The sequence below is a fragment of the Salvelinus alpinus genome, chromosome 26 (genome assembly GCF_045679555.1).
Source record: "Salvelinus alpinus chromosome 26, SLU_Salpinus.1, whole genome shotgun sequence".
In the NCBI taxonomy this organism is placed as follows: Eukaryota; Metazoa; Chordata; class Actinopteri; order Salmoniformes; family Salmonidae; genus Salvelinus; species Salvelinus alpinus.
This window is the reverse complement of record NC_092111.1, coordinates 3219542-3291630: the sequence shown is the minus strand read 5'-3', so window position 1 is coordinate 3291630 and position 72089 is coordinate 3219542. Positions and strand designations below refer to the sequence as shown.

General features: G+C 43.9%; 1 protein-coding gene across 2 annotated transcripts; it reads right to left on the bottom strand.

Moving 5' to 3' along the window:
- Positions 1-15595: 15595 nt before the first annotated feature.
- LOC139554453 (TGF-beta receptor type-2-like) lies at positions 15596-63926 on the bottom strand. Of its 2 annotated transcripts, none has more exons than XM_071367262.1 (7): positions 63813-63926; positions 42434-42584; positions 41506-41696; positions 36545-37317; positions 35975-36116; positions 18237-18361; positions 15596-18027 (listed from the first exon to the last, which is right to left on the bottom strand). In XM_071367262.1, the coding sequence occupies exons 1-7, from the start codon at positions 63838-63840 to the stop codon at positions 17767-17769; spliced, it is 1671 nt and encodes a 556-aa protein (XP_071223363.1). In that variant the 5' UTR covers positions 63841-63926; the 3' UTR covers positions 15596-17766. The 2 variants fall into 2 exon arrangements, with proteins under 2 accessions (XP_071223363.1, XP_071223362.1); XM_071367261.1 differs by lacking the exon at positions 63813-63926 and adding an exon at positions 46213-46550.
- Between the last annotated feature and the right edge of the window lie 8163 nt (positions 63927-72089).

Sequence of the window (72089 nt, the reverse complement as noted above, 5' to 3'; positions counted from 1 at the left end):
CTTCACGACTGTCTTGGTGTGCTTGGACCATGTTAGTTTGTTGGTAATGTGGACGCCAAGGAACTTGAAGATCTCAACCTGCTCCCCTACAGCACCGTCGATGAGAATGGGGGCGTGCTCGGTCCTCCTTTTCCTGTAGTCCACGACCATCTCCCTTGTCTTGATCACGTTGAGGGAGAGGTTGTTGTCCTTGCACCACACGGTCAGGTTTCTTACCTCCTCCCAATAGGCTGTCTCATCGTTGTTGGTGATCAGGCCTACCACTGTTGTGTCATCAGCAAACTTAATGATGGCGTTGGAGTCGTGCCTGGCCGTGCAGTCTTGAGTGAACAGGGAATACAGGAGGGGACTGAGCACGCACCCCTGAGGAGCGCCCGTGTTGAGGATCAGCGTGGCAGATGTGTTGTTACCTATCCTTACCACCTGGAGGCGGCCCGTCAGGAAGTCCAGGATCCAGTTGCAGAGGAAGGTGTTTAGTCCCAGGATCCTTAGCTTAGTGATGAGATTTGAGGGCACTATGGTGTTGAACGCTGAGCTGTAGTCAATGAATAGCATTCTCACATAGGTGTTTCTTTTGTCCAGGTGTGAAAGAGCAGTATGGCGTGCAATAGAGATTGCATCATCTGTGGATCTGTTGGTGCGGTATGCAAATTGGAGTGGGTCTAGGGTTTCTGGGATGATGGTGTTGATGTGAGCCATGACCAGCCTTTTAAAGCATTTTATGGCTACAGACGTGAGTGCTACGGGTCAGTAGTCATTTAGGCAGGTTACCTTAGTGTTCTTGGGCGCAGGGACTATGGTGGTCTGCTTGAAACATGTTGGTATTACAGACTCAGTCAGGGAGAGTGACTGAGAAAATGTCAGTCAAGGCACTTGCCAGTTGGTCAACGCATGCTTTGAGTACACATCCTGGAAATCACTGGGCGGAGAGCGTGATCACACAGTCGTCCGGAACAGCTGGTGCTCTCATGCATTTTTCAGTTTTACTTGGCTCGAAGCGAGCACAGAAGTTATTTAGCTGGTCTGGTAGGCTCGTGTCACTGGGCAGCTCTCGGCTGTGCTTCCCTTTGTAGTCTGTAAAAGTTTGCAAGCCCTGCCACATCCGACGAGCGTCGGAGCCGGTGTAGTACAATTCGATCTTAGTCCTGTATTGACACTTTCCCTGTTTGATGGTTCATCGGAGGGCATAGCAGGATTTCTTATAAGTTTCCGGGTTAGAGTCCCGCTCCTTGAAAGTGGCAGCTCTACCCTTTAGCTCAGTGCGAATGTTGCCTGTAATCCATGGCTTCTGGTTGGCGTATGTACGTACAGTCACTTTGGGGATGTCATCCTCGATGCACTTATTGATAAAGCCAGTGACTGATGTGGTGTACTCCTTAGTGCCATCGGAAGAATCCCGGAACATATTCCAGTCTGTAGTTTAGCATCTGCTTCATCTGACCACTTTTTTATAGACCGAGTCACTTGTGCTTCCTGCTTTAATTTTAGCTTGTAAGCAGGAATCAGGAGGATAGAATTATGGTCAGATTTGCCAAAAGGAGGGCGAGGGAGAGCTTTGTGCGCATCTCTGTGTGTGGAGTAAAGGTGGTCTAGAATCATTTTCCCTCTGATTGCACATTTAACATGGTGATAGAAATGAGGCTAAACTGATTAAAGTCCCCGGGCCACTAGGAGCGCCTCTGGATGAGCGTTTTCTTGTTTTCTTATGGCGGTATATAGCTCATTGAGTGCGGTTTTAGTGCGGTGGTATGTAGAAAGCTATGAAAAATACAGAGGAAACTCTCTAGGTAGATAGAGTATCTCATGATAAGCTGTAGACCACACTATCTCAGGTGAGCAAAACCTTGAGACTTCCTTAGATATCGTGCACCAGGTGTTGTTTACAGGACGGATGGCAAAGGCAGATTAGCCACTTGTCGCCTGATCCTCACAAGGCACCCTGATCTTTTTCCGCAAAATCTCAATTTCCTTCTCCAGCGAATGACGGGGATCTGGGCCTGGTCGGGTGTCTGTAGTAGTATATCCCTCCCGTCCGACTCTTTGAAGAAAAACTCTTTGTCTAATCTGAGGTGAGTAATCACAGTTCTGATGTCCAGAAGCTCTTTTCGGTCATAAGAGACGGTAGCAGCAACATTATGTACAAAACTAGTTACGAACAACGCGAAAAAACACACAAAATAGCATGGTTGGTTAAGAGCCGATAAGACGCAGCCATCCCCTCTGGCGACATCACGAACATGCATAAAGCAAGCTCAGCCCTGTGAGTTATATTGTCTATCAGTTGTTGTCTATGTGTCTGGGTAGAGGAAATCCCCCTCCTAATCTAGTCTAAATATAATGAATATGAATAAATATAAGGTTGCTGCAGTTTGACAGGGTTTTCATCCCCCCAGAGCCAGGAGTTTTTTTTAAAACCATGTGACCTGATTAGGAAAAACTGGTCCCATCATAGCCCTTATAAAACCTTTTTACAACTGATTAATCACTGTCATACCTTATAGAGTCCAGAGCCTTCCTGGTTAGGTTAACATATAAGGAAAAACTCTGGGCCCCAGGGGGTAGAAATTGCCCCACCACTCTGGGACCTATGGTGGCACCAGTCTGCTTGCAGTTGTCAGTTATCGTCAGGTATGTGGATGATCAGGGCTTTATTCAGGAATGTTTCTTTGGCTACTTTGATGTGTCAAGTGGTCAAGATGCACAGTCTGTGTTTGACTTTGTGAATTTTGAGATGTCTGAGTTTAAGTTCATAGAGAAACTCGTTGTCCAAACCTAGGATGGCGCAGCTGTAATGGAATGTATCTGCTATTTGTATTTTACAGCTAAGTCCCCTCCAGTTCCCTGATTAAGAGGTGATGACTACTCCACTGCACTACCATTGTCAACTTTCTCCTGACATGAACTGAAGCCATGACGTCTCATGTGCCCGCTCATCCACTGGCACATTGAATGTTTACCCTCCATGCACTGTGAGTACCTCTATACATTTTCTCTCATTCCTGTATGTAGTCAATCACATACACAATCACATTATTACACATCAATGATTTTACTCCTTGCTTGGACTAACTCATTCTTAACTCATTTGTCTAACTGTGTAGTGTGTTGTGTTATTGTTTTTTGTCCTCCCAGTCAAATCCTGTCCTGCACTGGACAAGCCTCTGAACACCTCAACTCATGCCTCATACCCTCATTCAATCACTGCTGTGATCCTTTTCCCACACAGTGTAAGTAGCCTCCTCAATTCTTCAAGTTACCAGCCTCCACTGGTCCCCATGAGTGACAGAACACTGAGCCAATCACAGCGCAACGCTCTGTATTTTCTGCTGGCTTGCCCCACCACCACAGAAAGCACTAAGCTAAGCTGAAACACCTGCATTTTGGAGACTCAATGATATATACAGTGGGGAGAACAAGTATTTGATACACTGCCGATTTTGCAGGTTTTCCTACTTACAAAGCATGTAGAGGTCTGTAATTTTTATCATAGGTACACTTCAACGGTGAGAGACGGAATCTAAAACAAAAATCCTGAATATCACATTGTATGATTTTTAAGTAATTAATTAGCATTTTATTGCATGACATAAGTATTTGATCACCTACCAACCAGTAAGAATTCCGGCTCTCACAGACCTGTTCGTTTTTCTTTAAGAAGCCCTCCTGTTCTCCACTCATTACCTGTATTAACTGCACCTGTTTGAACTTGTTACCTGTATAAAAGACACCTGTCCACACACTCAATCAAACAGACTCCAACCTCTCCACAATGGCCAAGACCAGAGAGCTGTGTAAGGACATCAGGGATAAAATTGTAGACCTGCACAAGGCTGGGATGGGCTACAGAACAATAGGCAAGCAGCTTGGTGAGAAGGCAACAACTGTTGGCGCAATTATTAGAAAATGGAAGAAGTTCAAGATGACGGTCAATCACCCTCGGTCTGGGGCTCCATGCAAGATCTCACCTCGTGGGGCATCAATGATCATGAGGAAGGTGAGGGATCAGCCCAGAACTACATGGCAGGACCTGGTCAATGACCTGAAGAGAGCTGGGACCACAGTCTCAAAGAAAATCATTAGTAACACACTACGCCGTCATGGATTAAAATCCTGCAGCGCACACAAGGTCCCCCTGCTCAAGCCAGCGCATGTCCAGGCCCGTCTGAAGTTTGCCAATGACCATCTGGATGATCCAGAGGAGGAATGGGAGAAGGTCATGTGGTCTGATGAGAAAAAAATAGAGCTTTTTGGTCTAAACTCCACTCGCCGTGTTTGGAGGAAGAAGAAGGATGAGTACAACCCCAAGAACACCATCCCAACCGTGAAGCACGGAGGTGGAAACATCATTCTTTGGGGATGCTTTTCTGCAAAGGGGACAGGACGACTGCACCGTATTGAGGGGAGGATGGATGGGGCCATGTATCGTGAGATCTTGGCCAACAACCTCCTTCCCTCAGTAAGAGCATTGAAGATGGGTCGTGGCTGGGTCTTCCAGCATGACAACGACCCGAAACACACAGCCATGGCAACTAAGGAGTGGCTCCGTAAGAAGCATCTCAAGGTCATGGAGTGGCCTAGCCAGTCTCCAGACCTGAACCCAATAGAAAATCTTTGGAGGGAGCTGAAAGTCCGTATTGCCCAGCGACAGCCCCGAAACCTGAAGGATCTGGAGAAGATCTGTAGGGAGGAGTGGGCCAAAATCCCTTCTGCAGTGTGTGCAAACCTAGTCAAGAACTACAGGAAACGTATGATCTCTGTAATTGCAAACAAAGGTTTCTGTACCAAATATTAAGTTCTGCTTTTCTGATGTATCAAATACTTATGTCATGCAATAAAATGCAAATTAATTATTTAAAAATCATACAATGTGATTTTCTGGATGTTTGTTTTAGATTCCGTCTCTCACAGTTGAAGTGTACCTATGATAAAAATTACAGACCTCTACATGCTTTGTAAGTAGGAAAACCTGCAAAATCGGCAGTGTATCAAATACTTGTTCTCCCCACTGTATATTTTTTACATTGGTTGCGAACTGATATGGAACACGTATTAATGCCAAAATAACATGCAAAACAGGCAAGCCCAAACATTTCTGGGATCTTTTTTTTGTTGCTAAATGGGGCTCAAAACTGTTGGGGCTCTGCCCCAACTTCTCTGAATGACGGGTCGCCACTGCCAGACAGTATTTCTTGAGACTAGCAGAACTAAAATATAAACACAACATGTAAAGTCACCAGACATCAACGGCAACAACGTTGCCTATGGGCACAAACCCACCATCGCTGGACGAGACAGGACTGGCAAAAAGTGCTATTCACTGACAAGTCGCGGTTTTGTCTCACCAGGGGTGATGGTCGGATTCTCGTTTATCGTCGACGGAATGAGCGTTACACGAGGCCTGTACTCTGGAGCGGGATCGATTTGGAGGTGGAGGGTCCGTCATGGTCTGGGGCGGTGGGTCACAGCATCATCGGGAACTTGTCCGGGAACTATCTGGGAACTTGCAGGTGCCTTGGTGGAAGAGTGGGGTAACATCTCACAGCAAGAACTGGCAAATCTGCTGCAGTCAATGAGGAGGAGATGCACTGCAGTACTTAATGCAGCTCATGGCCACACCAGATACGGACTGTTACTTTAGATTTTGACCCCCCCCTTTGTTCAGGGACACATTATTCCATTTCTGTTAGTCACATGTCTGTGGAACTCAGTTGTTGAGTCTTATTATGTTCATACAAATATTTACACATGTTAAGTTTGCTGAAAATAAACGCAGTTGACAGTGAGAGGACGTTTCTTTTTTTGCTGAGTTTATATATATATATATATATACAGTATAAAACATTTCTTACTGAGCCTTTCTATAAGTCCACGCAAGTTTCTTCAACTGTCTTCTGACTGTGATTAGAGCGATGTTGAGCCGTGATGCCAGCAGATTACAGATGGCCTTCACCGATCGCTCATCATCTTCATTCATCATTGACTCACTCACGCGTTGAAAAGGGCGAGGAACGAGATGGAGTCACAATCCATGCCAGGCACACCTGTGAGCTCAGGAACTCCACCTGCAACAGGCAGAGTCAACATACGTGGCGGGTTCGTCAGGTCGTCGGTTCACCCTGACATTTCCATTCCTCTTCTGACAACAGAACTTGACCAACTGCTCAACAAGCACAGCAAGGGCCGCCCGGACCGTTATGCTGTTCTGCTATTCCAAGGATGTGTAACCGAAGAGAGATAACACGAGTGGGCACAGAATACATAGCCTTCCCACTGTGGACGTGTGGGACCGTTTCGCGCTGCTCTGAGACAAGCATGGAGAAACGAAAATGTTCAAATATTCCATGATATTCTTAAGATATGTGTTGACTGAATATAAGCAAGTGATGTCTGCTAAATAATCAAGTTATGTTTCTCCAGAAATAAATAATTCTAAGTAACAAACTGGCTTTATTTACAAATTAGTGTCAAGGGGTGTACTAGAGGCGAAGTCAGGTGCAGGAGAGCAGAGTAATGACAACAGGCGCACTTTTATTTTCGTTCCAAAACGAGTGCACTACATAAATCAAACACGCTCAAAACACGGAACATAACAAAAGTAAGGCGCGTAACAAAACACCACAATAACATGAAACAATTACACACAAATACATGATGGGAAACAGAGGGTTAAATACAAGTAGATTGATTGGGGAAATTAAAACCAGGTGTGTATGAAACAAGACAAGACCAATGGACATATGAAAAATGGAGCGGCGATGGCTAGAAAGCCGGTGCCGTCGATCGCCGAACGCCGCCCGAACAAGGAGAGGAGCCGACTTCCGTGACAATTAGTGAGAATGACTCACCCCACGTTCAAGAATTGCCTTTTTCCTCGCTCACTCCAGGTTCAATGAAAACGAAATCTCCAAAATATCGTTACTTTTTTGTCACGCCCTGACCTTAGAGAGCCTTTTTATTTCTCTATTTGGTTAGGTCAGGGTGTGATTTGGGTGGGCATTCTAGTTATCTTTGTTCGCCGGGTATGGTTCCCAATCAGAGGCAGCTGTGTATCGTTGTCTCTGATTGGGAATCATACTTAGGCAGCCTGTTTTCCACCCTAGTTTGTGGGATCTTGATTTTTGCACAGTAGCTGTCTAGCCCTGCAGAACTTTACGTTTGTTTATATTTTGTTGTTTTGTCGGTGTTTCAGTATTAAATATCGTGAACACTTAACCACGCTGCGCTTTGGTCTCATTCTTTCAACGACGAACGTAACACTTTTTAAACAAAGCGATTATTATTATTAATTCATTTAGAATTATAAAAAAGCCCCTTAGATATTCTCAGATATTCTCACAGATCCTAACGGAAAATGCCCCTTAGGTATTAATATAGAGTCCTCCAATCCTCAAAATGTAATTATTGATGGAGAGTCACATCATTGAAAAAAATATTTTTAGATATTCTGTTAAAAATGGTGTAGGTCTTATTTATTTTAAGAGCATATTGAAGTTAGAAGCAAAAGCCTACAACTATTTTAGCACCGTTTCGCTCTGCTCTGGCACAAGCATGGGGACTAGTTGAGATTTTCATTTTCACTTCATCTCCATTTGGGTATTGGTTTGACAAAAATTAGAAAATTAGGGTGCAGAAATATTATGCTCTTAGTGTAAACCTTTATTTAACTAGGCAAGTCAGTTAAGAACAAATTCAGGACAGCCTACTTCTTCCTCCCATTGTACAGCACCATATTTTCCATTCCCAATCTAACGAAAACCCTGATGGTTTTGTTTTTTTCTAAATAGAAACACCATATTAATCAAATTAATTAATCCAAATTTCTTAATAAATCCCATATACTATGTTATTACAAAAATAGTTTATATTCTCTGCTAATGCCAATACGGAAGACTATCAAATGCTTCTCAAAGATGCCCTCTGGTGGTCAAACTAGCAATAACTTGCATTAACAGAAAAAAATGGCTGACAAATAGATAACGTGCCACAGAATGCTGCAGCAGCCCGCAAGGTGTGCCGCAGTATGACACAACTTTTAAAGGAGGAACCACTGTATGAACTGTAACTCAGTAAAATTGTTGAAATTGTTGCATGTATATTTTTGTTCAGTATATGTCGATTGCGCTGCACACAATTTAAACTTAGTCTTGAATGATGCATGCCAGTATATAGCAGAGATAAGGGACTGTTGATATTGCAACCACACAACTCAAACACCGGTTTCTCCACTATCCTATGAATGAAATCGCATGCCGCTTTTTTTCTTCAAGCCCTCAAAAACTGTTGTCCGATAAAGATGATAATCTGTATGCATTGGACAATTTATTGGCTGTCCAGTATCCAGATGACCTGTCCCCAGAGCAACCTATACTGGTCTTATATGCACTTTTGAACACCTGAGTAAGCTCCACTCATTGCACTGGCGCCGTCGTAGCCTTAACCACGGCATACAGTGCATTCGGAAAGTATTCAGATCATTTGACTTTTTCCATATTTTGTTACGTTACAGTTCAATTGTTTTTTCCCCCTCATCAATCTACACACAATACCCCATAATGACTAACCAAAAACAGTTTTTTTTATGACATTTACATAAGTACATAAGTACCCTTTACTCAATACTTTGTTGAAGCACATTTGGCAGCGATTACTGCCTCGAGTCATCTTGGGTATGACGCTACAAACTTGGCAAACCTGTATTTGGGGAGTTTCTCCCATTCTTCTCTGCAGATCCTCTCAAGCTTTGTCAGGTTGGATGGAGAGCGTTGCTGCACAGCTATTTTTAGATCCCTCCAGAGATGTTCGATCAGGTTCAAATCCGGGCTCTGACGGGGCCACTCAAGGACATTCAGAGACACCTCCCTGACCACGGCCCTTCTCCCACGATTGCTCAGTTTCCTAACTTCTTCCATTTAAGAATGATGGAGGCCTTTGTGTTCTTGGGGACCTTCTTGGTACCCTTCCCCAGATCTGTGCCTCGACACAATCCTGTCTCGGAGCTCTGCGGACAATTCCTTTGACCTCATGGCTTGGTTTTTGCTCTAACATGCACTGTCAACTGTGGGACCTTATGTAGACAGGTGTACACCTTTTCAAATCATGTCCAATCAATCGAATTAACCACAGGTGGACTCCAAGTTGTAGAAACATCTCAAGGATGATCAATGGAAACAGGATGCACCTGAGCTCAATTTCGAGTCTCAAAGCAAAGGGTCTGAATACTTATGTTAATAAGTTATTTATGTTTTTTATTTTTAGTAAATTTGCAAAAATGTTTAAAAACCTGTTTTCACTTTTTCACTTACTGTCAAAATAATGTATACATTTTTTTTTTACATCGATGACAGGCGCATGGGCCCCCAGTACGCTGATGATCCCTGCTCTTATTGTGGAGACTACTCGCCTTTTACTATTTTCCCCATATGCAAAGAGGAGTTCTCCCTGCAGGGAAGAGTCCCGTTATCGGGGCCTACCTCCAGCATCATGGTAGTAGCAAAGACGAGGTACAGACAGCGACCGTGGCCTCCCCCCTGAGTAAGGGCTGCAAGGCTATTGCTGAGACAAAGCCAAAGGTCTCAGACTGGAAGGCGTTTCACAGCTACCTGAGATAGAAGGTGAGATCTTCCTCAGATCAGACCTCCAGGGTCTAGGCCCGGAAAAACTGCTGCCTGCCTTACTGGTAGCTGTTCAGACTATTTTGCAAAAGAAAATCGATTTTTTTATTGAAAAAAAATACTTTAACTCATGTTTCTTTTAAATTAGTTAAAATAAGAAATAGATAGATATAGATAGGTAAGTTATAGGTTCCACAATAGTTGAACACTCACACAAACAAAAAAACATAAAAAGGAGCTAAGGAGGCCGAGATGCAAAAATATAAATTTAATTCCATACAATTTAATTCCATTCAATAATGTGCAAAACAAAAAGTCTACTCTTTTTTTGTTTAGCACTTTAAAATTTCACTCTGCACTGGCACTTTTTAAAATTATTTGACATATGGAACTGGCTGATGGACTAAATAAGGGTTATGACTACAGTTAAGGAGAAGTTTGGACATAAATAGCTTGTAATTAACAAATTAATGAATTAACCAATGAATTAATACTTTATTGTCCCATAGGGAAATTTGTCTGCAACAACATATTCAAATTCCCCTGTGGGACAATGAGGTGTTCATTCATTCATAATTAAGTGCAAGCTATTTATGTCCAAGCATCCCCAAAATTGTAACTCTTATTTAGTCTTTTAGCCAGCTGCATACTAAAAAGAATCCAATCCCTATTATAAATACAGCATCAAACACCTTGCTGCAGTAAAGGGAAGACAGTTTGCCATAAAACATCAATCAACATAGTATCATGAAAAAGTACCCAGTTGTCATACTTTAGTAAAAGTATAGATACCTTAATAGAAAATTACTCAAGTAAAAGTCACCCAGTAAAATAATACTGCAGTAAAAGTCTAAAAGTATTTATTTCTAAATATACTGAAGTATCAAAAGTAAACGTAAGGCTCGGCTCGGCGCTGGAGACAGGAAGCAGGTACAGGGAGTAGACGTTTAATTTAACCAACGAACAGGACAGCGCTAAGACAGGAACACACAACGACATTAATGCAGACACGGGGAACACACAGAGGCAACAGACAGATAAAGGGGAGGCAATCAAATAATGATGTGGTTCAGGTGAGTCCAATGATGCGCTGCTGCGCGTGATGGTGACCGGTGATGAAGCGCAGGTGCGCGTAACGATGGTGACAGGTGTGCGTAGTGAAGGCAGTCTGGCGCCCTTGAGTGCCAGAGAGGGAGAGCGGGAACAAGCGTGACAGTAAACGTAGAAATCATATATTACGCAAAGCATACGGCACCATTTTCTTGTTTTGAAAATGTACGGATAGCCAGGGATACATTCCAGCACTCAAACGATGTATTTGTGTTTAGTGAGTCTGCTAGATCGGAGGAAGTAGGGATGGTGGTCTCTTGATAAGTGTGTGAATTGGGACATTTTCCTGTCCTGCTAAGCATTCAAAATGTAACAAGTACTTTTGGGTGTCAGGGAAAATATATGGAGTAAAAAGTACATTATTTTCATTAGGAATGTAGTGAAGTAAAAGTTGTCAAAAATATAAATAGTAAAGGACAGATACCTAAAAAAATTACTTAAGTAGTACTTTAAAGTATTTTTACTTACATTTACATTTAAGTCATTTAGCAGACGCTCTTACTTAAGTACTTTACGCCACTGATAGATCCTATTCTCAGGGCAGCATGCCAAGTTTGAGATGTAGTCAGTAACAAGTCTTCATGTTGATGGACCAACACACATGGGTAAGAGTTTTTACTTCAGAAATAGTGTGCATCCCAAAGGGCTCAGGTCAAAAGTAGTGCACTATATAGGGAATAGGGTGCTATTTAGGATGCGCTCTGTCTGAAGGAGATGATTACCATTATATATAACAATATATATAATGGCGCCGGAGGGGATGGCTGCCGTTTTACCGGCTCCTAACCAACTGTGCTATTTTGTGTGTTTTTTCGCATTGTTTGTAACTTATTTTGTACATAATGTTGCTGCTACCATCTCTTATGACCGAAAAGAGCTTCTGGACATCAGAACAGCGATTACTCACCTCGAACTGGACAAAGATTTTTTTCTTTAATGAGTCCGATGTGAAGGATATACTGCTTTGTCAAGACAAGGCCCAAATCCCCATCATCAGCATGAAGAAAAGACGACGGAAAAGGATGAAGAGGGCGGGGTGCCTTGTAAGAATTCGCAGACGAGTAGGTAAACCACCACTTCCCTCCGTATTATTGGCCAACGTGAAATCATTGGAAAAAAACTGGATGATCTACGATTAAGACTATCCTGCCAACGGGACATTAAAAACTGTAATACCTTATGTTTCACAGAGACATGGCAGAATGATGACACAGATAATATAGAGCTGGCTTCTCCATGCACTGGCAGGACAGAGCAGCTACGTCTGGTAAGACAAGGGGCGGGGGTGTGTGTCTATTTGTCAATAACTGCTGGTGCGTTATGTCTAATATTAAAGAAGTCACGAGGTATTGCTTGCCTGAGGTAGAATACCTCATGATAAGCTGTAGACCACACTATCTACCTAGAGAGTTCTCATCTATATTATTCGTAGGCATCTATTTACCACCACAAACCAATGCTGGCAATAAGACCACACTCAACGAGCTGTATAAGGCCATAATCAAACAAGAAAATGCTCATCTAGAAGCGGCGCTCCTAGTGGCCTGGGACTTTAATGCAGGCAAACTTAAATCCGTTTTACCTCGTTTCTACCAGCATGTCAAATCAAATCAAATTTTATTGGTCACATACACATGGTTAGCAGATGTTAATGCGAGTTAATCACATGTGCAAGCATAAACCACCTTTACTCCACACACAGAGACGCATACTAAGCTCTCCCTCGCTATCCATTTGGCAAATCTGACCATCATTTTAGCTTACAAGCAACAACTAAAGCAGGAAGTACCAGTGACTCGCTCAATACGGAATTGGTTAGATGACGAGGATGCTACGCTACAGGACTGTTTTGCTAGAACAGACTGGAATATGTTCCGGGATTCATCCAATGGCATTGAGGAGTATACCACCTCAGTTACCGGCTTCATCAATAAGTGCATCGACAACGTCGTCCCCACAGTGACCGTACGCACAGTGGGGAGGCTAGAGCTGCCGAAGGGCTAGAGCTGCCGCTTTCAAGGAGTGGGACACTAATCTGGACGCTTATAAGAAATACCGCTATGCCCTCAGACGAACCATCAAACAGGCAAAGGGTCAATACAGGACTAAAATTGACTCCTACTACACTGGTTCTGACACTCGTTGGATGTGGCAGGGCTTGAAAAATATTACGGACTACAAAGGGAAACCCAACCGTGAGCTCCCAGTGACACGAGCCTACCAGATGAGCAAAATGCCTTTTATGCTCGCTTTTAGGCAAGCAACACGGAAGCATGCATGAGAGCACTAGCTGTTCCGGACAACTGTGTGATCACGCTCTCCGTAGCCGACGTGTGTAGGACCTTTAAACAGGTCATCATTCACAAAGCCACGGGGCCAGACGGATTACCACGACGTGTACTCAAAGCATGCGCGGACCAACTGGCAAGTGCCTTCACTGACATTTTCAACCTCTCCCTGACCGAGTCTGTAATACCTACATGTTTCAAACAGACCACCATAGCCCCTGTGCCCAAGAAAGCGAAGGTAACCTGCCTAAATGATTACCGCCCCATAGCACTCACGTCAGTAGCCATGAAGTGCTTTGAAAGGCTGGTCATGGCTCGCATCAACACCATCAATGCCGGAAACCCTAGATCCACTCCAATTCACGTTGTTTTACTTTAGTTTGTTTAGTAAATATTTTGGTAACTCTATTTCTTGAACTGTGTTGTTGGTCTACACCTGTGATTTGAACAACTTTTCCAGAACTAGACAGTGAGGGAGTATACCATACCAGATATTATGTCTGTTTTCCTCCCCAACCGAACAGACGTGTTCTGGGTATCCACGCCAATACTTTGTGGCTGCTGCGGTAACGGGTATCAAATCAGGGGGGGGGAAACATCCTCTTTAGTCTTTTAGTGGCTCAGACAGTTTTTTTGTAAGCTCCAGAGAGGATTGTGCTCACCTGCCTCAGTGCCTCTGCAGATTTAGCATAGCATACATTCTTTTGATATTGAAAAATACATGCTACTCTTATGTTTGGTTTCCTTCTGGCCCATTCTTAATGAAAAACAGTTAATCATTTGTCATCTGTGTATAGCCTCAGGCTTAGTCCAGACTCCATTTGTAATGTCTGTAGTTTAGCCCACACGGTGACAGTGCCAGGGGTGCTATATAACATTCACACACAGCCAATAGAAATGCTCCTCTGAGACCCTCTTTCTCTGTAGCTGCTTAATCACTTGCATGACGTTGCCAACTGCATTCCCACTGAACACAGACATCAATTCAACCTCTATTCCATGTTGGTTATTAAAGTGACACTGGTCACTTGAATAATGTTTACATGTTTTACCCATTTCATATGTGTACATATACTGTATTCTAGTGAAGGCCTATCCTATTTTACTATTGCTGTACATATACTATCCTACGTATTCTTCAGATATACTACATATTCTATCCATATACTGTCCATAATTGTCTATACATCCCATGAAATATATATATTTATACTCCAGAGTCCGACATTGCTCGTCCTTATATTTCTTTATTCCATCCTTTACTTTTTAGTTTTGTGTGTATTGTTGTGTTTTATGAGATATTACTGCTTTGTTGGAGCTAGGAACACAAGCATTTCGCTACATCCGCAATAACATCGGATAAATATGTGTATGCTACAAAGAACATTTGATTTGATTTGAAACAACAGTGATTCAACCAGTGTGTGCCCGGTGGGTTCATATCACAGTTCAATGCATTTTTCAGTAGGCATTTTACTCAGCCTGTATGCAAATGTATTTTGGAGGGAAAATTGAGCCTTTATTTATATAGCTAAAATGTAATACGACTGCACTTCAAAGCCACGAGTTCTCACTTGCCAATTTCTTATTGATAGCTTGAGAGCAAAGGCTTCTAACCTTGAATTTAGCAAGGCGGCGGCTGCGAACAAACCCCACCCTCCGTCTCTTCGTTGGTTCTGTAGCAGAGAATTCACGTGCATTCCCCAATGAGAGATGATTTGTAGTGGAGTCCGGGCAGCGAGCTCCTTGTTGGCGGTTCGCGTCTTGGCAGCGGAGTGTGTTTTCCACCGCGTTGCTATGGAACGCGGGAAACAGCAGATGTAGGTTAGGTTAGACCTGGGCAGCTGCTGCAGAGGCCCATGCAGAGACAGCCTCCGTCAGACAGTGCAGGTCTATCGGCTGGGAATGGGATCAAAGGTCTGTCAATGCTAGGCAGGTTTCAGTGCTCTAAACCTGCTGAACCTCCATCTAACCTAACACCTCACAAACACTCACCAAGGAGTTATGAATGAGGATAAAGAACTGTCACACTGCCACAGAGGTGGAGACATTTATTTTATATTAAGTGTAAGGTAATGCGAGTTAAATGGGGGATAAATCATGAATTGGAGGTCACCTGTGTTCATGTTTACTGCTGTTAAAATGTGGTTTGGCAATATTCAAGTACCGGCATACAACCTCCAAAACATGTCCTGATATGACCTAAAGGTTGAGCTAAACTAAGTGAGCCTTGTGTTATAGTCTGGTAGACCGGTGACAGCATTGGAAACTCTGACGAGAAGGAAATAGAACTCCACTTCAGAGTGGCAGTGAAATGAACTAACATATTACTGTAATGCGGTTTGACTGAATGTCCTGTCCGGCAGTAGTACACACATTGGAGTAGTCCACACACTGTGAGCCTTCAACACTGTGGGTAGAGAGCAAGCTGAAGACACTGTAGCCATTTAGCTAAAAGAGAATGGACATGAGCTACCTAAGTTTATTCAATCAAACCGGAGACCTAAGGTCAGGTCAAGGTGAATAATAGACAGCAAGAAAAATAGAACATTGATTCCTATGCCAAGAAAATGAAAATACGCCATCTTTAAAAGAGTAGAACACTGAAAGTCTTTAATTAAGGCTTTTAACATTATACATAGAGGGTTTTTGATAGAGATCTTTAATTGAGAAGGGATCAAGTTCCCTTCCTTGTCATTACATATCAGCATTCCCCTGGGTTTATTTGTTGGGAATCATTTTCCATTTCATAGCTTGGCCCTTTTCTCATACCGTGCTGCCAGGAATGAAACTTTCACCTTGGTTCTTGATATAGCTGCATTCTCCAGTCCCTGTTATCATCCAATGATGCCTTTAAAAATGTCAAAAAGTGCCAGTTGAAAACGGGTAAAAATTGTATTAGTGTATCAGTATTGACAGCTCTCTTCTTTTCCAGATACAATGGTACAGTACCCCTCTTTCCTATAATTGCACTGTATTGTCATCAAGAATATACAGTAACTGAATATACATTACCAGTCAAAAGTTTGGACACCGACTCATTCCAGGATTTTCCTTTGTTTGTACTATTTTTTACATTGTAGAATAATAGTGAAGACATCAAAACTATGAAATAACACATATGGAATCATGTAGTAACCACAAAAGTGTTAAACAAATCAAAATATATTTTATATTCTTCAAAGTATCACCCTTTGCCTTGATGACAGCTTTGCACAATCTTAGCATTCTCTCAACCAGCTTCACCTGGAATGCTTTTCCAACATTCTTAAAAGACGTTCCCACATATGATGAGCACTTGTTGGCTGCTTTTCCTACACTCTGTGGTCCAACTCATCCCAAACCATCTCAATTGGGTTGAGGTCGGGTGATTGTGGAAGCCAGGTCGTCTGATGCAGCACTTCATCACTCTCCTTCTTGGTCAAATAGCCCTTACACAGCCTGGAGGTGTGATGGGTCATTGTCCTGTTGAAAAACAAATGATAGTCCTACTGATCGCAAACCAGATGGAATGGCATATCGCTGCAGAATGCTGTGGTAGCCATGCTGGTTAAGTGTGCCTTGAATTCTAAATAAATCACTGACAGTGTTACCAGCAAAGCACCCCCACACCATCACACCTCCTCCTCCATGTTTCACAGTGGGAACCACACATGCGGAGATCATCCGTTCACCTACTCTGCGTCTCTCAAAGACACGGCGGTTGGAACCAAAAATCTCAACGCAAGTCTCTTCTTATTGGTGTCCTTTAGTAGTGGTTTCTTTGTAGCAATTTGACCACGACGGCCTGATTCACGCAGTCTCCTCTGAACAGTTGATGTTGAGATATGTCTGTTACTTATTTATTTGGGTTGCAATTTCTAAGGCTGGTAACTCTGCAGAGTTAACTCTGGGTCTTCCTTTCCTGTGGTGGTCCTCATGAGAGCCAGTTTCATCATAGCGCTTGATGGTTTTTGCGACTGCACTTGAATAAACTTTAAAAGTTCTTGAAAGATCTTCATGTCTTAAAGTAATGATGGACTGTCGTTTGTCTTACTTATTTGAGCTGTTCTTGCCATAATATGGACTTGGTCTTTTACCAAATAGGGCTTTCTTCTGTATACCTCCCTTACCTTGTCACAACACAACTGATTTGCTCAAACGTATTAAGAAGGAAAGCAATTCCACAAATGAACTTTTAACAAGGCATACCTGTTAACTGAAATGCATTCCAGGTGACTACCTCATGAAGCTGGCTGAGAGAATGCCAAGAGTGTGCAAAGCTGTCATCGAGGCAAAGGGTGGCTACTTTGAAGAATCTCAAATCTCAAATATATTTTGATTTGTTTAACACTTTTGTGGTTACTACATGATTCCATATGTGTTAATTGATAGTTTTGATGTCTTCACTATTATTCTACAATGTAAAAAATAGTACAAACAAAGGAAAATCCTGGAACGCGTAGGTGTGTCAACTTTTGACTGGTACTGTACATCATTTGGTATGCATAGCTATTGATAAAGTGCAAACAGTATTTAGTTAAGAGGGCTTTATATTTTCACCAGTCCAGTCATGGCTTTAATCCGTCTTTGGAGCAAATGCTGTATATCTTAAAAAAAAAAAAAAATCATGATATAAATTCCTTGCTGATTGGATTGTTCAGTTTTGTTCCCTTTTACATCCATGACACACAACAGCCAAACTGTTTGTTCCTTGGAGTCACAAGCAGGACAAATAAACAGAGCATATACGAAGAGACTCTCCACTTAAATCTCTCTCAGCTGCTTGGTTGATTGTAGTTCTCAGCCTCCCCAGCAGGGGCATTGTAGTTTCTGAGGCATACTTCCTTCTTCTCAATCTCTTCAAACTCCGTCACAGAGATGTCCTGGGGAATCTTCTCCTCTGAGTTGCTGCGTCCAGACAGCTTGTCTGGGTGCTCCATGTCATTGAAGCGTTCGGCCACACACTGTGCAGTCAGCCTGGCCTCGGGGTCGTGGTCCCAGCACTCGTCTATCGTGCCGCACACCACCTGAATGCCCTGAGGGAGGAGGAGCGGAGCACAGAGACTTACAGTCAGCAGTGGTACACAGATACTGGAGTCGGTAGTGAGAGGTTGGCCCTAATCAGATTATCCTATGAAAAAAATAGCTGTTGTAAAAAATAAATAAAATGTGCAAGGAAATTATGCAATAATCCATCTGAGAATGTGTGCATTATGCATAATGAAAGCAGCTCTTAGTTACTTACTGGGTGGTTGATCCAGCTGCTGGGGATCTCTGGTCGTCCCCTGTCTCTGAGAACGCTGTCCTTCATACTCTCCACACACGGGTGCTCCCTCACCTTACCGAAGGGGGGCTCGTAGTCCTTTACCTCTGTACACAAACACACACAAAGCCGAACATTTAAAACAGGGGCCAGAGAGATACAGAACTCAAAAGATACGTTGTAGGTTCATAAACACACAGACAGAGCCACAGAACATTGTACTGGTTTGTGAATATTCAAATGTAGTTCTGGCCTCATTAAATGATTTTCCATGAAAGTGGACAATAAAGTATCCTATCATATTGTATACTCAAACATGAACAGAGATATACAGAGGTCACAGAAGTCAAAAATTACATTTGTTTTAGGTTTATAGGATCAGGGGCCTGGGAAAACCTGCCTGAGAGAAACAGTCAATATTATTGCATTAGATCTCAGTGAGAATGTGCTTGAAACAACTCACCAACTCAGCATTGGCTCAGTGTCAGCTATCTTATAACGCGGCGGCCAAGATGCTCGTCAAACCCCATGCAGAAATAAAGTTTACTCAAGGCAGAATTTCAAAGAGTTGGCTTGGGATGATGCCGTCTGGAAACTTTAGTCAATGGTTTGCAGAGAACTATTTATCTTTACATTGATCTGATCTGTCCTTTTGGTAGAGCAACAAATCAAACTCAAGTTCACTTTGAAGAGTGGAGCTCTGGTATAAAAACATTTGTTTCAGAAAGGCCAAATTGGGTACTTAAAGTAGTCTGACAAATTCTGTATAAGAACCAAGCGCTAAATGAAACTAAAAGTCATTTTCCAGATTTCCGACGCAAAAAAAAAATGGTATGCCAGTAAGTAAATGATCCTCAATAGCTCCATATTGCAAAAACATTATTGGAAAAGAACATTGAACAGACATGAGACAGAGCCAACTGAAAACAACAGGGTTATTCGGGGGCAATGGCACTGTGGCATTAAGAAATACATCCATAATGAATACCTATACTGTACTGAAACTATTGTTTCACTTTTGCATTCGTTTAGTACTCACATCGTGAATAGAATGAAGACATGGAAATACACTGCTCAAAAAAATAAAGGGAACACTTAAACAACACAATGTAACTCCAAGTCAATCACACTTCTGTGAAATCAAACTGTCCACTTAGGAAGCAACACTGATTGACAATAAATGTCACATGCTGGTGTGCAAATGGAATAGACAAAAGGTGGAAATTATAGGCAATTAGCAAGACACCCCCAATAAAGGAGTGATTCTGCAGGTGGTGACCACAGACCACTTCTCAGTTCCTATGCTTCCTGGCTGATGTTTTGGTCACTTTTGAATGCTGGCGGTGCTCTCACTCTAGTGGTAGCATGAGACGGAGTCTACAACCCACACAAGTGGCTCAGGTAGTGCAGCTCATCCAGGATGGCACATCAATGCATCAGGAGACGTGGAGGAGGCCGTAGGAGGGCAACAACCCAGCAGCAGGACTGCTACCTCCGCCTTTGTGCAAGGAGGAGCACTGCCAGAGCCCTGCAAAATGACCTCCAGCAGGCCACAAATGTGCATGTGTCAGCATATGGTCTCACAAGGGCTCTGAGGATCTCATCTCGGTACCTAATGGCAGTCAGGCTACCTCTGGCGAGCACATGGAGGGCTGTGCGGCCCCCCAAAGAAATGCCACCCCACACCATGACTGACCCACCGCCAAACCGGTCATGCTGGAGGATGTTGCAGGCAGCAGAACGTTCTCCACGGCGTCTCCAGACTCTGTCACGTCTGTCACATGTGCTCAGTGTGAACCTGCTTTCATCTGTGAAGAGCACAGGGCGCCAGTGGTGAATTTGCCAATCTTGGTGTTCTCTGGCAAATGCCAAACGTCCTGCACGGTGTTGGGCTGTAAGCACAACCCCCACCTGTGGACGTCGGGCCCTCATACCACCCTCATGGAGTCTGTTTCTGACCGTTTGAGCAGACACATGCACATTTGTGGCCTGCTGGAGGTCATTTTGCAGGGCTCTGGCAGTGCTCCTCCTTGCACAAAGGCGGAGGTAGCGGTCCTGCTGCTGGGTTGTTGCCCTCCTACGGCCTCCTCCACGTCTCCTGATGCATTGATGTGCCATCCTGGATGAGCTGCACTACCTGAGCCACTTGTGTGGGTTGTAGACTCCGTCTCATGCTACCACTAGAGTGAGAGCACCGCCAGCATTCAAAAGTGACCAAAACATCAGCCAGGAAGCATAGGAACTGAGAAGTGGTCTGTGGTCACCACCTGCAGAATCACTCCTTTATTGGGGGTGTCTTGCTAATTGCCTATAATTTCCACCTTTTGTCTATTCCATTTGCACACCAGCATGTGAAATTTATTGTCAATCAGTGTTGCTTCCTAAGTGGACAGTTTGATTTCACAGAAGTGTGATTGACTTGGAGTTACATTGTGTTGTTTAAGTGTTCCCTTTATTTTTTTGAGCAGTGTAGTATATGGATCATAATAAAAACCTTTACCATCTCACAACACAATCTCTCAAAACAATGATGAGTTGACCTGTTAAGTAAGCGGAGTCAAAAGGCCCAGCAGTCAGAAATGTGATTTTCCTGTGTTTTATGAATATTTCCACACTACGAGTTTGGAATAACCACGGTAACCATTGTGTAAGAGCTGCTTGAAATTTTCGCCTGTTTTGACGGGATGGAGTTTTGGCCTGCCAATTTTGACATCACCAGGAGGTAAATGAGCCTCTAACGAGCCTCTACCCCGGGTCCGGGATCACCCCCCATCCCCCCACACACTGATTAGCATAGCTAGCATAGCTTCACAAGTAGATAGTAGCATCTAAATATCATTAAATCACAAGTCCAAGACACCAGATGAAAGATACAGATCTTGTGAATAAAGCCACCATTTCAGATTTTTAAAATGTTTTACAGGGAAGACAAAATATGTAAATCTATTAGCTAAACACGTTAGCAAAATACACCACTTTTCTAACTCCATCAGTTTCTTACTCCTTCAGGTGCTATCACCAATTCGGCTAAACTAAGATATTGATAGCCACTAACCAAGAAAAAACCTATTCAGATGACAGTCTGATAACATATTTATGGTATAGGATAGGTTTTGTTAGAAAAAAGTGCATATTTCAGGTAGAAATCACAGTTTACAATTGCACCGACCATCACAAGACGACTAGAATTACTATAGAGAGCAACGTGTATGACCAATTTACTCTTAATAAAACATTTCATAAGAATAGACAAAGCATAGCAATGGAAAGACCCAGATCTTGTGATTCCAGACAATATTTCAGATTTTCTAAGCGTTTTACAGCGAAAACACAATAAATCGATAAGTTAGCATACCACATGTGAAAACGTTACCAGAGCATCGATTCCAGCCAAAGAGCGCTATAACGTAATCACCGCCAAAATATATTAATTTTTTCACTAACCTTCTCAGAATTCTTCCGATGACACTCCTGTAACATCATTTTACAACATACATATACAGTTTGTTCGAAAAGGTGCATATTTAGCCATACAAAACCGTGGTTACACAATAAAAATACTAGGAAATCAAGCCTCAATATGTCTGACGTCATCTATCAGAGTGATCTAGTTTAATTGAAAGCTAATCATATACTTGACTAAAAAATACAGGGTTGACAGGAATCGAAAGACAAATTAGTTCTTAATGCAACCGCTGACTTACATTTTTAAAATTATCCTTACTTTTCAATACAGGGTTCGCCAAGTGACGCGATAACAAACAAAATGGCGAAATATGCGTTTAAAATATTTCGACAGAACAACGATTTATCATATTAAATATTGCTTACTTTGAGCTGTTCTTCCATCAGATTCTTGGGCAATGTATCCTTTCTATGTTGTAATCTTCTTTTGGTCGATAGATGTCCTCTGTCCTTCGAAATATCCACTAACGATCGAACGGGACCACAAAACGTGTCCAAAGTTTCAGAGTGCACAACAAAGAAATTCCTCAAAATCGCACTAAACGGATATAAATTGCTATAAAACGGTTCAAATTAACTACATTATGATGTTTTTAACAACTATAACGACTGAAAACATGACCGGAGAAATATTACTCTCTAAACAACGATTTGGAAGGAGGCAGGACTGATGCCCATCTTGCGCACCGACGCATGCAGGAAGAGAGCGGTACTTCTACGTTTTCGTGCTTTATAGTGGCTGTGATTGTGCAATCGACTCCATTCAAAACGTGATGACGTACAGACACCCAGAGGAAGACGTAGGCAGTGTCGGTTTCTTCATAGCATTCACTGTCGCCTTAAAAACAGACTCCAGATCAGGGGTAAAAATTTCTGAAATCTGACCCCTGTCATGAAAAGTGCTGTAGATATTGTTCTGTACCACTCAGAGACAAAATTCCAACGTCTATAGAAACTAGAAAGTGTTTTCTATCCAATAATAACAATAATATGCATATTGTACGATCAAGAATTTAGCACGAGGCAGTTTAATTTGGAGACCCAAATATGCTAATGCGGAACAGCACCCCCTATAGTCCCAAGAGGTTATTAATAGACCAATAAGAAAGAAAGTTCCAAATCTCTCCAATAACAGCTAATGATCAGTTTTCCCCACCTCAGTCAGATGACTCTCAGACAGTCCTAGCTAAATTCTTGCTTGAGAAATTGCTCTTTGCTAAGAAGCAATTTTTGTTTCTTTTTGACCATTTTAATTGAAGTAAGGTATTTAGATGGGGAGGCAGGTAGCCTAGTGGTTAGAGCGTTGGACTAGCAACCGAAAGGTTGCAAGATCAAATCCCTGAGCTGACAAGGTAAAAATCTGTCGTTCTGCCTCTGAACAAGGCAGTTAACCCACTGTTCCTAATCTGTCATTGAAAATAAGAATTTGTTCTTAACTGACTTGCCTAGTTAAATAAAGGTAAAATTGAAAAAATTTAAATTGTTACCCAGAAATGATTTGATATTGAGATAAAAATAGCTGCATTGGACCTTTAAAGCTGATCAGTTATTTCCCTGTACAGTACTGTAATACTATTCAACTGAATTCCGGCTGACAGATGAGAAACGCACAGTCCCTGCCCAGAAGAGAGGCCTCACAGGAAGTCCAGATGAACACAGACAGGAATCGGATGCTAGGTCACGGCTTGAGCCAACAGCTGACTCCACAGGCATGAGCTTCCTGTTTTTGACAAGAAGATTTCCCTCGTTTCAGTGTTTTAGCAAAAGTACACCCACCCGCCCACCCATCTGTCATTATTCAAGCGAGTAAAGGAATAGAGGTTCTTTCTTTTATTCCTGGTGTCCCGTGTAGCTCAGTTGGTAGAGCATGGTGCTTGCAATGCCACGGTAGTGAGTTTGATGGGTTTGATGGATTTGATTCCCACGGGACAAGTATGAAAATGTATGCAATCACTACTGTAAGACGCTCGAGATAAGAGCATCTGCTAAAATGTTAACAGTTTCAGGGTTGTGTAATGGGAGCCTATAAAAAATAAAAAATAAATTGTTTATCGTCTTATTCAAAAACATATGCCATTTTGGGAGCTATTGTTTTCGAATAAACAATTTTGTATTTTTTTTCATAGGCTCCCCTTTATAGGCTCCCATGCTAAGTCCACACTTAAGGTCATTTTGTGGTCTCCACACAAGCAGTGTTTGCTAAAAAGGAAGGAATGTTCAATATTGGTTTAAGAAAGAAACTTTTTTCATGCCAACCAACCTAACATTAAATGAGACAACAACAAGACAAGAGAAAGTAGATAGTGGTTTGAGAAAAAAGTTTTAACACCGACTGGGTATATTTCTGACAACTGCTCATGCAAAGCAAGTGAGTTACAGTTGAAGTCGGAAGTTTACGTACGCCTCGGCCAAATACATTTAAACTCAGCAATTCACAATTCCTGACATTTAATCCTAGTAGAAATTCCCTGTTTTAGGTCAGTTATCACTTTATTTGAAGAATGTGAAATGTCAGAATAATAGTAGAGAGAATGATTTATTTCAGCTTTTATTTCTTTCATCACATTCCCAGTGGGTCAGACGTTTGCATACACTCAATTAGTGTTTGGTAGCATTGCCGTTAAATTGTTTAACTTGGGTCAAACGTTTCGGGTAGCTTTCCACAAGCTTCCCCCAATAAGTTGGGTGAATTTTGGCCCATTCCTCCTGACAGAGCTGGTGTAAACTGAGTCAGGTTTGTAAGCCTCCTTGCTCGCACACGCTTTTTCAGTTCTGCCCACAAATTATCTATGGGATTGAGATCAGGGCTTTGTGATGGCCACTCCAATACCTTGACTTTGTTGTCCTTAAGCCATTTTGCCACAACTTTGGAAGTATGCTTGGGGTCATTGTCATTTGGAAGACCCATGTGCGACCAAGCTTTAACTTCCTGACTGATGTCTTGAGATGTTGCTTCAATATATCCACATAATTTTCCTACCTCATGATGCCATCTATGTTGTGAAATGCACCAGTCCCTCCTGCAGCAAAGCACTCCCACAACATGATGCTGCCACCCCCATGCTTCACGGTTGGTATGGTGTTCTTCGGCTTGCAAGCTTTCCCCTTTTTCCTCCAAACATAACGATTGTCATTATGGCCAAACAGTTTTATTTTTGTTTCATCAGACATTTCTCCAAAAAGTACGATCTTTGTCCCCATGTGCAGTTGCAAACCGTAGTCTGGCTTTTTTATGGCGGTTTTGGAGCAGTGGCTTCTTCCTTGCTGAGCGGCCTTTCAGGTTATGTCGATATAGGACTCGTTTTGCTGTGGATATAGATACTTTTGTACCTGTTTCCTCCAGCATCTTCACAAGGTCCTTTGCTGTTGTTCTGGGATTGATTTGCACTTTTCACACCAAAGTACGTTCATCTCTAGTATACAGAACCCTTCTCCTTCCTGAGCGGTATGACGGCTGCGTGGTCCCATGGTGTTTATACTTGCGTACTATTGTTTGTACAGATGAACGTGGTACCTTCAGACATTTGGATATTGCTTCCAAGGATGAACCAGACTTGTGGACGTCTACAATTGTTTTTCTGAGGTCTTGGCTGGTTTCTTTTGATTTTCCCATGATGTCAAGCAAAGAGGCACTGAGTTTGAAGGTAGGCCTTGAAATACATCCACAGGTACATGTCCAATTGACTCAAATGGTGTCAATTAGCCTATCAGAAGCTTCTAAAGCCATGACACCATTTCCTGGAATTTTCCAAGCCGTTTTAAGATACAGTCAACTTAGGGTATGTAAACTTCTGACCCACTGAAATGGTGATACAGTGAATTATAAGTGAAATAATCTGTCTGTAAATAATTGTTGGAAAAATTACTTGCGTCATGCACAAAGTAGATGTCCTAACCGGCTTGCCAAAACTATAGTTTGTTAACAAGAAATTTGTGGAGTGATTGAAAAACAAGTTTTAATGACTCCAACCTAAGTGTATGCAAACTTCCGACTTCAACTGTAAATGAGGATGACCTGTTCAGTTAAGGTCAGTTAATGATGTTATAAAGTATTTTTAAAGCACATATCACTTTCCTATTGACTCACATATCTGTATTAGAACTGTTAATGAAGAAATCACCTTTTATGATAACTGACAAATTGACACATTGAGATTCATCATACATCAGCGTGGTCAGATGACGCAGATGGTAAGCTACAGGACTGTTTTGCTAACACAGACTGGAATATGTTTCATGATTTTCATCCAATGGCATTGAGGAGTATACCACATCAGTCACTGGCTTCATAATACGTGCATCGATGACGTTGTCCCCACATTGACCGTATGTACATATTCCAACCAGAAGCCATGGATTACAGGCAACATCCGCACTGAGCTAAAGGGTAGAGTTGCCGCTTTCAATGAGCAGGACACTAATTCGGACGCTTATAAGACATTCCGCTATGCCCTCCAATGAACCATCAAACAGGCAAAGTGTCAATACAGGACTAAGATTGTATCCTACTACAGATGTGGCAGGGCTTGCAAACTATGGATTACAAAGGGAACGCCAATCGCGAGCTGCCCAGTGATTCAAGCCTACCAGACAAGCTAAATTACTTATATGTGTGCTTCAAGGCAAGTAACACTGAAGCCTGCATGAGAGCACCAGCTGTTCCGGGTGACTGTGTGATCACACTCTCCGTAGCCAATGTGAGTAAGACCTTTAAACAGGTCAACCTTCAAAAAGGCCGGATTACCAGGATGTGTACTCAGAGCATGCGCTGACCAACTGGCAAATATCTTCACTGATATTTTCAACCTGTTCCTGATCGAGACTGTAACACCTACATGTTTCAAGCAGACCACCATAGTCCCTGTGCCCAAGAACGCTAAGGTAACCTGCCTAAATGACTACCGACCCGTAGCACTCACGTCTGTAGCCGTGAAGTGCTTTGAAAGGCTGGTCATGGTTCACATCAAGACCATCATCCCAGAAACCCTAGACCCACTCCAATTCGCATACCGCCCCAACAGATCCACAGATGACGCAATCTCTATTGCACTCAACACTGCCCTTTCCCACCTGGACAAAAGGAACACCTACGTGAGAATGCTGTTCATTGACTACAGCTCAGTGTACAACACCATAGTCCCCTCAAAGCTCATCACTAAGCGGGTCTCCCGGGTGGCGCAGTGGTCTAAGGCACTGCATCGCAGTGCTAGCTGTGCCACCAGAGACTCTGGGTTCGGGCCCAGGCTCGGTCACAGCCGGCCGTGACCGGGAGGTCCATGGGGCGACGCACAATTGGCCTAGTGTCGTCCGGGTTAGGGAGGGTTTGGACGGTAGGGATATCCTTGTCTCATCACGCACTGTGGCGGGCCGGGCACTGACCATTCGCTGGGTGTACTGTGTTTCCTCCGACACATTGGTGCGGCTGGCTTCCAGGTTGGATGCGCACTGTGTTAAGAAGCAGTGCGGCTTGGTTGGGTTGTGTTTCGGAGGACGCATGGCACTCGACCTTCGTCTCTCCCGAGCCCGTACGGGAGTTGTAGCGATGAGACAAGACAGTAACTACTAACAATTGGATACCACGAAATTGGGGCGAAAAAGGGGGTAAAAAATAAATAAACTAATTTAAAAAGCTCATCACTAAGCTAAGGACCCTGGGACTAAACACCTCCCTCTGCAACTGGATCCTAGACTTCCTGACGGGCCGCCCCCAGGTGTTAAGGGTAGGCAACAACACATCTGCCACGCTGATCCTCAACACTGTGTGCTGATTCCCCTCCAGTACTCCCTGTTCACCCACGACTGCATGGCCAAGCACGACTCCAACACCATCATTAAGTTTGCCGATGACACAACAGGGTCACCGACAACAATGAGACAGCCTATAGGGAGGAGGTCAGAGACCTGGTAGTGTGGTGGCAGAACAACAACCTCAACGTGATCAAGACAAAGGAGCTGATCGTGGGCTACAGGAAAGGAGGGCCGAGCACACCCCCATTCACATCGACGGGGCTGTTGTGGATTACCCCCTCGGGTCGAGAGCTTCAAGTTTCTTGGTGTCCACATCACCAACAAACTATCAAGATCCAAACACACCAAGACAGTCATGAAGAGCGCACAACAATGCCTATTCCCCATCAGGAGAAAAGATTTGGCATGGGTCCTCAGATCCTCAAAAAGTTATTCTGCTACACCATCGAGAGCATCCTAACTGGTTGCATCACCGCCTGATATGGCAACTGCTCGGCATCCGACTGCAAGGCTACACTAGGGCATCACTAGGGCCAGCTTCCTGTCATCCTGGACCTCTATACCAGGCGGTGTCAAAGGAAGGCCCTAAAAATTGTCAGACTCCAGCTACCCGAGTCATAGAATGTTCTCTCTACTCCCGCATGGAAAGCGTTACCGGAGCACCAAGTCGAGGTCCAAAATGCTCCTTAACATCTTCTACCCCCAAGCCATAAGAATGGTGAACAGTTAATCTGTACCCCGCACATTGATTCGGTACCGAAACATTTTCATTTTATTGTGTTACTTTTTTTTGTTAAGTTTATTTCGTAAATATTTTCTAAACTTGTATTTTTCTTGAAACTACAATGTAGGTTAAGGGCTTGTAAGGTCTAAACCTGTTGTATTCAGCGCATTTGACAAATTCAGTTTGATTTGATTTGAACAAGTGAATCCAGAAAATGTCTCAACATTCCCGCTCTGTAGTTCACCATCGACTTCCTCTTGCTGGTTTGTAATGTTGATACAGTACATTTTTGGCAGCTCAGACATGGGTTTCCATAGATTTAGACTACATGGCCAGCCTCTCTCTCCCTCATGCTATTAACCATCAGGTCTCAGTCTGGTTTCCTGGTTCAAAGCCTGACCTGTTTAAGTTACTGTGCAGCCCCAGTCATATGTTTGTTACAATGACTCATTCTAGAGACTCCTGTTCAAACTGTACCCTGTGGTTGAGAAAGCCATGCACCACCTGAGTATATCTGAACCACAACTTGCCAGTTCACAAGTCAAATCAACTTGTGTTAGTCGTGTACACATATTTTGCAGATGTTATCGCGGGTGTAGCGAAATAAATGCTTATGTTCCTAGCTCCAACAGTACAGTAACACCTAAAAATACAATAAGATAAATAAATGCTTATGTTCCTAGCTCCAACAGTACAGTAACACCTAACAATACAATAAGATAAATATATGCTTATGTTCCTAGCTCCAACAGTACAGTAACACCTAACAATACAATTTGACCAATGTAAACCCACAGACATATAGTACCCCTCATGCACATAGGAATGTGGTATTACATGTATTCATCATACAGTAGTTTGTACTGGTTATTTTCGAGTACACTATCTACAGTATAGTAGATATTAGGATTTCAGTCAACTTAAATAAATCAAGAAAACAGATCCTCATAGAGCTAACAAGTTTGCTTCTGATCCGAGCCAAAAAAGTAACATGAATCTGTTTGAGACAGCTTGACAATCACGCTTGACACTCTTTCCCTCCCTCTTGGAGAACGATAAACTATTCTACTTCTCTCCTCTGATGGTTTTGATTAAGCTGAGAGTTTGTGGCGATGGCTCTGACCTTGTTTTATCTTCCTCACAGGTTGTTAAAGCCCTGGGTGACAGACAGGCAGCCAGCCAGCCAGCCAGGCAGCAAACCAGCCAGGAAGCCAGACACAGACAGCCAGACAGCCAACCAGACAGACAGGAAGTAATACCCTTACGAAAAAAAACACATGACTTTCATGTGAACACATGTTTTCATGTGATCACGTGATCTTATGTGAAAAGAAATGGCACCTTTATTTAACTAGGCAAGTCAGTTAAGAACAAATTCTTATTTACAATGACGGCCTACTCCGGCCAAACCCAGACGACGCTAGGCAAATTGTGCGCCGCCCTATGGGACTCCCAATCACGGCCGGATGTGATACAGCCTGGATTCAAACCAGGTACTATAGTGACACCTCTTGCACTGAGATGCGGTGCCTTAGACCGCCTCTCGGGAGCCCAACAAATGAATTTATTTTTTATTTTTTTTATTTTTTATTTCACCTTTATTTAACATTTACATTTACATTTAAGTCATTTAGCAGACGCTCTTATCCAGAGCGACTTACAAATTGGAAAGTTCATACATATTCATCCTGGTCCCCCCGTGGGGAATGAACCCACAACCCTGGCGTTGCAAGCGCCATGCTCTACCAACTGAGCCACACGGGACCACAGGTAGGCTAGTTGAGAACAAGTTCTCATTTGCAACTGCGACCTGGCCAAGATAAAGCATAGCAGTGTGAACAGACAACACAGAGTTACACATGGAGTAAACAATAAACAAGTCAATAACATGGTAGAAAAAAAAGAGAATCTATATACAATGTGTGCAAAAGGCATGAGGTAGGCAATAAATCGAATAATTACAATTTAGCAGATTAACACTGGAGTGATAAATCATCAGTTGATCATGTGCAAGAAGAGATACTGGTGTGCAAAAGAGCAGAAAAGTAAATAAATAAAAGCAGTATGGGGGTGAGGTAGGTAAATTGGGTGGGTAGTTTACAGATGGACTATGTACAGCTGCAGCGATCGGTTAGCTGCTCGGATAGCAGATTTTTAAAGTTGTTGAGGGAGATAAAAGTCTCCAACTTCAGAGATTTTTGCAATTCGTTCCAGTCGCAGGCAGCAGAGAACTGGAAGGAAAGGCGTCCAAATGAGGTTTTGGCTTTAGGGATGATCAGTGAGATACACCTGCTGGAGCGCGTGCTGCGGGTGGGTGTAGCCATCGTGACCAGTGAACTGAGATAAGGCGGCACTTTACCTAGCATAGCCTTGTAGATGACCTGGAGCCAGTGGGTCTGACGACGAACATGTAGCGAGGGCCAGCCGACTAGGGCATACAGGTCGCAGTGGTGGGTCGTATAAGGTGCTTTAGTAACAAAACGAATGGCACTGTGATAAACTGCATCCAGTTTGCTGAGTAGAGTATTGGAAGCTATTTTGTAGATGACATCGCCGAAGTCGAGGATCGGTAGGATAGTCAGTTTTACTAGGGTAAGTTTGGCGGCGTGAGTGAAGGAGGCTTTGTTGCGGAATAGAAAGCCGATTCTTGATTTGATTTTGGATTGGAGATGTTTGATATGAGTCTGGAAGGAGAGTGTGCAGTCTAGCCAGACACCTAGGTACTTATAGATGTCCACATATTCTAGGTCGGAACCGTCCAGGGTGGTGATGCTAGTCGGGCGTGCGGGTGCAGGCAGCGACCGGTTGAAAAGCATGCATTTGGTTTTACTAGCGTTTAAGAGCAGTTGGAGGCCACGGAAGGAGTGTTGTATGGCATTGAAGCTCGTTTGGAGGTTAGATAGCACAGTGTCCAAGGAAGGGCCGGAAGTATATAGAATGGTGTCGTCTGCGTAGAGGTGGATCAGGGAATCGCCCGCAGCAAGAGCAACATCATTGATGTATACAGAGAAAAGAGTCGGCCCGAGAATTGAACCCTGTGGTACCCCCATAGAGACTGCCAGAGGACCGGACAACATGCCCTCCGATTTGACACACTGAACTCTGTCTGCAAAGTAGTTGGTGAACCAGGCAAGGCAGTCATTAGAAAAACCGAGGCTACTGAGTCTGCCGATAAGAATATGGTGATTGACAGAGTCGAAAGCCTTGGCCAGGTCGATGAAGACGGCTGCACAGTAATGTCTTTTATCGATGGCGGTTATGATATCGTTTAGTACCTTGAGCGTGGCTGAGGTGCACCCGTGACCAGCTCGGAAACCGGATTGCACAGCGGAGAAGGTACGGTGGGATTCGAGATGGTCAGTGATCTGTTTGTTGACTTGGCTTTCGAAGACCTTAGATAGGCAGGGCAGGATGGATATAGGTCTGTAACAGTTTGGGTCCAGGGTGTCTCCCCCTTTGAAGAGGGGGATGACCGCGGCAGCTTTCCAATCCTTGGGGATCTCAGATGATACGAAGGAGAGGTTGAACAGGCTGGTAATAGGGGGTGCGACAATGGCGGCGGACAGTTTCAGAAATAGGGGGTCCAGATTGTCAAGCCCAGCTGATTTGTATGGGTCCAGGTTTTCCAGCTCTTTCAGAACATCCGCTATCTGGATATGGGTAAAGGAGAAGCTGGGGAGGCTTGGGCGAGTAGCAGCGGGGGGGGCGGGGCTGTTGGCCAAGGTTGGAGTCGCCAGGAGGAAGGCATGGCCAGCCATTGAGAAATGTTTGTTGAAGTTTTCGATTATCACGGACTTATCAGTGGTGACCGTGTTACCTAGCCTCAGTGCAGTGGGCAGCTGGGAGGAGGTGCTCTTGTTTTCCATGGACTTTACAGTATCCCAGAACTTTTTGGAGTTAGAGCTACAAGATGCAAATTTCTGCTTGAAAAAGCTGGCCTTTGCTTTCCTGACTGACTGCGTGTATTGGTTCCTGACTTCCCTGAACAGTTGCATATCGCGGGGGCTCTTCGATGCTATTGCAGTTCGCCACAGGATGTTTTTGTGCTGGTCGAGGGCAGTCAGGTCTGGAGTGAACCAAGGGCTATATCTGTTCTTGGTTCTGCATTTTTTGAACGGAGCATGCTTGTCTAATATGGTGAGGAAGTAAATTTTAAAGAATGACCAGGCATCCTCAACTGACGGGATGAGGTCAATATCCTTCCAGGGTACCCGGGCCAGGTCGATTAGAAAGGCCTGCTCGCAGAAGTGTTTTAGGGAGCGTTTGACAGTGATGAGGGGTGGTCGTTTGACCGCGGACCCGTGGCGGATACAGGCAATGAGGCAGTGATCGCTGAGATCTTGATTGAAGACAGCAGAGGTGTATTTGGAGGGCAGGTTGGTCAGGATAATGTCTATTAGGGTGCCCATGTTTACGGATTTAGGGTTATACCTGGTGGGTTCCTTGATGATTTGTGTGAGATTGAGGGCATCAAGCTTGGATTGTAGGACTGCCGGGGTGTTAAGCATATCCCAGTTTAGGTCACCTAACAGAACAAACTCTGAAGCTAGATGGGGAGCGATCAATTCACAGATGGTGTCCAGGGCACAGCTTGGAGCTGAGGGGGGTCGGTAGCAGGCGGCAACAGTGAGAGACTTATTTCTGGAGAGATTAATTTTTAAAATTAGAAGTTCGAACTGTTTGGGCATAGACCTGGAAAGTATGACAGAACTTTGCAGGCTATCTCTGCAGTAGATTGCAACTCCTCCCCCTTTGGCAGTTCTATCTTGACGGAAAGTGTTATAGTTGGGTATGGAAATCCCAGAATTTTTGGTGGCCTTCCTAAGCCAGGATTCGGACACGGCAAGGACATCAGGGTTGGCAGAGTGTGCTAAAGCGGTGAGTAAGGCAAACTTAGGGAGGAGGCTTCTGATGTTGACATGCATGAATGTCGTAGTGTGTAAAGCAACATGTGATCACGTGAAACTACACGTGAAAACTTGTGATCACATGTGAAGTGTTACAAAACACATGATTTCACGTGAAATTTCATGTGAAATCATGTGATTTTCCACATGTGAAACCATTTTCTGTAAGGGTACAGGCAGAAAAGACAGACAGACAGCTTGCCAGACAGAATGCCAGACAGCTAGCCAGACAGACAAACAGACAGCATGGGGCCCATTCAGGTTTGAGGTGAGGCCATGACATCTGGATAGCAGCTGTCCTCCTCCACTCTACTCTAACCCTGTCTTCTCCCTCAGGGGAGTGAAGGAATTTCTCCTACAGTGGGATGGTCAACACCACTGTTCTCCCATTCCTCCCTAAACCAGCCAGTGAACGCCCTCCTGTCTTTCCTGCTCCTAATTCCAGCCGTGCAAATTATACGGGAAAGACATTTCGGGAAAAGAGACGGCCCGGGACGATGTATTTATTACTTTCTCCCACAGTTGATTCTTTTTACTTGTCCTTACTTTTACTTTGAGGATAAAGAATGCATAGTGACGGCTGCTGCTGCTTTCTCTGAGGTTGCGACTGGCCCTGTTGACAGACGGGGCGCGTTCGTACCGCGTGACAGATCCCAGATCATACGAAAGGCCCCGAAACTGTGACAAAGTGGCTGACTGACTGCCTGTGTGGCGGTCTGCCAGGCAAGGCAGTGAGACAACGGGAGCTTCTGACATCTGTCTGCTGAGGCACTGAGGCAGGTGGCGGCTGAGACAGACAGACAGACAGGGAAGCCATGGCGGCTTCACCTACCCACTCATTATAATGAGGCACTGAGATGTGTCAGTCTGACTGTGTTTGGGGAAGAGGGAAGTGTTTGTATTTTCCAAGTTGAGAGGAGTTTTATGCCATCTGCTGTGTGCGTGTGTGTGTGTGTGTGTGTGTGTGTGTGTGTGTGTGTGTGTGTGTGTGTGTGTGTGTGTTCTCAGGTGAACAGGGTTTTATGCCGTCAATATTGACTCACCGAGCTGGGATGATAGCATGGGAAGTTTTTATTGAAAGGATGACAAGTAGTAAAAATACATGTACTGTATGTAGCTGTGTGAATGCCAGTTTCGCAGACATAGATAGTAGCAGTTGTTGAGTTAGTCATTCTAACTCTGCAAACATTTTACCCCCAAGGGAATATCCAAACAAACTGTCAGTGCAGCACAGTAACGTTAGTACACAAAATAAGGCAGCTTCTTGCTGTATCAAGGTGGGAGACTAGCTAAATTCCAACAGTGATTTAACCTTTCAACATGGGAAAGTCTCCTTGGGCTTTCCTACCGCACTACACATTTCAACACCTCCACTTTTATCAGAACACACGCCAATCTAGGGGAAGACGAGTGGTATTGGTGGGCGAGATCAGACTAAGCCAAAACACATGGGTTATCCCAATTGCTTCTCTATCCACCGGTCCTATTCCCATCCAGGGGTAGGAAGGCGCCGCGCTTCCCCTCTCCCGTAAATCTATGCTATCCTGTCCTCTCACCACTGGCTGTCTACAGTGCCAGCTGGAATAGTCGTGGATGGTGGATGTACGTAATGTCATGACATGGGGAGATTCATTTATTACTGTAGAGTATAGGCCTCAGCACAAGATACTGCTGAGAGAGAGAGACAGACAGACAGACAGAGAGAGGGGGATAAAGAGAGAGAGAGACAAACAGACAGACAGAGACAGAAGAGGGAGGAAGACAGGGAGACAGAGAGAGAGAGAAAGCGAGAGAAAGAAAGCGAGAGGAAATTGACTATTTTCATTTCAGAGGTGTACCCAATGGGCACACATACAGTATTCTTTCACCCCATGCCATTGGAAGGAAAATGTGAGAGGGTATAATAGGCTGATCATTCGGCCATGTTTTCCTTCAGAGGGCTCTGTGGCAGCGCTACCGCGGTGACAGCGCTAAAGGGGCCCCTAGGTACCAAAGGGAAAACAGGAAATGGCCGCGCTGGAAGCAGGCGTGCACCAACACTAACATTCAATCAACATTCTGACACAAATGGTCAAACAGGATCACCCACAAGACAAAATAGACCACAGAGACAGAGGGAAGTGAAAAACGAATTCCTCTATGTTATATAAAATATGTCCCTGTGGCTTGCCGTAGGATGCCCATTGGATAATCACCCATTTGTATTATTTGCCCATATCCTGGCCTTGTTGTTCAGAGAGATGACAAACAGGAAGAATGGTACATTAGTGAATAGAAGGCTCTTGTTCTTTGAGAACTAACAGAGAATTAATAGTTTTTTGACACGTTTTGGTTTCTCTGAAATGTTTCCCACACCACAGTAAGTAACGGAGATGTGAGACAGTGGCTGTGTGAAAGTGCACACTTCGGGAGAAGGGTGGAGAAACAGGACACACCCACTCCCTTTACTTCCTTTCAGTGAAGGGCATCATGGGAAAAGGTGACCAATGTGCATAATAGGTGGCCATTACACTATAAACACCTTAAAGCGGTACTACCAGACCCTGTTACGGTAAAAACTTGAGGGATGGTACTGGATAAATCTAACCACTCCCAAATTCATTGAAAGAGCTATGGATGCAAGGACTGACCATCCATGATATCAAAATGATGGTTGTAACCATTTTTTTAGGCTATATAGAGTTTGTTTACATTGACTTTGTTTACAAGCATTGGAGTAAAACAAGCTTAATGGACCTTTACAGAGAAGTATACTTATTCCTTTATATCACTTACACAAGGCCACTACTTCAAATCTAAATATCGCCTGTCAATTGGCTACTGTCTAATGCAGCTCGGTCACGTGATTGGTCAGACATCATGTGGTGTTACTTTACCTCCAATGGCGTTGCACCTGGAGGTGATCTCCCACAGTACCAGGGCCATGGAGTAGACGTCTGTCTGCTTGAACGACTCGATGTTCTCCAGGTTGATCCTGGACTCCAGCACCTCAGGGGCCATGTACCTGGCAGTGCCCACCTGTAGTGTGAGACTATTCTGTTTTATTCTGTTCCGTTCTACGCCATTCTAATGCTATTGATAGTAGAATATGCATGATTGCTTCCAGTACCATGTAACGGTACAATTCAACTGCAGTTTTAACTGACAGCCTGGGCTGTTTGTCTAATCACTGTAATAAAGCAAAAGGCCTAGCAGCACTTGCTCTATGGATATCATTAATATGTTGTCCAGAAGAGGAACCAGTATGATAAAATGAGCCAGACACTAGTGTGTCTGAAATGGCACCCTATTCCCAAAATAGTGCACTACTTTTCACCAGAGCCCTATAAGCCTTGGTCAAATAAAATGGCTCCCTTTTCCTATATAGTGCCCTAATCATACAGAATATGGTACCATTTTGGATGCAGCCTAAGTAGAAAGGAGAGACAGGAGAGAAGAATATGTACCTGTCCACTGTTGGCCAGCTCGTCCACAGACAGCGAGTTGTCCAGACGCAGACCCAGGCCAAAGTCACACAGGACGCAGGTGAGGTCCCCCTTCACCAGGATGTTGGAGCTCTTGATGTCCCGGTGGACGATTGGCACCTTGTAGCGTCCGCACAACGTGTGGTCACTGTGCAGGTGGGCCACGCCCCTCGCCAGCGACCCGCCCAGCACCCACAGGTCGTCCCAGCTGATGACGTGGCGCGTCAGGTACTCCTGGAGGTTGCCCTGGGGGTGGTAGGCCGTGATCAGCCAATACTGTTTCTCCACCTTACGTTCCTCCGCTGTCAGGAAGTGCAGGACGTTCTCGTGGCGCAGGTCAGCGTCCGAGAAGATGTCCTTCTCGTTCTTCCACGAGGCATACTCTTCATCGGCGAAAATCTTGACGGCGACGGTCTCGAAGGGCTCACCGGCTCCCGTGGCGCCCTGCTTCAGCTTGGCCTTGTAGACCTCAGCGAAGCGGCCCTTGCCCACCTGGGAGTCCAGCTCGATGGGGAGGAGCTCCGTGTTGTGGTTGAGGTTGTTGGCGTGCGTGGAGCTGCTGTCCGAGCCGTCGTCGTCCATCATGATGGCGCGGCCGTCGCTGAAGTCGAGCGGCGTCTTCTTGCGCTTGGCACCGGCGTGGCGCTGGTGGTAGATGCGGTACCAATAGAAGGATGTGATGACCAGCATGGCCAGAACCAGCAGAGGAACCAGGCTGACCAGGATCACCGACACCACCTGGGAGTCAAGAGAGTCTGGGGTGGAGAGGAAGGACAAGAGAGAAACACAGAGACAAGGCAGATGTTATAGATTAGTTATACAATACATTGCATACTCAGTAAAAAATATTGTAGAATATACCTCTTTCATTTCACCAGGTAGGCTAGTTGAGAACAAGTTCTCATTTGCAACTGCGACCTGGCCAAGATAAAGCATAGCAATTCGACATATACAACAACACAGAGTTACACATGGAATAAACAAAACATACAGTCAATAATACAGTAGAAAAAAGAAAACAAAAAGTATATATACAGTGAGTGCAAATGAGGTAAGATAAGGGAGGTAAGGCAATAAATAGAACATGGTGGCGAAGTAATTACAATATAGCAATTAAACACTGGAATGGTAGATGTGCAGAAGATGAATGTGCAAGTAGAGATACTGGGGTGCAAAGGAGCAAGATAAATAAATAAATACAGTAAGGGGATGAGGTAGATAGATGGGCTATGTACAGGTGCAGTGATCTGTGAGATGCTCTGACAGCTGGTGCTTAAAGCTAGTGAGGGAGATATGAGCCTCCAGCGTCAGTGATTTTTGCAGTTCGTTCCAGTCATTGGCATTAGAGAACTGGAAGGAAAGGCGACCAAAGAGGAATTGGCTTTGGGGGTGACCAGTGAGATATACCTGCTGGAGCGCGTGCTACAAGTGGGTGCTGCTATGATGACCAGTGAGCTGAGCTAAGGCGGGGCTTTACCTAGCAGAGACTTGTAGATAACCTGTATCCAGTGGGTTTGGCGACAAGTGTGAAGCGAGGGCCAACCAACGAGAGCGTACAGGTCGCAGTGGTGGGTAGTGTATGGGGCTTTGGTGACAAAACGGATGGCGATCGATTGAATAGCATGCATTTAGTTTTACTTGCATTTAAGAGCAGTTGGAGGCCACGGAAGGAGAGTTGTATGGCATTGAAGCTCGTCTGGAGGTTAGTTAACACAGTGTCCAAAGAGGGGCCAGAAGTATACAGAATGGTGTCGTCTGCGTAGAGGTGGATCAGAGAATCACCAGCAGCAAGAGCGACATCATTGATGTATACAGAGAAGAGAGTCGGCCCGAGAATTGAACCCTGTGGCACCCCCATAGACACTGCCAGAGGTCCGGACAACAGGCCCTCCGATTTGACACACTGAACTCTATCAGAGAAGTAGTTGGTAAACCAGGCGAGACAATCATTTGAGAAACCAAGGCTGTCGAGTCTGCCAATAAGAATGTGGTGATTGACAGAGTCGAAAGCCTTGACCAGGTCGATGAATACGGCTGCACAGTAATGTCTCTTATCAATGGCGGTTATGATGTTGTTTAGGACTTTGAGCGTGGCTGAGGTGCACCCAAGACCAGCTCTGAAACCAGATTGCATAGTGGAGAAGGTACGGTGGGATTCGAAATGGTCGCTAATCTGTTTGTTAACTTGGCTTTCGAATACCTTAGAAAGACAGGGTAGGATAGATATAGGTCTGTAGCAGTTTGGGTCTAGAGTGTCACCCTCTTTGAAGAGGGGGATGACCGCGGCAGCTTTCCAATCTTTGGGAATCTCAGACGATACGAAAGAGAGGTTGAACAGGCTAGTAATAGGGGTTGCAACAATTTCGGCAGATCATTTTAGAAAGAGAGGGTCAAGATTGTCTAGCCCGGCTGATTTGTAGGGGTCCAGATTTTGCAGCTCTTTCAGAACATCAGCTATCTGGATTTGGGTAAAGGAGAAATGGTGGGGGCTTTGGCGGGTTGCTGTGGAGGGTGCTGGGCAGTTGACCGGGGTAGGGTTAGCCAGGTGGAAAGCATGGCCAGCCGTAGAGATAAATTGTTGAAATTCTCAATTATAGTGGATTTATCGATGGTAACAGTGTTTCCTAGCCTCAGAGCAGTGGGCAGCTGGGAGGAGGTGCTCTTATTCTCCATGGACTTTACAGTGTCCCAGAACTTTTTTGGAGTTAGTACTACAGGATGCACATTTCTGTTTGAAAAAGCTAGCCTTAGCTTTCCTAACTGCCTGTGTATATTTGTTCCTAACTTCCCTGAAAGGTTGCATATCACGGGGGCTATTCGATGCTAATGCAGAACGCCACAGGATGTTTTTGTGCTGGTCAAGGGCAGCCCCCCAGTTTGGTATATTCTACAATACTTATACAATTATACACCTCTACAACATTAGAACTCCTCAGTGCTCATACTATACTCTAAAACTTTAGCATATTTTCACAAGAGCCTTTTCACTCACTATGAGTAGCTGGACCAGCCACAAGGGTCAAGATCAAAGAAGTTTGTTTGTTTATTGACCTTAAGTGCCCACTGCATAGAAAACAATGACCACAAAGGACTTTGTGGGATACAATTTTTTATTTAACTAGGCAAGTCAGTTAAGAACAAATTCTTATTTACAATGACGGCCTACACCGGCCAAACCCGGACGACGCTGGGCCAATTGTGCGCCGCCCTATGGGATTCCCAATCACAGCCGGATGTAATACAGCCTGGATTCAAACCAGGGACTGCAGTGACGCCTCTTGCACTGGGATGCAGTGCCTTAGACCACTGCGCCACTCGGGATCCCTCAATACATGACGTAGCCTATACTTTGACATTTGACATTTCAGCTGTGCTTGAACGTCACACACACTATACATTACACTCCAATTCCCTTCAGCACTAGGAAATCAACAGGAAGTAGCCAAGTAGCTGTGTCGTCTCAGAGCATCTTGCTACGCGCAACGCAGCCCGCTCCTGTCCGGCAAAGCAGAGGAACCTAACACTTCCATGAGGAATGTCAATAAGCATCTGGAAGCTACGAAGCTGAAGTTAGCTTGCTGGTCTGTTAAACACACAAATAGGCTGTAACCATGCCCCAGTCAACCACATATTGTGTTCCCTTTATAGACCTAGTCTATGTCTGATTTTTAAGGAGCGATGTCGGTGTCTGCTAGTCCCAGTAATCTGGTGAAAGTGTATGCATATGCTATGTTTACAATCCTATGTCTGGGGATGGCAGAAGTCTCGTAAAAACATAATAAAACACAACATGTCAGATCAGTTAGGATTTGAAGGGTTGTAAATGAGTCGTTAACACGTTGTCTGAACAGGCTGGGGTTACTGCTGGTGCTCTGTAATTACAGACAGAGATACTGTATTAGGAACACGTTTGGCAGTTAAGGATTGTGTGTGTACCGGCGTACGTGCATGCATTTGTGTGTGTGTGTGTGTCTATGAACGTGTGTGTGCATACAGTACAGCAAGTGCCCGTCTAGCCCTCATTCGCTTGCTCCTTTTTTCCCAGTCAGGAAACCACACGTCTGAAATTTTAAACATGGCCCCAGTGGCGTTTGTTTTGGTTTTCTCAGAGTGAGAGAGAGAAGCGATCCGTCACATAAAACCTGTCCCTGTGCCTCTGCCATCTCTCAGTGAATACGGCCCACAGAGGAACGTTTCCCAGTTACTACCCCCGGGGGGTAGGTTAGGGAACATTGATTGTGTTAATACATGCAATGTGCTGTTTTTCACCTGTTATTTCAGTGTGTTACACTACGTACATAATGCTTCACACGTTTCGTGGTGAGCATGAAGTTTGACAGTTTGGAGCAGACCTATCCATCCTCCACGGTGAGGGGGAAATGTTTTTCCATGACGTCGTTGATCGCCATGTGCAGATGCTTTCAATTTTGGCCTCTGGAAAGCCAGGTCTCGAAAATGTACCTCTGTGTTATTGCTGCTTGGATGCTGTAGTCAAAATACGTAAGATTCCATGGCCAAGATTAGAACGAGAGACTACAGCCAAAATGCCTCCACGATGCAAAACCTGTTTGCAATCTTGTATTTGGAGGGTGTACAACAGTACACACATGTTAACATTCAATACGTGACACCTTACATGACAACCTAATAAGGAATTGCATAAAGGTTCATTACTTTAGAGTTACGTCAAAGGTGTTGGTCAACTATGTCGTCAATTGTAATGCCTAGCCTACATTACACAATCTTAGCGATGACATAACAGGTGACATAGCACCACGTAGGGACTCACAGAAGGTGAAGAAGTCATGGTCGTTGCACTCGTATGACCAATCACAATGCCCACAGAAGGCCATCTTCAGCATGACATAACAGGTGACATAGCACTACATATGAGCTGACATAGCACTACATATGAGGTGACATAGCACTACATAGGGACTTACAGGGAGTGAAGAACACGTGGTTGTTGCACTCGTCCTCGGAGCAGGAGCAGATGAAGAACTGGGAGCCCATGCCATTCCTCTCCCTCATCTCACACTTGCTGTTGTTATAGCCCTCCAGCACCAGACCATGCAGCTTATGGGCTGGGTTGTGGCATATCGTGTCTATGGTGACGTTGTCAACTCTCTTTCTCCTGGAAACAAGACAACAGGAGCCATTATAATTACACTACAATTAAGTGATGAAGTTATAGACAGTAATAAAAAGGGAAAATAACTTGACTAATTAACACAACACTAATTACACACTAATTACCAAGCATTATGGTAATGATTTGATACAGAGGTAATCCTGAAGGTGCACAAATGAACCTACAAAATGGGCTACTCGGGTCTCTTGCTGGGTGGTGTGTAGATTATGTAGTGCAACACATTTTAAGAGGTGTTGCTGTGAACATGACATTAGGAGTTCTGCTGACTTCAGTTCCTACTGCTGTAAATCAAACATCAAAATCAAATCAAATGTATTGGTCACATATGTATATGTAGCAGATGCTATTGCGGGTGTAGCGAAATGCTTGTGTTCCTAGCTCCCCCAAAAAATGTCAATGAGAAACAGTGGCATTGCCTTCCCGCTTCGAACAGGAGGCCAAATCTAGTTCTCTACTTTTTTAACATTCACATTTCGCAACTATATTTGGGTTAGTGGGTGGGGCACTTTTGGGTTTGGCTACTTAGTTAAACCTTGTTGAGAGCAAATGTCGTTTTTAAAATGACAAAGCACCAAGCAAGATGATGAATTCCCGCTCTGCCGCTCACTAACATGGTCGTCGTGTGTCACCGAACCCACTAATACTGCTCTCCTGAGGTCAAGTTTAAAGGTCATTCCAACTCTCAATGAAAGATGATGAGGGCTGCTGTAGTCACTCACCAAATGCTGACACACACGTCCTCTGGATGGGGGCAGATGGAGGTGATGCCACAGTCGGTCATACAGCTCCCTGTGCCCGTACAGCTGGTAGACTCCACGTCACAGAACTTACACAGAAGCTTCAGCTTCAGCATGTTCATTGACGAGACCCCTGGGGCGGAGACACAAAGAGGGAAAGACATGTTAGATTGATCGTTTGCAAAAGGGAAATGGTTATTTGAGGCGGTCAATAGTTGGTTCGTTTAGGTCACTCATGTGTCATCTCATCCAATATGTTCACTCTTTACTGCAGCACTTTACTTCATGCCAGCAGCATACCACCCTACATCGCACTGCTGGATTGCCTCTGATGCTAAGCAGGGTTGGTCCTGGTTGTTCCCTGAATGGGAGACCAGATGCTGCTGGAAGTAGTATTGAAGGGCCAGTAGGAGGTACGCTTTCCTCGGGTCTAAAAAATATCCCGATACCTCAGGGCAGTGAATGGGGACATTGTCATGTGTAGGGTGCTGTCTTTTGGATGGAACGTTAAATGGGTACCCTGACTCTCTGTGGTCACTGAAGAGCCCATGGCAATTATCGTAAGAATAGGAGTGTTAACCCCGGAGTCCTTGAAAAATGACCAATCTGGCCATCATGGCCACCTAATCATCCCCGGCTTCCAATTGGCTCATTCCTTCCCCCTCCTCTTCCTGTAACTATTCCCCAGGTCATTGCTGTAAATGAGAACGTGTTCTCAGTCAACTTACCTGGTAAAATAAGGGTTAAAAATAAGATAACATTTCACTATTACAAATGAGTACAGTTCACTCTCTGAGGGTCTAAAACACAAGATAAGAACTTTGACCGGGATTTAATTTGATCGTGGTAAATGTTGCAGATGTTTGCTCAATTACCTTTAAAAATGTCAAGCGCACTATATAGCACAGTTTTGGATTGAACCCCGGCCTTTGAATGCTGTTATTTGGGCCTAAACTGTATTAACCTAACGAAGATGATAACTTGGGAAACTGACATCCCCCTCCAATTACACAGACAAACAAAAGGCCGCAAACACCAGAAAGGTGAACTTTGCCATCGAATACATTAATATGGACATTTCCTACACTGGAAAAGTATGGTCTGTTGAACATCAGTGAGTACAGTGAAACCTTCACCTCGTATCTCAGTCCAGGCTACGTGAAGGAATGTATCATTTACGGAGAGACTTGACAATTTCCCTTTGAAAATAATATGTGAAATAGACCAAACGAATGTTCCTTTCGGCTACTATGTATTACTCCAAGAGACAGTTGTTTAAATAAGTGATACATTATTTTTTTTTTTCAACATTCATTCTCCAATCCATTCATTTCAATTTAACATGTAGTCATTTTTCAACTATTTCCCCAGAGCCTAAATTCTACTGTGAACAATCAGCACATTCTGCGGTGCCATCCATCTACCATGGTCGTGTTCAGACTTGACATCACACGGGGAGTCAGTGGTGGGATGTGTCCCTGTTTGTGTGTGATAGTCATCTCTACTAAGACAACCGCCAGACAATACAACAAAAACAAACAAAAGGGAACATTGAACATCAGTATATCGCTCAGTCGAGTAGTCTTCAATTTGCTCATTTGTCTCTTGCCAATTCACTTTGTGAATATCAAAGACCAGGACGTAATGTTGGAGTGTGTATTTGTGAGAGAGAGAGAGAGAGAAATTGAGATATTTTGCACCAGAGAGAGTACTACCACATCACTTCCTTCTTTCTCATTTGCTCTCCTTCCAGACCTCTACGGCGTGTCTTTAGCATGAATAAAAACAGAACCTGACCTGAGTTCAGACGCTCTTAATAGCTAAGACAGAGGTGAGGTGAAACGACGTAAAAAGAGATGGAGGTAGAGATCTTACAGACTGAATTGACGTCACTGCCACATAACCACGCTAAATTCGAAGTGTAACAGACTGCACACATAGGAAGAGAAAGTTCAACCTGCTACTTGCATCAGCAGTGTCCTCGTGACACGGCCGATAGTGAAAGTGGGTTATTGGCCGTTAACTGGGCCTGTCTGCATGTGCAGCTCAAGGATTTCCTCTTGAAGAATTTCCGTCGCAGAGAGCTGAGTTCAGCCAAGCGAAACGGGGGAGGCTTGGGGGTTGTGTCCCAAACGTAACCCTATTTCACAAATTGTAGTTTACTATATAGAGAATAGGGCGCCATTTTAGACGCAGCCTGGGTCTCCAGTGTATTGGACCGGCTGGCAAGGGGGCGAACCTGATAAAGCCACTTTGGCAGGTCATGTGACCAGCCATGTCAAAATAATCACCTCTCTCTCTAAAGTCGGTACAGGAGAGAGAGCAAATGAGGTTCTCTTCCCTCCGACTTACTCACAGTGCAGTAGTATACTCGATGTTAGAGAATATCAAGGTTAGTGACTTAGGAGAGAATGTTTGTACTCCTGTACCAGGACAAAACGCCTACTGTAGCTGCCTGTACACAATCTGCAGGTTAGAGTAGAGCTGTGGCTTGAAGCAACCGAAATACAACCTGCAAGTCTGAAAACCAGAGTGACTGGAGCAGATCTAGAGAAGCCACATGCACTGCAGGTGGCAGCATTCACACAGCAGTATAGATAGTGAAGTATCCATGGTGGCAGGATATTGCAGACGGATATTATGCTATATTCTGTTATTCCTGTTTTCAGGGTGTACTGTACATGTCTGAGTTGATCCATTTTAAACAAACCAATAAAGTCTTTAAGATTAAGTACTGCAGAGGTGTACGATTTAGAAGTTGGCCTGAGGTGAAGTTTGTAGTCCGTTATAGAGTTATAACAGAACGGCTAAGAATTATCTTGGGCTGAGAGCTGGTAGTAGAGAGAGAGGTTGTGGAGTGAAAAGTAATTATATCATTAGAAAAACTCCTCTCAAAATGTATGCTATTTTAGCCCAAGGAGACAGGCTATGGTGGGGATGAATGCTGTTAATTGTCACCTATGGCAAAATATAATTGCAGATGTGGGGGAGAGAGGATTATCAAAGCTGTTTGGTGCCATTGGGACTGGGTTGGAGTTGGAGGGGCAAATAGATGACAATTTATGATGTGTCTACCTTGCAAATGATAGACCAAATATAATTCCCACTTCCAGTGTCAACAATGTATATAAGAAGGAAAAGTCTCATTGGTAGGACCACCATGCAGGTTCTCTCTTGCAACAGGTGGTGTAGCTAAACCTCCTCCCACTGTGTTAAGCAAGCACTTTAATACATAGGCCTACTTCCCCTTTGCAGAAACATCATGGCACACACAAATTATTTTCTGATATGATTTCCTCTTGGAAAATACTAGCGCTCAATTTTAGTATTGAAAATACGTTGTCATTATGCTCATACGGTCATTCCATCCCCACTTTAGTAAAACATTTGAATTTGGGTATAAATGTAGCACAGTTCCTGAGTTTCTGATATTGAACGACACTGACTGCGTAATTTGCATACATTAAATACTATGCATTCAAATTCGCAGTACGAGGCAATCAATATATTTGCGAGTTTTAGGTCAAATGAGATGAACATTTTGCCTTCCACCAAAATGTAGAGCTGGATTATGTTTGACCACCTGCTACAAAAATCTGAATGGCAATTAGAAGTTATAATTTGGGGAAACAGAAACACGTGTCAATGTTACTAGCGGTCAATAACCTCATAAATGTTTCAATAATTACTTTAAACCAACGATAACACTATAGCCAACCAGCAACATTCATAGGCTACTTGAAACAACGTTTTAAACTCACCCTTCTGTTCTAGCAGAACACTACCAAAGAGTATCGTTCCACACCAGAAAGCAGAAAACCGAAGTAGCTCCATTTAGAAACGGATTACAAACTACTCTTCTTTTCATTTACTAAAAGCTTGATTACAGTAAATATCCAGACTTTAATTCGAGACGTTCTTCGGATTTATTTTTCAGTCTGCCTGCTGCTCTCATGCGTCTCAAGCAACCCTGGGTTAAAGTAAATAGTGCAGTCAGAATTCGCCGTATATGAGTCAGACAGTATGTATGCACTTTCATGAAACAGGAAATCTTCAGAAAGGGCAGGACTGTTTTTTTCTTCTTCTTTAGGCTACTTCTGAACTGCTGGGCTTGTAGCTCACTGGTCTTGAAACATGTTATTATGAGCCCAGCGTTTATCGGGAAGGCAAAACTTGAAATGACACGCTCCAAAATAGATGACAATGCTTTCGAAAGAAGCGAGGAGAAGTATACATCTAACAAAACATATGAATTTAACACTTCTCTACTTACAATTATGCAACATTTTGAATCATTATTTAAATTTTTACACACTTCACTGTACCATGTACCATAGCACACACATTATTGATCAGACAAAATACAGCTGTGTCTGATGTCCACAAACATAAGAACAAATGACATAACTTATTTACTTGCCTCATTAGCACTTTTTCACATGGACCACTGAAACAATTTGTAAAATTTGTAAAACAATTTGTAAAAAACTCCAGTCACTCCAGTCATAGACTGTTCACTCTGCTACCGCACGGCAAGCGATACCAAAGCGCCAAGTTTAGGTCCAAAATGCTCCCTAACAGCTTCTACCCCCAAGCTATAAGACTACTGAACAATTAATCAAATGGCCACCCAGACTATTTACATTGACCCCCCCTGTTTTTACACTGCTGCTACTTGCTGTTTATTATCTATGCATAGTCACTTTACCTCTACCTACATGTACAAATTACCTCAACTAACCTGTACCCCTGCACATTGACTCAGTACTGGTACCCTCTGTATATAGCATTGCTATTGCTATGTAATTTTATTGTGTTACATTTTATTTTACTTTTAACTTTAGTTTATTTAGTAAATATTTTCTTAACTCTATTTCTTGAACTGCATTTTTGATTAAGGGCTTGTAAGTAAGCATTACACAGCAGGGTCTACACTTGTTGTATTCGGTGCGTGTGACAAATAAAATTTGATTCGATTTGATACATTGCATATGTCTCTTCCTGAGGAAAGCTTTTCATTCATCAGAGGGGGGCAGTAAAGGTGGTGAGCGCTCCTTGATGTTCCTAGGTGTTGGTTTGATGGGTGGTACTCAGGGGTTAAGTCTACTGTAACATAAATAACTCGTCTATTGCTGGGCTGCCAGCATATGTTTTTGCTTGGCATACTCAAACCATGATGTCAGGCTTCAGAACCTGGGGCGCAACTTTCACTGGAGACGGGGGGGGGGGGACATAACCCCCCCACATTTTGAAATTGCATTTTTGTCTGCCCCCCTGTTTTATCATTGCACTGTGATACACTCGGGGCCCCACTTCCAAAATCCCGCGCCCCCCCTGTACACGTGTGCCACGTCTATTTCTATTGGCAATAGCACTGTTCATGACACAAACTGTTCACACCCCTCTTGTTGGTGGAGAGAATTTTGCAATTTTAAAGCTTATTTCCTGCAATTCTACACATTTTGTCATTGGATGCAAAGAAAATTGTACAGTTTAAAGCTAATTTTCTTGCAATTCTTGCCATGTCTTGCCATGTCTATTGTGCATTCAAGTGAGTGACAAAAAAATGACAATACCTATGTGATAAAAAACTTAAGTAATAAAACTAGCTGACATGGGGTAGTTGATCTGGACATTTCTGACAAGTTAGAAATAGCTCTCTAATGTATGCAATGACAAGAGGAACTGATTATGCATTACCCAATTTCGAAATTGCACCTTGTGCATTCTAGTATTACAACTTTAAAAAGTAAGTATAAAGCTGGAGTGAGTTCTTTAAAATACAAAAACTTTTCTCAAAAATAAATAAATAGCGTTAGCTAATGTTTCATCCCCTGAGGTGAATGAACTAGCTAGATAGCTAGCTACCACAGCCAGTTCAGCTCTAGCCTCTAGCTACACTATATATACAAAAGTATGTAGACACCCCTTCAAATGGGTGGATTCGGCTATTTCAGCCACACCCATTGCTGACAGGTGTATAAAATTGAGCACCCAGCCAAGTAATCTCCATAGACAAACATTGGCAGTAGAATGGCCTTACTGAAGAGCGCAATGACTTTAAACGTGGCACCGTCACGGACCCCTGGGGACAGGACGGGGCGATCCAGCTATGTTGTGTGCAAGATTAGGCCTATAATATGAATTCAAATCAAATCTTATTAGTCACATGCGCCGAATACAACAGTGAAATGCTTATTTACAAGACCCTAACCAGCAATGCAGCTAAAAAAATAAGAATAAGAAATAAAAGGAACAAGTAATTAAATAACAATAGCGAGACTATATACAGGAGGTACCGGTACTATAAGGGCACAGGGCGAGACCCAGATGCAGACACGGGAGGCAGATGGTTTGAGTCTCTGATATTTATTATATTCCAAGGGGCAGGCAAGAGAATGGTCATGGACAGGCAAAAGATCATAACAAGGTCAGAGTCCAGGAGGTACAGGGTGGCAGGTAGGCTTAAGGTCAGGGCAGGCAGAATGGTCAGGCAGGTGGGTACAAAGTCCAGAAACAGGCAAGGGTCAAAACCGGGAGCACTAGAAAAAACGGAGAAAAGGACAAAACAGGAGCAAGGAAATAACACGCTGGTTGACTTGACAAGACAAGACGAACTGGCAACAGACAAATAGGGAACACAGGAATAAGTACCCAGGGACTAGTGAGGAAAACAGGTGACACCTGGAGGTGGGTGAAGACAATTACAAAGACAGGTGAAACAGACAGGTACAGAGTCAATGTGCGATGGCACCGGTTAGTCGTGGTAATTGAGGTATAGTGCCTTGCAAAAGTATTCATCCCCCTTGGCGTTTTTCCTATTTTGTTGCATTACAACCTGTTTTATTTCGATTTCATGTAATGGACATACACAAAATAGTTCAAATTGGTGAAGTGAAATGAATAAAATAACATTTAAAAATGAAAACGTAAAAGTGGTGCGTGCATATGTATGACTTAAAGATTGCTGTACACCAGCGGAACCCATCCAACTTGAAGGAGCTGGAGCAAGAGACTTGCAGCTGTAATTGCTGCAAAAGGTGGTTCTACAAAGTATTGACTTTTGGGGGGGGGGGGCTGAATAGTTATGCACACTCAAGTTCTGTTTTTTTGTCTTATTTCTTGTTTGTTTTACAAAAAAATATATTTTGCATCTTCTAAGTGATAGGCATGTTGTGTAAATCAAATTATACAAACCCCCCAAAAATCTATTTTAATTCCAGGTTGTAAGGCAACAAAATAGGAAAAATGCCAATGCAAATACTTTCGCAAGCCACTGTAATATTTACATGTGGGCAGAGTTATTAAGGTGACTATGCATTAATAATAACAGAGAGTAGCAGCAGCATAAAAGGGGGTTGGGGTGGGCAATGCAAATATGCAAATAGTCTGGGTATCCGTTTGATTAAATTTTCAGGAGTCTTATGGCTTGGGGGTAGAAGCTGTTTAGAAGCCTCTTGGTCCTAGACTTGGCGCTCCGGTACCGCTAGCTGTGTGGTAGCACAGAGAACAGTCTATGACTAGGGTGGCTGGAGTCTTTACCAATTTTTAGGGCCTTCCTCTGACACCGCCTGGTGTAGAGGTCCTGGATGGCAGGAAGCTTGGCCCTAGTGATGTACTGGGCCGTACACACTACCCTCGGTAGTGCCTTGCGGTCAGAGGCCAAGCACTTGCCATACCAGGTAATGATGCAACCAGTCAGAAGGCTCTTGATGGTGCAGCTGTAGAACCTTTTGAGGATCTGAGGACCCATGCCAAATCTTTTCAGTCTCCTGAGGTAGAATAGGTTTTGTCGTGCCCTCTTCACGACTGTCTTGGAGTGCTTGGACCATGTTAGTTTGTTGATGTGGACACCAAGGAACTTGAAGCTCTCAACCTGCTCCACTACAGCCCGTCAATGAGAATGGGGGCATGCTCATTCTCCTTTTCCTGTTGTCCACAATCATCTCCTTTGTCTTGATCATGTTGAGGGAGAGGTTGTTGTCCTGGCACCACATTGCCAGGTCTCATACCTCCTCCCTATAGGCTGTCTCGTCGTTATCGGTGATCATGCCTACCACTGTTGTGTCATCGGCAAACATAATGATGGTGTTGGAGTCGTGCCTGGCCGTGCAGTCATGACTGAACAGGGAGTACAGGAGGGGACTGAGCATGCGCCCCTAAGGGGCCCCTGTGTTGAGGATCAGCGTGGCGGATGTGTTGTTACCTACCCTTACCACCTGAGGGCGGCCCGTCAGGATGTACAGGATCCAGTTGCAGAGGGAGGGGTTTAGTCCCAGGGTCCTTATTGATGAGCTTTGAGGGCACTATGGTGTTGAACACTGAGCTGCAGTCAATGAATAGCAATCTCACATAGGTGTTCCTTTTGTCCAGGTGGGAAAGGGCAATGTGGAGTGCAATAGAGATTGCGTCATCTGTGGATCTGTTAGGGCTGTATGCAAATTGGAGTGGGTCTAGGGTTTCTGGGATAATGGTGTTAATGTGAGCCATGACCAGCCTTTCAAAGCACTTCATGGCTACAGACGTGAGTGCTACGGGTCGGTAGTCATTTAGGCAGGTTACCTTAATGTTCTTGGGCATGGGATTATGGTGGTCTGCTTAAAACATGTTGGTATTACAGACTGGGACAGGGAGAGGTTGAAAATGTTAGTGAAGACACTTGCCAGTTGGTCAGCGCATGCTTACAGTACACGTCCTGGTAATCACAGTACACAAAGTACAAAGTACAAAGTTGACCTGTTTAAAAGGTCACATCGGCTGCGGAGAGCATGATCACACAGTCGTCTGGAACAGCTGGTGCTCTCATGCATGTTTCAGTGTTATTTGCCTCGAAGCGAGCATAGAGGTAGTTTAGCTCATCTGGTAGGCTCGTGTCACTGGGCAGTTCTCGGCTGCGCTTCCCTTTATAGTCTGTAATGGTTTGCAAGCCCTGCCACATCCGACGAGCGTCAGAGCCAGTGTAGTACAAGTGAATTACAGTGTCCTCTAATTATTGGGACAGTGAAGCATTTTTTCTTCTTTTGGCTCTATACTCCAAAAGTGTCACGCCCTGATCTGTTTCACCTGTCCTTGTGATTGTCTCCACCTCCTCCAGGTGTCACTTATTTTCCCTGGTTTATTTATCCCTGTGATTCCTGTCTCTGTGCCAGTTCTTCTTGTATGTTCAAGTCAACCAGCGTGTTTTTCCCGTGCTCCTGCTTTTCTATTCTCTTTTACTAGTCCTCCCATTTTTGACCTTTGCCTGTTTTTCATTCCCGCCTGCCTGACCATTCTGCCTGCCCTGACCTCGAGCCTGCCTGCCTTTCTGTACCTCTGGAACTGTGAACAGGTTTTGACCTTTTGCCTGTCCACAACCATTCTCTTGCCTACCCTTTTTGGATTGTTAATTAACATCTTGGACTCTAACCATTTGCATCCTGTGTCTGCATCTGGGTCAACCCTTGTGCCCTTACAGTACGAACTGGCCATGACAGAGGCAGCAGACCTGGACCAGCTCCGCCACTCTGTATCCCTGCAGGAAGCTGCCATTGGGATGCATGAGGAGCTACTGCAGGACCTTCTGGAAGGGCTTTGTTCCCTGACGGAACGCCACGACCAGGGCTTTAAGGCTATTATGGAGCAAATCAGGAGCAAATCAGGGAGTTAGCTCATAGGCAGCCTGCCACCTCTGAGAACCCCCAACCACTCAGAAACTTTTTCCCTGTGAGGGGTGAGGTTTTACAGCCTACCCCGGCTCCCCGATATCCCCGCATACCTCCTTCGGATCTGCCCAGGACCAAAAGCTTCATCCCTGTGCCTTCCTGTCCCATCGACTCAACTCTGCAGAAAGAAACTACGACGTGGGTAACCGAGAACTCCTGGCGGTCAAGATGGCACTGGAGGAATGGAGACACTGGCTGGAGGGAGCTGAACATCCGTTTTTGGTCTGGACCGACCACAAGAATATGGAATATCTCCGCACAGCCAAGCGCCTTAATTCCAGGGAGGCCCGGTGGGCTCTGTTATTTACTAGGTTCAATTTCACCATCTCCTACCGCCCAGGGACCAAAAACGTGAAGCCGGACACTCTGTCCCGTCTATACAGATCCTCTGCCACTCCCTCTGAATCTGAGACCATCCACCCTGCCTCTTGTTTGACGGCTTCTGTTGTTTGGAGAATTGAGGCTCTGGTCCGCAAGGCTCAGCCTTCCCAGTTGGACCTTGGGCCCGGCTAACTGTCTGTTTGTGCCTGATGCGGTCCGGTTTAAGGTCCTGGAATGGGCTCACTCCTCCAGCCTTACCGGTCATCCTGGTACTCACAGGACCCTGGCTTTCCTCCATCAACACCTCTGATGGCCTACTATGGTTCCTGATGTCTCGGCCTTGGTCGCCGCATGCATGGTATGCGCGCAAAGCAAGACTCCGCGGCATGCTCCGTCTGGCCTCCTACAGCCACCTCCTGTCCCTCATCGCCCCTGGTCCCATATTTCTCTGGATTTCATCACTGGGCTTCCCCTGTCAGATGGTAACACCACCAATCTGATGGTGGTGGATAGGTTTTCCAAAGCCATCGAATCCATGGACTCCCGGTCGACATGGTCTCAGATTGGGTCCTCTGTTCTGGTCGCGATTCTGGAAGGCGTTCTGCATCCAATCCAAACGCCAGTCGGCGCGAGCCAATCAAGACATGGAGACGACACTTCGTTGTCTGGTTGCTAGTAACCCCACCACCTGGAGCCAGCAACTGGTCTGGGTGGAATATGCTAGGAACACTCTTCCCTGCTCGGCTACTGGACTCTCCCCCTTCGAATGCTCCATGGGGTATCAGCCTCCGCTCTTCCCAGAGCAAGAAGTTGAGGTCAACATACCTTCAGCCCAGATGTTCGTCCGCCGCTGTCGGTGTACCTGGAAAAGAGCTAGGGCGGCTCTTCTCAAGACCATCTCCAGGTATCGTCGACAAGCGGACCGCCACCGGACTCTGGCTCCCCTCTATCGGATCGGCCAGAGGGTATGGTTGTCCACACAGGACCTGCCCCTCCGGGTGGAATCCAGCAAACTTTCCCCCCGTTTCATTGGTCCTTTCCCCATTTCTAGAGTCCTTAGTCCCACTGCTGTTCGCCTGCTGTTACCCCGTACCCTCCGTGTTCACCCTACTTTTCATGTGTCCAAGATTAACTTTTCATGTGTCCAAGATTATCCCTCCCCCCGTGTCATCGACGGTCAGCCAGTGTACACGTTGAGACGCCCCCTGAGGGTTCGACCACAGGGCAAGGGTTTCCAGTACCTGGTTATGGCCCGGAGGAGAGGTTCGTGGTTCCCGCTAAAGACATTCTGGACCCTGCCCTCATCACCGACTTTCGCCGTCGGCACCCCGGTCAGCCAGGTATGCGCCCAGGTAGGACGCCAAGTGGCGCCCTAGAGGGGGGAGATACTGTCACGTCCTGATCTGTTTCACCTGTATTTGTGATTGTCTCCCCCCACCACCAGGTGTCTCCCGTTTTCCCCATTAGTCCCTGGGTACTTATTCCTGTGTTCCCTGTTGGTCTGTTGCCAGTTCGTCTTGTCAAGTCAACCAGTGTGTTTTTCAGTGCTCCTGCTTTTTCTTATCTCTCTTTTGCTAGTCCTCCCGGTTTTGACCCTTGCCTGCCTTGACTCTGAACCCGCCTGCCTGACCATTCTGCCTGCCCTGACCTCGAGCCTACCTGCCACTCTGTACCTCCTGGACTCTGACCATGTTCATGATCTCTTGCCTGCCCCTTGGAATATAATAAATATCAGAGACTCGAACCATCTGCCTCCCGTGTCTGCATCTGGGTCTCGCCCTGTGCCCTCATAATAACTTTCTCACTCATCTTCATTCACGATTCATTCAGGATTATCCATAAACATGGTAGCATCCACATTCATGTAGAAGTGTTTCGAAACATATTCTATTCTTCTTTACAATAAAAGTGACCCCAAAAGGACCCTAAAATTGTTTAGAAATGCATGAAATGAGCTGTAGACCCCCAGACCGTTTATGTCCCCCCGACAACCCTGACCTTGAGACCTGAGCCTCGTAACTGTATACAGATGACGTCTCTACCTCTCTACACAACAAGGTATGGCTGCCTTTCATTGGAGTGCAATAACACTCACATAACACATGCATAATAGTTATTTTTCTGTATTTATCTCATTGGTGAGAATTTCTGTATGAAAGATCATTTGTTTATAATGTGCAAACCTTTCCGTTTTGTGGTGAGTGTGTGTGTGTGTGTCATATTTTCAGCACAGTAAGATGGCCAAGCCACAAGCCTCTGTGGAGGCCACAGAGGCTGTGAAGTAAGTCATAAACACAGTTCCTGCTGACCTATGCACGTAGGAAAACAAACGGTCAACACAGCCTCCTCACTCAATGTGTAAACAAACCTGTTCTAACTTTGTTTTAATAACTTTATCTACTTCACCTCAATAAAAAAAAAATACACCCACATGCCCAAAGAAATCATACGCATCTGTATTAATATTATGCTCTCACATGTGCTTTAAAGAGAAAGACAGGCTTCAGTGTCAGTCACAGCTTACATTTGCAATGTTTTGTCAGATAAACAAGAAGTGGGCAAACATCCTGAGTGGAATTGTGTTCAATAGCAGGTGCTTGACATTCATGAAAACCTCTCAGGCCAAGTCTGCAAACAGAGAAACCGGTGACACATCTCTGTGTGCCTTCCTTACTAAAACGCTGATGACAAACAACCACAACAAGCACACTTATAGACATTCTAAAATGTCAGCCTCTTAACACCTCTCTGTCTTAGTTACTTAAGATACTGACTCTGTCCCACACGCATGCAAGCACAAACGTACACGCACAAAGTTGGACCCAAACCCAAATGTACCCGACGACAACCAGAACTAGACCCAATTGAACCCTAGTTACGAAAAAAGTATGTTCATCAGCCAAGTTGCTCTTCTGGTTAAAAAATTCCTTAAGTAAAATAATACAAAAATCCCCATCAAAATCCGCCAGTTTAAGCCAAAGATATTTTATTTTTCATGGGCTGTCTCTCTATCCAACGAATCCGCCTATGTCGGCCTTCCGCATCTGCGGTGGAAGGTGGCCGAGATACGGTGATGTTTGTCAGACCATGAGAATCCCCTCCCCCAAAAGGCTTAGACTTTTAGAGTGTTTTTATGAATAGGTCTTTAAAATGTTGGCTAGGCCTTCTATAAGTCAATAAAATCACCTTATTAGCTTAAAATTAATATGCTATAGGCTATACAAAGCCGTGGTCGGGTCCATTCGGGTCTATCAGCTGGAGTTACATAGACCTGTAACCCGATGACAATCAAATAGGACCCGACCCAGAACCAATGGAAAAGGTTTGAATTTTGGACTGGGGTCCCTGGTTCGGGTGGGCCCGTGAAGATCTCTAACACACACACACACACACTTACACTTACACATGTTCACTCCCCTGCATGGCATTCACTGGAATTACGCCATATAGATTACAGGAACATTTTCGAGAAATCACTAGACAGCCACCCTGATCCCAGTAGAGAACTATAAACAAAGCTAGATAATGAAGTGTCAGTTCTTGAGGCAGGGGAGCTTACTTACGGGTGTGGTTTTATGTAGTTGTTGGAGAGTTCCCAATGAGGTAGCGTAACATATAGGCCTGCTCCTCTTCCCATCAAGATGAATCAACAGTGTGGACGCATGCATTTACATGTTATGAGACGATCAGGATGGAAGCGTTTACATTTGAAAAGCATGACACATCTGGAGAAAAGCACACAACAATGTTTGAAAAATCCTGAACTCTCTCTTTCGTGTTATTATTATTATGATTGGAAAAAGAGGTTGTAACGAGGTAATGACACTCACATGACCTCGAAAACCCGCTTTAGGGACTGCACCCACACATGAACTCCTTGTGACTGCATCTTGCCCACAAAGCCACAGTGTAACCATAAGATGGTGATAACACTCCTGCAGCAACTCAAGGGAACGTGACTCACCAACACACTGCCCTCAAATCTCCCTCGTGTGTCACGCCAATGAGCACTGCTCTGCAGAACTCTGCAGAGTACAACCAGTCAAACAGTTGACTGAAATGAGGTACGATACAGTCCCCTATTGCTGTGCTGTATGTTAAAGTTTGTTCCGTGGTGAAGTAGTTATGTATGCACAATGGTAGTCTATGATCATGTCTGGTGAAAGATGCTGACCTCACAAGCATATATTTAATTAGTCAACCATAATGCAAGTGTGATGTAGACAGAAACCAGCCATTCTCTCTTTACTGCCCCCATTGGATATCAAGTAGCAACAGCAGCAAGACTTGACCATACCAAGCTCAGTTTACCTATCAACATATCACACACACAATGAACAATATCCTACCTACATTATGCATAAGTGAGAACTGTTGTTTATGCAACACTTTACCATTAATTGCCCCATGGGTTTGCTGTGCATAGGAAGGATGGGGGAAGCAAAGTCCCATAGAGGTCATGCTGACAACACGCTCACTATCTTATGTTACCTTCCTGAAATGCTTTGTCTTAACACTAGTCACACAGTAGGGCCCGTTTCTCAGAGCCACCCCAAAACGCTGCCACCATATCACAACATTCTTTCGGCCATTGTTCTCCAGGGGAAAATTGAGCGGTGTCCAAAAAAGGTCTAGCTTTTGAATGGAAATGTATTCGTGGAGACAAAACGAACAACTCAGAGCCTGTCGCTGATAGGGGGTTTTGAGTTTGGCAACATACTGTTGCTGGAGATTGTATTTTTTTCCTCAGTTTTTATGGTTAGTGATCCAAACACCATGAATGCAGTCAAGAGTGATGTAAAATGTACACAGGTCTGATGTACACAGGTCTATGTTAGAAAACTGTTCAAAACTCTGACTAAATCGCAATGTCATGTTCCCATTGATAAGAAGTGCAATAATAGAAAAAAAAACAGACTGAACACAAAAATGAAAGAATGTGAACTATGTATTTTCTGATTTTCAGGAAAGCATTTTATGTGAATATTTGTTTTATAGTGCTGAAATTAACGATAATTTCATAATTTCATAAGAACCCACATCATCATTCATCTTCCAATATCCTAGAGAACCACAAAGGCCCATAACTACCTCTCCTTATATCCCCAGGCAAGACGAGAATCAGTGGGGTGGTTTACAAGAAATCCGGATTAAAGAAGAAATCTGGTAGGGCCTAATTGTTTCAAGAGGATTGTCTATGTGTACATGGAGAGTTTGGTTGGACCCGGTCTTGGTATTTGTTCCCAGCCTGTCATTATGTGATGTCTGTGGGGAGAGGCGAATAGAGGGTGGTCATGCCACTCTCCAAACCCAGATTAAAGGGGACTGTTACAGCCAGAACGGTTGAGAGAGCCCCCTTCTTTTCTCTGGATGAAAACAATTCAATTCACTGATGTGAGTAAGGGAAAGAGAAGACTTACACAGGGAATGTGCATAGCATGACCCACATGAACAAATACTATAGTATACTATGGAATAAATACTATTGCATTCGATGTAGTGTTTTTTCTGACTTTACTGTAGTAATCACTGTTGTGTTTTTGCGGACTAAAGTCTGCAAAAACACTACAGTGAATACTGTACTATTTACTTGAGTACAATGTAGTATTTACAGTTAACTATAGCATAAATACTGTAATAAAAGAAAACTGTAGTACTGTATATAACATAATAATTAATGTGGTGTTTTTGCAGACTAGTATACTGTAATATTTACTGTAGTGTTTTTGCAGACTAGTATACTGTAATATTTACTGTAGTGTTTTTGCAGACTAGTATACTGTAATATTTACTGTAGTGTTTTTGTGGACAATACTGTAGCATTTACTATAGTGTTTTTGTTTTATTACCTTTGAAATAGAAGTCGAGGCTTTCTCCTTGAGGAAACCTACTGGAGAATTACTAAAAGAGTACATTTGCCAGAACCTCTAGACAGGTAGAACTGGGGTCTGGACGGAGAGTTCAGCACTTTCTCCACCTAGATGGAACCCAATATGGTCTATACTTGGCATGTAGGTTTCTCAGTTAGAGGTGGAACAAATTCTACAGTATAGACCTAAGTATTCTACAGTATACTACAGAATTCTATAAAAAGTACTGTAGTATTCTATAGTAAACTGTAGTATTTTTTTTCCATGTGGGATATGACCTGGGAAAATCGAATAGATTGACCAGATCTTCATTCAAGCTGGCTTTCATCATTCGATAGTCGTCGGATGAGAACACGAATTTCTTCCATTGCAATTAGATGAAAGAAAGGATGCCAAGCAGCACAGGGAACCGCACCGTAACATAGAGCGTTAGTACTTCTAGTTAGATGAATGTTACAACTAAGAAGTAACCAGGAATCTTGGTTTTATAGCACCAGAAGGTCCACTTCCTCAGCTCCATAGAACAAAAACGTAGGCCCTGATTCCCGACCCGAGTTAAGGACACGTAAATGGAACGTTATTACCTTTTTAAGCACTTCTCTCGATGCGTATTCTGACCTCGAACTTGTGTGAATAGCATGTTATTCCCATGCTTAAATTCGCGGTCAGAATACGCATAGATCTCAGCCATGTAATTGTTGCTGGCAATTTTTATTTGTTGAACCTCTATTTAACTAGGCAAGTCAGTTAAGAATAAATTCTTATTTACAATGACGGCCTACCCCGGACGACGCTGGGCCAATTGCGCGCTGCCCTATGGGACTCCCAATTACGGCCCGGTTGTAATACAGCCTGGAATCAAACCAGGGTCTGTAGTGATGCCTCTAGCACTGAGATGCAGTGCCTTAGACCGCTGCGCCACTCGGGAGCCCTATAATCATTAGTAACAGTTGATAATATAAAAAAAGACATGTAGGCTAATTAAATCGTTATAGAGCAGAGTGTTAATTAATACCAGTACTGAGCTATATTGTAATTTTCTAACTTGAGGAATATATTTTCTTTTGTTAATGATTCAATGGAATCAACCAAAACAACACATTTCTAAAATTATATAAAATATTTAAAAAACAAGGGTCATAATTATTGACAGCCATTGTTTTCAACACTTTTTACACCCTCGGCACTGAGCTTTTCTCTATAATATTGTATGAGATTGGAGAACACACTGAGAGGGACCATTCAGAGGGGTAGGGTTAAATGTGGAAGACACATTTCAGTTGAATGCATTCAGTTGTACAGCTGACTAGGCATCCCCCTTTCCTTTCCTTCCCTTTCCTCTGTACAGAATCTTTCCATATCCTTGATATCCTTCGGTCAGCGCTTATGGACTGCTCTCTTCAATTTAGACCACATGTTTTCAATGGGGTTTAAGTCCGGAGACTGAAATGGCCATTCCAAACTGTTGATTTTGTGGTCAATTAACCATTTATTTCTTTGTGGACTTTGTTTTGTGCTTGGGGTTACTGTCTTGCTGGAAGATCCACTTGCTGACAAGTTTCAGCCTCCTGGCAGAGGCAACCAGGTTTTGGGCTAAAATGTCCTGGTACTTGGTAGAGTTCATGATACCTTTGACCTTAACAAGGGCCCCAGGACCAGTGGAAGCGAAATAGGCCGATAAGATCAAATATCCACCACCATATTTCACAATAGGTATAAAGTTCTTATCTGCGTATGCATTTTTCTTTCAACGCCAAACCTACCACTGGTTTTCGGGGCCAAAAATCGGCATTTTCTCTCATCTGACTGTAGCACCCGGTTCCCCAAGTGCCAATGCCGTTTAGCAAACTCCAGGTTGTTTCCGTTTGTTGTTTGCTCTCGATAAAATATCCTGTTGGCATGGAGGTGGTGTTTTATTGTAGATTTAGAGACTTCCGGTTCCATTCATTCCGTATCGCGGAAGTTCAGCGTTAAGGTGTGATTGAAATATACAGAAACCCTGCATATGTCGGCTCAAATCGGAAATTACGTTTAAACGTCTATTGGGCAATCTGCAACACTTCAGTCATTTCTGCTCATCTTTATCAAGGGTGTCATCCATTTCGAACCTGACTGTATATTAAACGCTACTCATCGCTGTAGACCTTTGAAGAAGTCGAAGGAGATTTTTTGCTTTGAAAATCAAAAGGAGTCTTTTTGTGAGGTTGGGACACAAATTGTGTCATTAAAACTTAAAATGGCCCCCTTCTTTTTCAGTGATGTGCATGTGGTTTTTGAAAGGAACTCAGAAATGTGCTTCTCACACACTAGATTGAGTTTGCTCACTGCAATGTTGTGACTTGGGAGGAGGTTAATCAAAGTGCAAAATATACATTATCCCTCTCTGTCTCTCCCTCTTTCTCGCTCTCTCTCTCTCTCTCTCTACCGCTGTCTCGACCTCTAAATGCTCGGCAATGGAAAACCAACTGACATTAACTCCCGAGGTGCTGACCTCTTGCACCCTCTACAACCCCTGTAATTATTATTTGACCCCTCTGGTCATCTATGAACGTTTGAACACCTTGAAGAACAATCTGGCCTTAATGGCCTTGTACTGTTTTAATCTCCACCCGGCACATCCAGAAGAGGACTGGCCACATCTCAGAGCCTGGTTCCTCTCTAGGTTTCTTCCTAGGTTCCTGCCTTTCTAGGGCGTTTTTCGTAGCCAGCATGCTTTCTACATTGCTTTCTGTTCGGGGGTTTTAGCCAGTGTTTCTGTGTAACCACTTCGTGACATCTGCTGATGTAAAAAGGGCATTATAAATACATTTGGTTGATTGATGTATGTGTGGTGTGGTGTAGTTCTTTGAAGAGTCCTTGTCTTGAAGTGAAGCCGCATTTTGAGAGAAAGTGTTACCACCACTCTCTGCCACCCTCAAAGTCAATGATATTCTCTCTGATGAAAGAGCAGCACAAAATGATAAGGTTGCTCCTCCTCAGCATTGTCCACTGTTCCCTTTATTTTCTCTCTCTATCTCCCACCTCCCCTTTCAATTCAATTCAATGGGCTTTATTGGCATGGGAAACACATGTTCACATTGCCAAAGCAAGTGAAGTAGATAATATACAAAAGTGGAACAAACAATCAAAATGAACAGTAAACATTACACTCACAGAAGTTCCAAAAGAATAAAGACATTACAAATGTCATATTATGTATATATACAGTGTTGTAACGATGTACAAATGGTTAAATTACAAAAGGGGAAAGTATTTATCTCCTTTCCCTTATCCCTTCCCACACGAAGCCACCATTGGCTCTCTACAGCTGAAAAACACCAGTGTGCGACGTCTAAATGTGTCCTCTGTCTCCAGTGGAGCGTGGTCAGTGTAGATGTGTGGATGCACCGGGGTGTGAGAGAGAGGCTGTTTGGTGGTGTTTTGGGTGTTCCAGACAAGGCAGGAAGCAACACTCATCCTGTACCACCTTCTGCTCTTAGTTCGGGCAGGAAATACCACGGCAACCCACCGCTGATAAGACCAAGGAGCTGAGGGACACATGGTAAACAATACAGTACCAGACAAAAGAGAGAAACTATACACTGTGTGTGTGTGTGTGTGTGTGTGTGCGCATGACACAGAGAGAGAGAGAGAGAGAGAGAGCGAGAAAGCAGGAATCTATGTACAGTATCTATTGAGTAGGAATACAGTGCATGTTCGTGTGAGCATGAAGTAAGAATACAATATTTGTTTGAGCAGGAATACAGGGTACGTTTGTGTTTCTGTGGTCCACTTGTGTGAGTCTGTGTGCGTTCGTGCGCGTGTATGTGTGCACGTATCTGCAGAGTTTGTGGAAGCGTGCTTACGTGCTTTTGTATTACTATGTGTTTGCGCAAGAATGGACCACATGTTATTGGGTGTGAGTGTGTACAAGTCTTGATCAATATCAGTATAACTACCCGTACGGTCAGCCAGCAGAGCAGACGTGTTCTCTTGACTCAGTGGAAAGAGCGGATGCTGTTAAAAATGGCTAATACCTGTGACGTCAATAGACCAAATGGAAATCATTTAACGCCTCATTCCTTGGGTTTTCCTCAAGTGAAGCAGTCATTTCCCCTCGCTGCTTAGCAAATTGACCGTGACTGTGAACATGCATTCACATAATATGCACATTCTTTCCCCTTATGGAAACGAGTGCAGCTGAAGTCTGTGCATTGCTTGGATTAGGAAGGGAAAACCGGCACAGGTTCTCTTTCATTTCACCTCACGCAAGAGACATTTGCCTCTTAATTACCAGACTGATTTCCTCGAGCAAACATTTAAAAAGGTGAATGTGTTCAGTGAAAGTGGAGGAAAACTCAACTTCTAGAGGACCTATCATCCTTCCGCTTCCTTCTCTTCCTCTGTATCCGCTGCTAAAGACACTTTATAAAACACAGAAAATGTCAAGATCCTGCCTCTAACCCTAGGAAACTGTTTCCACCTTCTCCTCCCTCGCTTTGAAAAGAAGGTTGACGCTATCCACTCCTCATTCACTCAGCCCACTGAATCCACTGGTTCCACTCACACAGAACTACCTTACGCCCTGATCTCGCTCTCCTTTCTCTCTCCGCATGAGACTAGACCATGGTGCTTGCCTATGGAGCAGCAAGAGGGACTGCCCTTCCCTATCTTTAGCCTGTGTTCACACCTCTAGTCTCTTGGCCCTTCCAGCCCTACTTACTATGCTAGGTGGGACAACCACATTTCACAGGCAATCTTAAGACGAACGCACTAATTGTAAGTCACTCTGGATAGGAGCGTCTGCTAAATGACTCAAATGTAAACGTAATAACCGAAACCTGACAAAAGTACGTTGGCGGAAAACAGCGTTTAATGCGCTAAAGCACTAACCACACAACTTCCTTAAATGATGTTTTCATTTGGACAAGGGCATACATTTTATGTTACTCATCAATTCTAACGAAGGCTGAATTCAACATGCCTTAGGAGTGAGTGCTCTTTAGAGATTTCTACGGCCTTATCCAAAGATGGCCTGCCAAACTTTCTCGCTGTGAGGTATGTCCTCACTCAGAACACTCCCACCCATTTCCACCCTATTTTTCTGGACAGCGAGATGATTTAGATGTATTAGGAAATCTGACTTAGGCAGCACGGTCCAGCTCAGCTCGATTGCCATGGAGACTGTGAGGTGCAGCACCAGTTCTTTGAGTTATATCTCAAGTTCCAAATCTGAATTATGGTTTGTCTCAAGTGAGTTATAATCATTTGGTTGAATGCTTTGACAAATTAACAGTTTGCTGTGCGTTTTCCCACCTTAGTCAGAGTTCATAAAAACAAAATGAAGCAAAAATGGGTTGCAACCACATAGTACTAGTATTTAAAAATGTTGATATCGGTATAAGAGTAGGATTTACAGTAAACTGAAATAGATAGATAGTCAAACAGACATAGCCAGGATTAAATGAAACAGAGAAACACACATCTTACCTGTCAGATAACTACCAGTACTCAGCATTTTAAATTCAATTTCCTCTCAATGTATCCATGTTTCAAGTCCTTCTGAATGTGATTACACCCACCCTTATATGGATGAAGGAAAAGAGATGAGGGATAAGGAATGAGTGATGGGAGGGAGAAGCACTGTTCATCACATGCGAACAAATGGGCCTCAGATGATAATAGCTGCTGGGGGAACAATAGTAATATTGTTTGTGATGTGTTGCTTTTCCCTTTTGTTGGAATAAAAACAGGCTTCTGATGTAAGCCTCAAATAAAATAACATTATATTTGTCACATGCCAAATACAACGGGTGTAGCCCTTCCCAACAATGTAGAGTTGACAAATAATAATAAAAAGACAAATAGTAACACAAGAGGAATAAAATACACAGTAATGGAGCTATATATACAGGGAGTACCAGATCAATGTGGAGCAACATACAGGAAGCACCAGTACCAGATCAATGTGGAGCTATATACAGGGAGTACCAGTACCAGATCAATGTGGAGCTATATTCAGGAAGTACCAGTACCAGATCAATGTGGAGCTATATTCAGGAAGTACCAGTACCAGATCAATGTGGAGTTATACACAGGGAGTACCAGTACCAGATCAATGTGGAGTTATACACAGGGAGTACCAGATCAATGTGGAGCTACATACAGGGAGTACCAGATCAATGTGGAGCTATATACAGGGAGTACCAGTACCAGATCAATGTGGAGCTATATACAGGGAGTACCAGTACCAGATCAATGTGGAGTTATACACAGGGAGTACCAGTACCAGATCAATGTGGAGCTATATACAGGGAGTACCAGTACCAGATCAATGTGGAGCTATATTCAGGAAGTACCAGATCAATGTGGAGCTATATACAGAGAGTACCAGATCAATGTGGAGTTATATACAGGAAGTACCAGTACCAGATCAATGTGGTGCTATATACAGGAAGTACCAGTACCAGATCAATGTGGAGCTATATACAGGGAGTACCAGATCAATGTGGAGCTATATACAGGAAGCACCAGATCAATGTGGAGCTATATACAGGGAGTACCAGTACCAGATCAATGTGGAGCTATATACAGGGAGTACCAGATCAATGTGGAGCTATATACAGGAAGCACCAGTACCAGATCAATGTGGAGCTATATACAGAGAGTACCAGTACCAGATCAATGTGGAGCTATATACAGGGAGTACCAGATCAATGTGGAGCTATATACAGAGAGTACCAGATCAATGTGGAGCTATACACATGGAGTACCAGTAACAGATCAATGTGCAGAGGTATATACAGGAAGTACCAGTACCAGATCAATGTGCAGAGGTATATACAGGGAGTACCAGATCAATGTGCAGATGTATATACAGGGAGTACCAGTACCAGATCAATGTGCAGATGTATATACAGGGAGTACCAGTACCAGATCAATGTGCAGATGTATATACAGGGAGTACCAGATCAATGTGCAGAGGTATATACAGGGAGTACCAGTACCAGATCAATGTGCAGATGTATATACAGGGAGTACTAGTACCAGATCAATGTGCAGATGTATATACAGGGAGTACCAGTACCAGATCAATGTGCAGAGGTATATACAGGGAGTACTAGTACCAGATCAATGTGCAGAGGTATACAGTGGGGCAAAAAAGTATTTAGTCAGCCACCAATTGTGCAAGTTCTCCCACTTAAAAAGATGAGAGAGGCCTGTAATTTTCATCAAAGGTACACTTCAACTATGACCAACAAAACGAGGGAAAAAAATCCAGAAAATCACATTGTAGGATTTTTTATGAATTTATTTGCAAATTATGGTGGAAAATAAGTATTTGGTCACCTACAAACAAGCAAGATTTCTGGCTCTCACAGACCTGTAACTTCTTCTTTAAGAGGCTCCTCTGTCCTCCACTCATTACCTGTATTAATGGCACCTGTTTGAACTTGTTATCAGTATAAAAGACACCTGTCCACAACCTCAAACAGTCACACTCCAAACTCCACTATGGCCAAGACCAAAGAGCTGTCAAAGGACACCAGAAACAAAATTGTAGACCTGCACCAGGCTGGGAAGACTGAATCTGCAATAGGTAAGCAGCTTGGTTTGAAGAAATCAACTGTGGGAGCAATTATTAGGAAATGGAAGACATACAAGACCACTGATAATCTCCCTCGATCTGGGGCTCCACGCAAGATCTCACCCCGTGGGGTCAAAATGATCACAAGAACGGTGAGCAAAAATCCCAGAACCACACGGGGGGACCTAGTGAATGACCTGCAGAGAGCTGGGACCAAAGTAACAAAGCCTACCATCAGTAACACACTACGCCGCCAGGGACTCAAATCCTGTAGTGCTAGACGTGTCCCCCTGCTTAAGCCAGTACATGTCCAGGCCTGTCTGAAGTTTGCTAGAGAGCATTTGGATGATCCAGAAGAAGTTTGGGAGAATGTCATATGGTCAGATGAAACCAAAATAGAACTTTTTAGTAAAAACTCAACTCGTCGTGTTTGAAGGACAAAGAATGCTGAGTTGCATCCAAAGAACACCATACCTACTGTGAAGCATGGGGGTGGAAACATCATGCTTTGGGGTTGTTTTTTTGCAAAGGGACCAGGACGACTGATCCGTGTAAAGGACAGAATGAATGGGGCCATGTATCGTGAGATTTTGAGTGAAAACCTCCTTCCATCAGCAAGGGCATTGAAGATGAAACGTGGTCTTTCAGCATGACAATGATCCCAAACACACCGCCCGGGCAACGAAGGAGTGGCTTCCTAAGAAGCATTTCAAGGTCCTGGAGTGGCCTAGCCAGTCTCCAGATCTCAACCCCATAGAAAATCTTTGGAGGGAGTTGAAAGTTCGTGTTGCCCAGCAACAGCCCCAAAACATCACTGCTCTAGAGGAGATTTGCATGGAGGAATGGGCCAAAATACCAGCAACAGTGCGTGAAAACCTTGTGAAGACTTACAGAAAACGTTTGACCTCTGTCATTGCCAACAAAGGGTATATAACAAAGTATTGAGATAAACTTTTGTTATTGACCAAATACTTATTTTCCACCATAATTTGCAAATAAATTCATAAAAAATCCTACAATGTGATTTTCTGGATTTTTTTTCTCATTTTGTCTTTCATAGTTGAAGTGTACCTATGATGAAAATTATAGGCCTCTCTCATCTTTTTAAGTGGGAGAACTTGCACAATTGGTGGCTGACTAAATACTTTTTTCCCCCCACTGTATACAGGGAGTACCAGTACCAGATCAATATGGAGCTATAAACAGGGAGTACCAGATCAATGTGGAGCTATATACAAGGAGTAACAGATCAATGTGGAGCTATATAAAGGGAGTACCAGTACCAGATCAATGTGCAAAGGGATATACAGGGAGTACCAGTACCAGATCAATGTGCAGAGGTATATACAGGGTGTACTAGTAGCAGATCAATGTGGAGCTATATACAGGAAGTACCAGTACCAGATCAATGTGGAGCTATATACAGGAAGTACCAGTACCAGATCAATGTGGAGCTATATACAGGAAGTACCAGTACCAGATCAATGTGGTGCTATATACAGGAAGTACCAGTACCAGATCAATGTGGTGCTATATACAGGAAGTACCAGTACCAGATCAATGTGGTGCTATATACAGGGAGTACCAGATCAATGTGGTGCTATATACAGGAAGTACCAGATCAATGTGCAGAGCTATATACAGAGAGTACCAGTACCAGATCAATGTGGAGCTATATACAGGGAGTACCAGTACCAGATCAATGTGGAGCTATATACAGGGAGTACCAGATCAATGTGGAGCTATATACAGGAAGTACCAGTACCAGATCAATGTGGTGCTATATACAGGAAGTACCAGATCAATGTGCACAGGTATATACAGGAAGTGAGGTATTTGAGATAGATGTATACAGTGAGCTCCAAAAGTATTGGAACAATGACACGTTTTGTTGTTTTGCCTCTGTACTCCAGCACTTTAGATTTCAAATGAAACAATGACAATGATTTTACAGGACTTTTTGTACACAGTCCCCCCATTTCAGGGGACCAAAGGTATTGGGATGAATTCACTTATATGTGTATTAAAGTAGTCAAAAGACTAGTATTTGGTCCCATATTCCTAGCACGCAGTGATTACGTCAAGCTTGTGACTCTACAAACTTGTTTGATGCATTTGCTGTTTGTTTTCCGATTATTTTGTGCCCAATAGAAATGAATGGTCAATAATGTATTGTGTCATTTTGGAGTCACTTTTATTGTAAATAAGAATAGAATATGTGTCTAAACATTTCTACTGTCATGTGGATTCTACCATGATTAGGGATAATCCTGAATGAATCGTGAATAATGATGAGTGAGAAAATTACACACACACAAATATCATACCCCCAAGACATGCTAACCTCTCACCATTACAATAACAGGGGAGGTTAGCATTTTATATCATACCCCCAAGACATGCTAACCTCTCACCATACATTAACAGGGGAGGTTAGCATTTTATATCATACCCCCAAGACATGCTAACCTCTCACCATACATTAACAGGGGAGGTTAGCATTTTATATCATACCCCCAAGACATGCTAACCTCTCACCATACATTAACAGGGGAGGTTAGCATTTTATATCATACCCCCAAGACATGCTAACCTCTCACCATACATTAACAGGGGAGGTTAGCATTTCTGGGGGAGTAGGATATTTGTGCATCTGTAACTTTGACTGTACACAAAAAGTGCTGTAATTTCTAAACGGTTCACTCAATATGGATGACAATACCCTCAAATTAAAGCTGACAGCCTGCACTTTCACCTCATAGTCATAGTCAAATCCAAAGTGCTACAGTACAGGGCCAAAACTACAAAGAACGTGTCACTGTCCCAATACTTTTGAAGCACACCGTACATGAAGGCAGGATAGATAATAATACGAGTAAAATAGAGAACAGAGTAGCTCTGGTCTCTCTAAAGGGTATTTATTTCTGTCATCCAGTAACAAAAATAGTGTGGATTTATCTATATGTTATTGTTAATCCAAGATGATAATTATATCCAGTTTTTGTACTAAATCGTAACTCTATTCATTTACTTCAGGCCTACTTTCCTTTGAAACAATTTCACCCCTTATAGGCTTAAAGCTTTCTTTGTGCTCCATCCATCTTTCATAAGTCTTTAGACTGCCCTCCTAAAATATACTTATTTTTTTTAACCAATATTCAAGTTTTAGAGGGGCTTTTAGCACAGATCACAGTTAATATATCCATTCAGCATATTTATTCTGTCTGGGCCATTGTGTGTTCCACTAAAAAGCCATTTTTTAACACAGCAGTCAACTTTTATTTGCACCGCCCGAGAGAGGCCCTGTCCTGAACATCTGCACAGGAAATGGACCACACTGCATCTATTTCCAGGAGCTCTGGCATAACCTTATGGTCCAGTCTCGTTAAAAACCCACTGCCATTACGGCTCGCTCTCTGGCGCTCCACCAGCCCCAGTTGCAGCCCAGGCCCTTTGTTTTTAGTGCATCTGGTGGATCAAATGAATTTCCTCTCCTCCGGGCTGACCTCGGCGCAGAGGTATTGTTTGAGGTGAACGGGGTGAACGTGTTATATCTGATAAGATGGATTCGGGCGTGAGTAAGCGTCGGCCCATCTGAGCTTATCACGCTGAGCTTTTCCAACTGACCCGTCTCGAGCCCTGTGATTCGACCACTGGGCAAGCTCCTAGAACAATGATAATAGTTAGCTGTGTGCTCGTGGATTGTTTCATTGTATTCACAGGGAGAATGCAGCTGCTCTCCAATGGAAAGTGAATGTGTGGTCAACCCAAAATAAGCCACACCATCACAGGGCCTGCACTTCACACATTATGGTATTGTGCTGGTCCGACGGCACTCTGTGGTGGGAGGAAGGCGAACTAAACCTCTAAAGACTAAGCTATAGAGCTAGGAATGCACAAATGTTTCACTCATTTCAAAGAACGTCGGATTAGAATCCGACCTTAATTAAAACTTGTCGCTAAGAGCTTTGACAGGTTGACGCTGCTGTATACGCACGCCAATGGGGTTCCTGTACTTACTGTAGGGAGATGGTGGACTACAGCTTCATATGAGAATCAGATTCCAGAATATACAACAGCTGTCAAAAAAGGACAAATAACTTGGGTCCTCGCCCCAGAATCGCAAAATGTCTTATTCTAGGCTAAAGTACCACTGCCTAAGGACACACATATCCCAAATACAAAAGAGTTTGATTTGAAATAGGAACAACTCCAACCCATCCCTTTCCTGATGAGTTTTAAACCCCCAGGTGTGTTGACCAATGCAGTTGCAGCAGCAGTATCACCACCAGCTATACTCAACCTCCTCTCCCAGTCATTCCTACACGGCTGGATTGAGTGGATGTGCGGAATGTTCTGGCGACGTCACTAGCCGCAGCTCTCTTCGCCTCCTCCGTGCTGGCCCTCGCCTGCTGTACGTGCTAATGTTTACCACTGTGTACTCTTGTTGTCGAGAGGGGCGCCATGGCAACCGGGCCCCAATTTCGCAGGCCTCTGGTGTCTGGAGACACAGTCAGACAGAGGGAAAAGCTATACGTGTTAAAACGCCAGGCCAGGCAGCCAGCCGAAAGTAGTCCAGGGAAGTGAAATACTAGAGCCAACACTGATGGAGAGTGGGCAAGCCGTTACCATAACGCACTGTTGATCTTGGCTGGTGCTGCTCCTTGCTGTGTCAGAGTTAAGGCAAGGCTTAAGAGCCCATCATTAGCTCTTTACTTTGAGCCGCAACAGAACGTTTCTGCGAGGCAGAATTAGCTCAAACTGACTTAAGACTGTATCAATGAAATGTAATCACAACATATTTCATTCACTGTAGTGTAATGAAAAACACAGCTCATCAGTCATAGCAACCCACAGATGTTTTAAATAGTGTTGAACAGATGTGTCTGGATCTGGCTCCATCCCTGGGGCGGGCAGCAGAGAGAATGCAACATGGCTGGGTTTAGATGGCTCTCCCTTCACCACCCGTGAGATCATTGTGTAATGTTTAGAGTGTCGTAAGGCACTTTAGAGTGTCGTTAGGTCCTTACCAATAGAACATAGCGTAACCCACTTATCACTGTGGTACAGTGGGTCTGGGCCCCTTTGTCAACCCTGGATGCGAGCCTCAGCCTCACAATGTGGAAAGCACTAAAAACAGGACTGAGAGTCTGTGCGCCTAGTGTACTACAGATCCCAGGTCAGTTTGTGAGAGGGTCCTGTGACGTGTTGCTGCATCTCCAGGCTAATCTCCTCCGACGGTCGTTTTGCAGTGTTGTGTCGTCGCCCGAAGCCGCGCAGAACCTCTGCTTCCCTGGCACTACCGCCACATGTGGGAACGTTTAAGTCCCAGGCCCCCCCCTCCAGCCCCACCCCGGCAGGCAGACCCAGGCCCCAGTCACCTATGTCTGCCGGGTTCCTTTGCAGTTCAACCACGGGTTAGTCTACCGTAGCCATAACATGTGTAACGTACCGTGACACAGGGGAAGAAGAAAAAAAGAGGGGGAAATGCTGCTCGACTGAATTCAAGGAGGCAAAATATCAAGATGGTCCAGACTATAAGTGTTTATGCACGTCTCAGTCTTCCCAGGCAGTGGCCACCGTTGACCCAGAATAAGCAGCAGTCATTCTCCTCTGCCCTCTAGCCCACAGAGTCAGTTCCTCCCTGGGGACTCTTAATTCAAAAGGGCCAGGGATCTCACTCAGCCACTGCAGATCTTTCAAAAGGGACTGCCGGAGCGGTTCCACAGTATTTTTTTTTGCATGGCATTTCACCCCATGGCCAGTCCCCATCCACCGTCCGTTGTTACTGTTATTGGAGAGGGCATGACATTTAGCGTATACGCAGCATTCTTTCAATAGGTTCCCATAACGCAAGTCTTTACGAGGGCACAAGGTTAGAACTGGGAGAAGATAACCTGGAAAACAGACGCTATGATCCCTGAATTGGAGCTGAGAGATAGGAGGTGAAGAGAGTGCAGGTACTGTAGCTACAGTGGAAGAAAAAGTGACCCTCGACAATGCAACAAGGCTCCTGAGTTGATGTTTTGTTTTGTCTTTCAGAGCATTCACTATGCACTATTTTCACCCTGTAATAAACCTTTATTTAACGTTTTAAAGTATCTTAACGCATCTGAGCCTTATAATAATACAATATCTGCAAAGTTCTAATTCTTCTGCACGTCCTTCCCTCAAACAGT

Bases quoted from the DNA above. Each gene is read 5' to 3' on its own strand.
- LOC139554453 (XM_071367261.1), bottom strand. From the start codon at position 46,285: ATGGAGCTACTTCGGTTTTCTGCTTTCTGGTGTGGAACGATACTCTTT. The intron at 42,585-46,212 runs GTGAGTTTAAAA...TCTCCGCCCCAG, and splicing joins TGTTCTGCTAGAACAGAAGG to GGGTCTCGTCAATGAACATG. The intron at 41,697-42,433 runs GTGAGTGACTAC...TCTTGTTTCCAG, and splicing joins GACGTGTGTGTCAGCATTTG to GAGAAAGAGAGTTGACAACG.